This window comes from Dromiciops gliroides, chromosome 2 (assembly GCF_019393635.1).
Source record: "Dromiciops gliroides isolate mDroGli1 chromosome 2, mDroGli1.pri, whole genome shotgun sequence".
NCBI lineage: Eukaryota > Metazoa > Chordata > Mammalia > Microbiotheria > Microbiotheriidae > Dromiciops > Dromiciops gliroides.
In genome coordinates, this window is record NC_057862.1 from 264,438,173 (window position 1) to 264,510,261 (window position 72,089).

General features: G+C 39.3%; 1 protein-coding gene and 1 gene segment (V, D, J or C); both read left to right on the plus strand.

Annotated features, from left to right (window-relative positions):
- The first annotated feature begins 15,119 nt into the window (after positions 1–15,119).
- Positions 15,120–50,199, plus strand: LOC122738690. The segment is given in 2 exon segments: positions 15,120–15,226; positions 49,817–50,199. Coding segments are annotated over 2 exon segments (429 nt in total).
- Positions 44,808–46,410, plus strand: LOC122739945 (pyruvate kinase PKM-like). The gene is given in 2 exon segments (XM_043981673.1): positions 44,808–45,599; positions 45,601–46,410. Coding segments are annotated over 2 exon segments (1,602 nt in total).
- Positions 50,200–72,089: the final 21,890 nt, after the last annotated feature.

The following is a 72,089-nucleotide window of genomic DNA, read 5'->3' on the forward strand; positions in this document are numbered from 1 at the left end:
GACCATTAAGGAGAAACAAGTGTAAGTTTTTTCACAGTTCATCATTATAAATTACAGATTTACATAAATTATCTTCCCATGTACAATGGTAGAGAATTTAACCTTATTGAATTCCTTAAGATTTTCCTTCACATTTACCTCTTTATGGTTCTCTTGAGCCTTGTGTTTGAAAGTCAACTTTTTTATTTAGCTCTTCTCTTTTAATCAGGGATGGTTGAAAGTCCTCTATTCTATTAAATATCAATTTCCCCTCAAAACAATCTTGCTGGGTAGGTAGGTGATTCTTTGTTTTAATGCTAGCTTTTTTGCCCTCTGGAATATCATGTCCCGAGACCTTTGAATCTTTAATGTAGAAGCAGCAAAATCTTGTGTGATCCTGACTGAGGTTCCACAATATGAATTTGAATTGCTTTTTATGAAAGACAGTATAGAAGGTCTGATGGGGGTGGGGCTGTTATGCCAAGGCAGGAGTGGAGCCCAACCCCACAGTCAGACTGACACAGATCCAGTTTCAGACAGCATAGAACTGACATAGAATCAGAGAAACAAATCTAAAGAGGAGCTTTCAGAGCTGCCCTGAGAAAGTGATCTATTCCAGAATGTGCAAGAGGAAGATGGCTTTGGTTATCAGATATTACCTCTTCCATAGTATTAGAATGTAAGATGCCTCCCAACAAAACCAGCTCTTGTTCTGGGAAAGAGTTCTTCAAAACATCTCAAAGGATGAAAATGATGGGGGACCTGAACTTTTCCTCCAGGATGTATGGAGGACATGGATCTTGAGATTTAAAGCAGCTGTGTTCCAGGAAAGGAATAAAGAAGGGCTTGAGAACATAAGGCAGAACTAAATTCCAAAACACTCCAATCTTATCAAATCAGTTTTCCTCAATATTGGGTCCAAGAAATCCCCAGGCAAGGGATTTCCTTCTCTTTTCCAGGGTAGCACTGTCACAGACATAGCTTCTGGGAAGTTGTTCAGTGATTTGGGTAGTCAGAAGAATAATGATACATACTATTAATAAAAGAAATGCAAATTAAAACAACTCTGAGGTATCACCTCACACTTACCAGAGTGGCAAATATAACAAAAAGGACAATATTGGATATTGGAGAGAATATTAGAAAATTGGCACACTAATCCATAGTTGGTATAGTTTTGGAAGTATGCCCTAAGGACTATAGAACTGTGCATACCCTTTGATCCAGCAATACCATTGCTTGGTTATATATCCCAAAGACATTCCAAAAAAGAGAAAAAGACCCATTTGCTAAAAAAATTATTTGTAGCAGCTCTTTTTGTAGTTACTAAGAATTGAAAATGAAAGGAATGCCCATCAATTGGGGAATGGCTAAACAAGTTGTGGTATATGATGGTAATGGAATATAAGAAGTGACAAGAAGGATAATTTTAGAAAGGCCTGGAAAGAATTGTATGAAACTGATATATAGTGAAGTGAACAAAACCAAGAGAGCATTGTGCACAGTGACAACAATGTTGTTTGATGAAGAACTGTGAATGACTTAAATATTCTCAGCATACTATCTACCTCCAGAGAAAGAATTCATATTGATGAAACACAGACTAAAGCATGCTATTTTTCACTTTCTTTCATTTTTAAAAATTTTATGCAAGTTTTGTTATACAAATGACTTATATAGTAATGTTTTATATAATTGTGCTTGTATAACCTAATTGTACACATATTAACTATAGCTTACTGCCTCAGGGGAAGGTGGAGGGTAGGAGAGAAGGAGGGATAAATTTTGTAACTCAAAAGTTTAAATAAAGATGTTTATTATTTTTTTTTTAAAGAATAATGATACAACTGTTCACCAGTACTGGAACCCTCTTACCTGAAGGTGGGAGGAGTTCCATTTTGCCCATTGGGGATAGATTGGGGGCTACTTGGATTGGGAACAGCTACTTTGTCCTAAATGAGAGAGAACATATCATTCTCAGGCCCAGTACAACATAGTAGTACTTGAGTTTTGATATTGACAATGGATCCACTTCCAAACCACTGCTATTCTTGTTAGAGGTTCAATCTATTTGGTTGTTTAATATGTTTCTAGTTGGTGCTGATGAGCCCCATCAAAAACTATATGCGGGGCAGCTAGGTGGCCACAGTGGATAGAGCACTGGGCCCTGGATTCAGGAGTACCTGAGTTCAAATCCAGCCCTCAGGACAACTTAACACTTACTAGCTGTGTGACCCTGGGCAAGTCACTTACCCCAATTGCCTCACTAAAAAAAAAAATTAAAAAAAAAACTATATGCAATGAGTGACATCCTCAGAATTCTTTCATTGGTCTGGACACTAAGGGAGAGAACCTTCAACTATGCTCTCTCACGCCCCAGATCTCTTGACCTTCTTCAAAACACTGCCCAAGAGATGGTCTAGATGAAGATTTTCTCTTCCCCATCCCTTTAGGGAGAAACTTTAGGTTCTTTCACATGCCGGCTGTATAAACAACTGGAAGGGACTTGCAGTACCTGTACTCCCTAGGGTATCTCCTATTATTAGATTACAGTTTTTTGCAGTCCAACTGCATATGCCTCTCTTGTAATGAACAGAATGATCAGACAATCAGGCAAATTGTATTCCTCAGGAGCCAGGTTCTTATAGGTTGTGTCAAGGGGTCAAGGGAAAAGTTAGGGTTATGCCTGGATTGGTCAAAGGGTATGAACAGCCCCATAATAATTCAGTATAGTTCCAAATTGCTCTCCAGAATGTTTGAATCAGTTCACACCTCCAATCCAGAATAGTCAATGACTATATTTTAAATGCATTAACCCAGAAGGACCCAGGCAAGTGTGATTTCTAATGCATCATTTCCATTTAACAATGAAAACTTTCTGTACTGTATGCATCTTTCTAGAGGGACCATCTTATATCACCCTAGAAATAATAGTTAACTGTTGATGAACAGCGAACATATGACTCTGTGTCATCTCTTCAGTAGCAACTAGGCCACAGTAAAAAACAAACAACTGCTTTTGAAAGGCAGTATAGTGAGCAACTGCTTGGGGTTCTGGAGCCTCAAATTCATAAAAAGAGTATATTCTAACCACCATTTAATACCTTCCTAAGTTTCCATCTGCTTTCTTTATGAACTGAGATCTCCAGAAACAGGGGTCTTTCAGTGTTCCAAAGATTTCAGGGGGACAGAATATTGGACACTCTGCTTTATACTTTCCAGGACTGTAGCCTGTTCTGGGCCAACTTGAAAACACTGACTTATATATGAATCAGTAAATGGGGATAATTTTTCTCTAGCTTCTGAATCTGCTGGCATAGTTTATTATATTTTGTTGTCCTTCATTTTCCTATCTTCTCTAAAGACTACTGAAATAAAATAAAACCACAAGTTAACCTTTTATCTTATTTCACTCCCTCTCTGATTTTGGAAGATACTAGGATTTCAAAGGAACTATTTTCTTCCCTAGTGTATTTTTTAAATCATCACAAAGTCCCTTTCCTATCATACATGCTTATCTTTTCAGATTAATCTTGCTCTCTGTATTTGTAATTCAAATTCAAGAATAAAATTTAATTGGAATTAAATAATTTGATCCTAAAAAGGGGGGGATCAAAGAACAAATCATAGAAATAATTGATGATTTTTCTAAATAACAAAAACATTTTATTATTTTCCAGTTACATGTAAAGATAGTTTTCAAAATTTGTTTTTCGTAGGATTTTTATTTCCAAATTTTTCTCCCACCCTCCTTTCCCTCCACCCTCCAAAGGATGGAAAGCAATCTGATATAGGTTATGTATGTACAATCACATTAAACACATTTCTGCATTAGTCAAAGAAGAATCAGAACACAAGGGAAAAATCTCCAAAAAAGAAAAAAAAAACAGCCAAAAAGTAGAAACAGTATGGTTCAATCTGCATTCAGAATCCACAGTTCTTTTTTCTGGATATAGAGAACATTTTTCTATCATGAGTTATTTGAATTGTTATAGATTATTGCACTGCTGAGAAGAGCCAAGTCTATCACAGTTGATCATCACACAATGTTGCTGTTACTTTGAAGAATGTTCTCCTGGTTCTGCTCCTCTCACTCAGCATCAGTTCATGTAAGTCCTTCCAGGTTTCTGTGAAATGCTCTTGTTCAATCATTTCTTACAACACAATAGTATTCTATTACATTCATATACCACAACTTGTTTAGCCATTCCTCAATTGATGAGCATTCCTTGATTTGCAATTCTTTGCCACCACAAAAAGAGCTGCTCTAAATATTTTTGTAAACGTGGGTCCTTTTCCCTCTTTTATGATCTCTTTGGGATACAGGCTCAGTAGTGCTAGCACTGGGTCAAAGGGTATGAAACAGCCCCATAATAATTCAGGTATAGTTCCAAATTGCTCTCCAGAATGTTTGAATCAGTCACACCTCCATCACAATGCAAACAATGATTTCTTAAAGAAAATGACAATGATGAGACAACATACCAGAATTTGAGGGAGGGCAGCCAAAGCAGGGGAAAATAAAATATAGAAGAAGCAAGTCAATGAATTGGGTATACAACTAAAAACACTAGAAAATGAACAAATTAAAAATCCCCAACAAAATACCAAATTGAAATCCTGAAAATCAAAGCAGAGATTAATAAAATTAAAAGCAAGAAAACATTGAATTAATAAATAAAACATAAACAGGTTTTATGAAAAAACAACAAAATAGATAAGCCACTCATTATTTTGATCAAAAAAGGGAAGAAAACCCAAATTACTAGTATCAAAAATAAAAGGGATAGGAGTGGCTAGGTGGCGCAGTGGATGAAGCACCGGCCCTAGATTCAGGAGTACCTGAGTTCAAATCCAGCCTCAGACTCTTGACACTTAGTAGCTGTGTGACCCTGGGCAAGTCACTTAACCCCCATTGCCCCACCACAAAAAAAAAATGAAAGGGATGAACTAACCACCAATGAGAGGAAATTCAGACATTTATAGGGATTATTTTACCCAATTGTATGCCAATAAATTGGATGATCTAAATGAAATGGATGAATATCTACAAAAATATAAATTACCCAGAGTAGCAGAAGAAGAAATAAAATATTTAAATAACCCAATTTTAGAAAAGAAATTGAACTAGCCATCAATGAACTTCCTAAGAAAAAAACCCAAGACCAGATGGATTCACAAGAGAATTCTTCCAAAAATTTAGAGAACAATTGATCCTAATAGTATTTAATTTATATGAAAAAATAAGTGAAGGAGTCCTACCAAATTCCTTTTATGAGACAAATATGGTGCTAATACCCAAATCAAGAAGAGCCAAAACAGAGGAAGAAAATTATAGAGCCATCTCTCTAGTGAATATTGATGCAAAAATTTACTAGCAAAAAGATTTACAATATATCACAAAGATCATACACTTCACCAGGTGGGATTTATACCAGGAATGCAGGTCTGGGTTCAATATCAGCATAGTTGACCATATTAATTACAAAAGCAAAATAAATCATATGAGTATCTCAACAGATACAGAAAAGGCCTATGACAAAGTACAGCACCTATTCCTATTAAACACTTCAGAGCAAAGGAGTAAAAAGACCTCAAGTTAAATGATAAGTACTATTTATCTAAAACCATCAGCAAGCATTATCTGTTATGGGGATAAGCTAAAATTCTTCCCAATACCAATTGGGGTGAAGCAAGGATGCCCATTAATCACCTCTATTTAATATTGTACTAAAAATGTAAGCTATATCAATGAAGAGAAAAAGAAATTAAAGGAATTAGGTAATGAGGAAAGAAAACTATCACTCTTTGCAGATGTAACGATTGGAATAACGCCACCTGCTGGATACTTACTGTAGAAGATATGATATTACACTTAGAAAGTCCTAGGGAATCAACTACAAAGCTACTTGAAAACTATTAAGAGCTTTAGCAAAGTTGCAGGATACGAAATGAACCCAGGGCAGCTAGGTGGCGCAGTGGATAGAGCACTGGCCCTGGATTCAGGAGATCTGAGTTCAAATCCGGCCTCAGACACTTGACACTAGCTGTGTGACCCTGGGCAAGTCACTTAACTCTCATTGCCCCACAAGAAAAGAAATAAAGAAATGAACCCACAGAAATCATTAGCATTTCTATATCTCACCATAAAGTCCAAGAAGAACAGATAGAAGAGAAATTCTATTTAAAATAACTGTGGCCAATATAAAATTTGCAAGTAACCATCTCCCAAGGGCAAACACAACAATTATATGACCAGAACTACAAATACTTTTCACAGAAATATAGTCATATCTAAACAATTGGAAAAATATTAATTACTCATGAGTAGGCAGAGCCAACATAATAAAAATTACAATCTTACCTAAGTTAATTAATTTATTTAGTGTTATACAAAGAAACTATTAAAAATATTTTTATGGAGCTAGAAAAAATAATACCAAAATTTATATGGAAAAGCAAAAGTTCAAGGATATCATGAGAATCAATGAAAAAATATGAAAAAAGGTGGTCTAGCAGTATCAGATCTCAAACTGTATTATAAAGCAGTAATTATCAAAACAATCTGGTACTGGCTAAGAAATAGAGAGGTAGATTAGTGGAATTAGAACAGATAGAAATTAACACTATAGTAAATGACTATAGTCATCAAGTAGATGATAAACCCAAAGATCCAAGCTTTTGGAAGAAAAACTCATTATTTGGCAAAAACTGCTGGAAACTGGAAAATGGTATGACAGACACTAGGTATTGACCAACATTCATGCCATAGAGTAAAATAGGTCAAAATGGGTACATTATTTACACAAAAAGGATGACACCATAAGCAAATTAAGAGAATATGGAATCATTTATCTGTCAGATTTATCAGCAGAGGAACAATTTAGGACCAACAAAGATATAAAGAGTAAAATGAAATGTCAAATATATCATTTTGGTTATATAAAATTAAAAAGCTTTTGTACAAACAAAACGAATGTAATCAAGATTACAAAGGAAGCAGAAAATGGAAAGAAGTTTTGAAAAAAATATCTCTGATAAAGGCCTCATTTCTCAACTATATAGAGAAATGAGTCAAATTTATAAAATATAAATCATTTTCCAATTGATAAATGGTCAAAGGATATGAACAGTCATTTTTAAGATGAAGAAATCAAAGATATCTATAATTATATGAAAAAAAGCTCTAGGGCACTATTGATCAGAGAAATGCAAAATAAAATGACCCTGAATTATTATCTCACACCTATCAGAGTGGGAAATGTTTTAAAAAAGGAAATATTGCATTTTCTAGGAGATATGGGAAAGCTGGAATGCTAATCCTCTGCTGGTGGAGCTTTGAAAAGATCCAGCCATTCTGGAGAGCAATTTGTAATTATGCCCAAAGGGCTAGGGAACTGTGTATACCCTTGGATCCAGCAATACCACTGCTAGGTTTATGTCCCAAAGACATCCCCCAAAACAGAAAAAAACCCTGTTTGTACAGAAATATTTATAGAAGCTCTTTTTTGTGGTGAATAAGAATTGGAAATCAAAGGAATGCCCATTAATTCAGGAATAGCTAAGCAAGCTGTGGTGGAATATTATTGTGCTATAAGAAATGACATGGAGGATGACTTCAGAAAGGCCCGTAAAGACATGTATAGTGTATAGTGTGTGTATAGTATGTATAGTGTATAATTGATGTGTAGTGAAATGGCAGGAACCAAGAGAACACTGTACACAGAAAGCAATATTGTATGATGAAGAACTGTGAATGACTCAATAATATATTGATCCAAGACAATCTTTTTTAAAAAATAAAAGTATTTTATTATTTTCCAGTTACATGTAGAGATAGTTTTCAGCATTTGTTTATATAAGATTTCCACTTTCAAATTTTTCTCCCTTCCTCCCCTCCCTCCCCCCTCCCCTAGACAGCAGGCAATCTGATATAGGATAAGCATACACAACACACACACACATGCACATATATATATATATGTATACATATATATATACACACACATATACACCTATATATGCATACATATACATAACAACATTAAACATATTTCTGCATCAGTCATGCTATAAGAGAAGAATCAGAGCAATATGGGAAAAACCTCAAAATAGAAAAACAACAGCACCCAAAAACAAAAGAATAGTATGGTTCAATCAGAATCCATATACCACAGTTCTTTTTTTTTTCTGTATTTGGAGAGCATTTTCCATCATGAGTCCCCTGGGACTTTCTTGTACCATTGTATTGGTACAATACAGTCTATCACAATTGATCAATACATAATGTTGATCATACTATGTATAATGTTCTTCTGGTTCTGCTCATCTCACTCATCATCATGATGTTCATGCAGGTCCTTCCAGGTTTCTCTGAACTCCTACTTCTCCTTGTTTCTTACAGCACAATAGAATTCCATTACATTCATATACCACAACTCGTTCAGCCATATGCTCAGCTTATAGCCCTTTGAGCATAATTCCAAATTGCTCTCCAGATTGTTGGATCAGTTCACAGCTCCACCAACAATGCATTGGTGTTCCAATTTTTCCACAGCTCCAACATTTATTATTTTCCTTTTTTGTCATTTTAGCCAGTCTGATAGGTGTCAGGTGGTACCTCAGAGTTGTTTTAATTTGCATCTCTCTAATCAATAGTGACTTAGAGCATTTTTTCATATGGGAATAGATAACTTTGATTTCTTCATCAGAAAACTGCCTGTTCATATCCTTTGACCATTTTGGTTAGTTTCTTATTGATGTGGTTGATTATGTTAATAGTTTTCCTAATGTTGAACCAGCACTGCATTCCTGGTATAAATCCCACCTGGTGGTCATAGTGTATTATCCTGGTGATCACTTACTTTAATCTCCTTGCTAATGTCTTATTTAAGATTTTATTCATTAGGGAAATTGGTCTGTAATTTTCTATCTCTGTTTTTTCTCTGCCTGTTTTTGGTTATCACCACCATATTTGTGTCATAAAATGAATTTGTTAGAACTCCACCTATTTTTCCAAATAATCTGTATAATATTGCAATTAATTGTTCTTTAAATGTTTGGTAGAATTCACCTGTAAACCCATCTGGCCCTGGAGATTTTTTCTTAGGGAGTTCATTAATGGATTGTTCAATTTCTTTTTCTAATATGGGCTTATTTAAGGTTTTTATTTCCTCTTCATTTAACCTAGGCAGTTTGTATTTTTGTAAATATTTATCCATTTCATTTAGATTGTCAAAGTTATTGCATACAGTTGTGCAAAATAATTCCTAATTATTGATTTAGTTTCCACTTCATTGGTGGTAACATTATCCCTTTCATTTTTGATACTGGTAATTTGGTTTTCATCTTTCTTTTTTTTAATCAAATTAACCAATATTTTATCTGTTTTATTGGTTTTTTTCATAAAACCAGCTCTTAGTTTTATTGATTAATTCTATAGTTTTCTTGCTTTCAATTTATTAATTTCTCCTTTAATTTTCAGGATTTCTAGTTTAGTATCTAATTGGGGATTTCTAATTTGTTCTTTTTCATTTCTCTCCCCATATTTTCTTCTACCTCTCTCAATTGACTTTGGGAATCCTTTTTGAGGTCTCTTCCCATTTTTTTCTTCTAGCTCTCTCAATGATTTTTAAAATCCTTTTTGAGCTCTTCTAAGGCTTTTTGTTCTTGAGAACAATTCTTCTTCCCTCTTGTGGCTTCACATGTAGGCAATTTGAGAGTATTGTCCTCATCTGAGTTTGTGTTTGTATCTGTTGATACAGAAGCTCTCAATGGTGAGAGCTCTTTTCTGTTTCTTACTCATACTGCACTTGGCTCCCAATCCAAGACAATCATAAGAGAATAATGATGAAACATACTATTTCACCTCCAAAGAAAGAATTTATATTGATGGAACATTCTGAAGCATGCTATTTTTCATTTTCTGTCTTTTTTTTTTGTTTAATCAAGGTTTCTTGTTCAAAATGACAAATATGGTAATGCTTTACATAATCACACATGTATAACCCATATCTGATTGCTTGCTGCCTTAGAGAGAGGGGAGGAAGGAAGGAGGGATAAAAATTGCAACCCAAATTATAAATAAAATTATTTATTATATTAAAACATTTACATGACAAAAAAGAATCACGTGGGCAGGATCAAAAATAGCAGAAAATACATTGGTCATCTCTTGAGAGAAAACCCAAAATGAAAACTTCCAAGAATGTTTAGTCACAGTGTAGAACTTCCAGATGAAGGAAAACATCCTACAAGTCATTAGAAGGATGCAAATACTCACAAAACCAGATCACAAATATTTAGCAGCCACCACTACAAGATGTGTAAAGTTGTTTTAATTTACATTAAAATATTTTCTAAAGTGCATTTGTACCAACGCATTCCCAATTGAGAAATGGTTTCCAGATATAGAAATTAAAGCTTTCTCTAGTCATATAACATATTCTCAATCATTAATCAGAGAAATGCAAATTAAAAGTACTCTGAGGTACCACCTTACACCCATCAGATTGGCTAAGACAAAAAAAAAATGATAAATATTTGAGAAGATTTGGGGAAATTGGTACACTAATACATTGTTAGTGGAAGTCGTGAATTGATTCAACCATTCTGGAGAGTAATTTGGAGCTATGCTCAAAAGACTATGGGGCTGTGCATTTGACCTAGCAATACCACTCCTTGGTCCTATATTGCAAAGAGATCAAAAAAGGGGAAAGGGGGCAGCTAGGTGGCGCAGTGGATAGAGCACCAGCCCTGGAGTCAGGTGTACCTGAGTTCAAATCCGGCCTCAGACACTTAACACTTACTAGCTGTGTGACTCTGGGCAAGTCACTTAACCCCAATTGCCTCACTAAATTAAAAAAAAAGGGGGGGGAAGGAATCTGCATGTACAGGAATATTGATAGGTGCTCTTTTATGGTGGCAAAGAATTGGAAATTGAGGGGATGCCCATCAATTGGGGAATGGCTGAACAAGTTGTGTGGTATATGAATGTAACGGAAATACTATTGTCCTACAAGAAATGATGAGTAGATAGATTTCAGAAAAACCTGGAAAAGCCTTACATGAACTGATATTGAACGGTGAGCAGACCAGGAGGAACATTGTACATAGTAACAGCAACACTGTATGATAATTATCTGTGAAAGTCTTAGCTCTTCTCAGCAAAACAATGACCCAAGATAATTCCAAAAGACTCATGATGCAAAATACTCTTTCCATCAGAGCAAGAATTATGGAGTCTGAATGTAGATAGATGGAAGCATACTATTTTTACTTTTTTTGTTATTTTTTCCCTTGTTCTCATGGTTTTTCCCTTTTGTTCTGATTCTTCTGTCATAACATGATTAATGTTAAAATATATTAAGAAGGGGCAGCTAGGTGCACAGTGGATAGAGCACTGGCCCTGGAGTCAGGAGTACCTGAGTTCAAATCCGGCTTCAGACACTTAACACTTACTAGCTGTGTGACCCTGGGAAAGTCGCTTAACCCCAATTGCCTCACTAAAAAAAGAAAAAAAAGAAAATATTTAACAATTATACTGTTTAACCTGTATCACATCACTGCTGTCTTATGAGGGAAGGAAGGGACAGAGAATATTTGGAAATTAATATCTTACAAAAATGAATGTTGAAAACAATCTTTACATGTAATTGGATAAATAAAATAAAATAAATAAAATAAACAAAAAAGATCCATGTGTGAAACCTGCTCTCAGTTGAAACTTTCAGAGTCATTTTAATCAGACCTATTCTTCTAAAATATTTAATTACCAAGGATTAAAAGGACAGCATATTAGAAATCATTTGCTTTGGTTTGAAGACATAAATGATACAATCCCTATTCTCAAAATTGCTTATATTGTTTGTGGGAAAATATACACATAAATATATACATATTATATACATAGTACATAAAAGTAGATGGAAGGTAACTCTGGATGGAAGAGTATCTCAAATGGAAGGAAAGAGGAAAAGTTTTATGTAAAGGATGGCCCTTGAGATGAACTTTGTGAGGGACAAAATTTGATATAAGGAGCGTTATTTGGGTGAGTCACCTTAATATTGGGGTTCCAGAAATATGAGGGTCCTTTAAGGTGTGCCCTTCCCTCTGAACTGCCCAGGCCAATAAGAAAGGAGTGTTAGTTCACAAAAGGATCAGATTTTATTACTTGGGAATTAATTAAACAACAAAAGTGAAACTAATAAAAATCAAAGATAAGGAAATAGGAAAATAGAAATACAGATAAATATTATTAACTCTAAAACTTCGCCTATGCAATCCCCAGACCGTTTTCCAATTAAGCCAGTTCAAAGGAATTTAGGGTTTTCCGTCATTAACTCACCAAACACCTGAACAGCCCGCCAGACTGAGAACCAACACGTGCCACCAGGACAGCAGTTGCCACACAGAGAGAGTGCACTAATGTTCCAGAAGTGACTAGAGAGCTAGTGTTCCAGAGGTGACTCCAGAGCTAGTGCCCTCTAACCTCCCTTCAGGGAGCGTTCAATTTTTTCTCCCCCAAAGGAGAGGTCCTTCAAAAGCTGCCTGTACCACAAATAATTTTTACCACACTTTGAAGGAATCAAAGAATAAAAGAAGTGTAGATTAGGAGGAATAGTGTTCCAGGGATAGCGACAGCCATTGTAAGGACATGGAAACCAGAGAATGAGTGCATGTGGAGGGAATAGAAGGGGCACTAGTTTTACTTCACTCTTGAGTTCAATGAGAAGGTTAGAATATCATAAAGTTTGCAAAGATAAGTTGGGAGTAGTTTAAGAAAAAAACTTAACAAGAAAGATTAAAGCTTAATATTAGATCTTAGAGCTGATGAATTGCATTTATCAGAACTCCCTTGAGTTATGAACATCATCAGAAATCCTTTGCAGTGACAGAAATTGATGATATACTAAGGGTGTCAAGCTGACCCAGGTTTCTTATTTGGGATAGTGGATCATTTCCTCTCTACAGATGTTTGGGGATAATGGATAGCTAAACGGACACTCTTACCTGCGGAGAATTGCCTTCCTCAAGTTAATTGGGGGTTTATGACTTGTCAACAAGCACTTTTTGTCTTCCATAGCCATCCTGTCTTGCCTCCCCCAAATATCGGTGGTGTCCTGGACTCCCTAGGACAATATTCTTATCTGTTGAAATCCCATAATTCATATCTTTCTCATAAATGTTTGCTTTCAAATTTGAGCTATAAAACAGATTTGTATTGTGTTAATTGAACTAAAAAATCCTGTAAATCAATGAGCCAGGGAGTTTATCAGTTCAGACCTGGCTATTCCAAGGACTACACAGGCTCTCCCTCCAAATCGCTTCAATACTGTTCTAAACCTCATTGGAATCTCTTTAGAGAGGTTTCCCATGCAAGTGATGAAACCGAGTAGCTGAGAAGAATACAGCATAAGTGCATGTCTTTGTAACTGTGATTCATTTTGCTTATGTTTTTGTGAGGGTCAGGTTTCAGGTTAACAGCTAGAAGCTGGGGTTCATTAAGTATGGTAGTGCTATGGACAGAGACAAGTTTGGCAGCCAAATGAAAAGAGGAATGGAAAAGTGTACAACCAAAGGTGACCAGAGTGAAAAGGTTAGAAAGTAGATTACAAAGGGTTGAGAAGTACCTTAAGGAAGGTATCAAGTTCATGTTTTTCCCATGAATTAGAGAAAAGATTTGGAAAGATAGCTTGAAGACAATGTCAGAGAGGCTTTTTAGGCTTGGGAAACCAAGATATATTTTATAGGAACAGAGATTTAACTGTATTCCATAAATTGTTTGAATTGTTCTTTTCCTGTAGGTTACATCGAAATGACAGGACAATGCAAATGTAAGGCCCGTATCAGAGGAGGAAACCACAGAGAGACAAACTGACCCAGCTCAGGCTTTATCATATACAAAACTTAACAATCTCAAAAGCTGACTAGAGAATAATTTATATTTTTGCCAGCATTCTGATGGTCCCTGATAAGAACTGCCTTTTCCTATGAGTAAAGAATTAATATAGCCAGAAAACGTTTCTCTCTCCTGACCTCACAGTGTACAGTAGGTGGCAGCAGACTTGGTTGCTCTGGGAAGGAGATACCTACAGCTTGAGACTCACCCTACATACTCCCGAAGAAATACATATTCACCAGAGGATATTGTGTCAATGTCTTATCATGTACAATGAGTCTTTCTGAGAAAACAAAAACAACGACATGGGGCTTTTTAGAGAAGGATCCAGGAGTTTCTGTGGGCTTTACTGTGTCCTGTACATTTTGTGACTCAATTCCTCCACTTCAAAGAAAGATATGGTATGCCTGTAGTATGGGTATGCTGGTAAGTTTTTAACAACTAGTTATCCAGGAGGAAAAATGTATGCATGATGCCCTTTTGTTTTGTTTTTGTGGGGCAATGGGGGTTAAGTGACTTGCCCAGGGTCACACAGCTGGTAAGGTCAAGTGTCTGAGGCCAGATTTGAACTCAGGTACTCCTGAATCCAGGGCTGGTGCTTTATCCACTGCGCCACCTAGCCGCCCCCCCATGATACACTTTTAATGTTTATCAACCTCATTAATATATTCTCTGCCAACAGGTCATATCCTGGATATAAGGGACTATGAATTAATTATTATTGATTATGATTAATAAACCACATGAAGTATTGTTCCAAAGAGAAGTAGCAAAAAAATAGCCCCATAAGCAAGCAGAGGTGCCTAAGAGTAGGCTCAGAAATTCCCCCTCCCCTCTCCCCCTCCTCCCAAAGATTCCTAAGGGAGATTCAATCTCTGCTGATTAAAAATGACAAAGACTTAGGGTGTCTTCTTATTATAAATGTCACTGGATAAGCTGGGGAAATATCAGGAACAGAAAAAAAAACCTAATGAGCATTCTTGTGGTATTGAGAGTAAATTAGAGTGGAGAAGGAGAGACAATGAGTCTTTATCATGGTATTTGGATTCTGTGTCACTAACCTTGCCCAGGGTTTTAGAATAAATTCTAGGGGAAACTTCTCTCTGCAGCTCAGGGAGGGGACTCATCACAGCAGGAGACAGTTGCTCTTCCTCACACTAACACAGAGAAAGACATGCAAATTGGGCTCCTCCCTCTAGGGATAAAAACCAGCACAAAACCTGTGTCTGCAGCTCTGGGAGAGGAGCTTTTCCTTTGTGTGGCCTTTCTCTCCCAAGGACTGATACTGTAGAGCTTGAACAATGGGTTTTGGACTGAATGGAATTTTCATTCTGACTCTTTTACAAGGTAGTTTTGTCTTTTGTTTGCTTTTGTCTAAGGAAACACTCTGTGAAGTGATATATTTATGATTTAATGATTCTTTGTTTGCAGGTGTCCATTGTGAAGTTCAACTGGTAGAGTCTGGGGGTGATGTGAAACAGCCTGGAGGATCTCTTAGACTTTCCTGCAAAGCTTCTGGATTCACCTTCAGCAGCTATGGCATGAACTGGGTCCGCCAGGCTCCAGGGAAGGGGCTGGAGTGGATCTCATACATTAGTAGTGATGGAGGTAGCACATACTATGCAGACTCTGTGAAAGGCCGATTCACCATCTCCAGGGACAACAGCAACAGCATGCTGCACCTGCGAATGAATTCCCTTAAAGCTGAGGACACAGCCATGTATTACTGTGCAGGAGACACAGTGAGAGAAAGGAGCATGGAACCAGACATAAATCTCCTCATTCAGACGGGCCATGTGGAAAATGACTAGAGAGGGAACTCAAGAACACTGAGCACAAGGAGACCCCTTATAATAAGAAGTGAACAATGAAGTTAAAACATCCTTCAGGGTCTGTTGTTTCTTCCCATCTCTCTGTGAATTCTCAGATCCCATTCATCCATCCATCCATGCATCCCTCTTTCTCTCATCTATGTATGTATGCATGTGCCTGTCTAATCTCCTTTGTGTACCTGAGAAACTTTCCTGTTTCTAATGTCCATAGGCACAGAGAGATGTGTTCTTTTAATGGTTTACATGTTTTGTACATGGGCACTAATTTTTCTGAAGTTGTCGAACATGAGGCAAATCAGGAATTATTAAACATTTAATGTGTGTATCCTATAGCATTTTCACTGAGCATGTGGAAAATATACGTGCTGGTAGGTACCTCCTCTCTGTCTCTGTTTCTGTCTTTGTCTCTGTCTCTCTGTCTCTGTCTGTCTGTCTGTCTCTCTCTCTATATATATATATACATACATGCACACACACACATATGTAAAGGGATATATATTCCTTTTTTATGGGCCTGCAGTATCTCAGAAGTTTTCTGGGGGAAATCAGGGAACCTTCTCCTTTGAGAAGTTAAACCAAAGGACAGACACACCTAAAAAGATAAGGGGCATCCTTAAGGGACTGAGTTAACTCCAGGACCACCACCCTTCATTCCAGTTTCCCCCACCCCTCAGGAAGATAAGACTAGGTGTGGCTGCTGCCTGAGTCCAGGGGGACAGAGATAACTGGAGGGATCAGAGCTGCCTCTCACCCAACTTCCCCCAGCCACCACCAGTGGGGGTGAATCCTCCCTTAGGTGATAACCCCCAATAAGGGAACTTTCCACAGTCACATGATCACCTCATCGGTCCCTCCACCATTGGTCCTCTATAAAAGTATTTGCCTTTCTCCTGCTAGAGGAGCTAGGTATCTCAGAGAACCATGTCTCTGTGCCATGCTATCTCTCCACGAGAAAAGACTTTTCTCTTGGTTTCCTTTCTCTAGCACCTAAATAAAATATTATGTTATTCTAATTGGATTTGTGTGTGAGACTATGTAATTCTTTTTTATCATAAAAGTATTTTATTGTTTTCAAGTTACATGTAAAGACACTTTTCACGTTTTTTTTCATAAGATTTTTAGTTCCAAATTTTTCTCCCTCCCTTCCCTCCCCCTTCCCCAAGGTGTAATTCTTTAAAGAGGAATTCCTAAGGACTTCTAATGATGTAGGAAGCAAAGAAAACCCCAAGACCCAAGTTCTGATACAGATATTAGCTCTGAAAGGGAGTTAGGTCCCAGTTAATGGATTACTTATGTTAGTGTAACGATTGGAATGACGCCACCTGCTGGAGACTTGCTGTAGAAGAGCTCTGCCCATGAGGTGAAGGTCTTTGAGGGCAAGACCATGAGTCTTTTCTTTGGTGTCAGTAAGTGACGTTTGCTTGTGGGAGGAAGAAGGGGGAGCCTGGGGGCTCTGACACATGCTTTTTTGTGAGGACTCTGTTCTATTTTGAAACTAGCCACCGGGATCGGTAAGAGACATGCACAGAAAAGGCCAAATTTGTCCCCAGATTCACCTTATGACGTGTAAACCCCCAAAACACACCTCCACTGAAGAAGGTACCTGCCTCCGGGGTTGGCTTAGGACCCCCAGGAACTCCAAATTAGGATAAGCCCTCTCTTGTAATTCCCCAAGGTGGAGATTATTATAATGAGACTGATAATCAATTTATCCATACTATAAATATAACTGTCTTTCCTTTCCTTATTTGAGAGATACCTTTCCAATATTCTGGTTCTCTCCCTGTGGTCACCCACAGTATTGCAATAAAACTTAGGAAACTGAGTCACTGAGTCTTGTAATTCTTTTGGGATGACTCACAATCAATTGGACCCCAAATTTCCATCCCATATCACTACTACCCCAACACTCCTACCCCCCACCATTTCCCCCATAACACTCTCTCTCTCTCCCTCTCTCTCTCCATCTCTCTTTCTCTCTCTCTCTCTCTCTCTCTCTCTCTCTCTATATATATATATATATATATATATATATATATATAAGGAAAGTATATATATTCATATATATGTAAAACCACAATTTACTGAGAAAAGACTGATCCTCACCTATTCCCCATTCCCAGGCCAATGAATCACCTGGGGCTAACCAATGTTTGTCAATTCCAGACTCTTGATTTGTTTAATGGATCTCTCCCAAACAAACTACCCCTTCCCAAGGGTTCCCAAGCTTACTTACTGGATTTTAGGTTATTATGAAAAAAGGTTCATTTACATTAAGTAGTTTCTCTCTGTGACAAACTTACTTTTCCCCAGGGCAGTCTCATAGCTCCCTCTGTTTCTGTTAACCCATATAAAACCTTGTTCTCAGTCCCTATCTTTGGGTATTCCTAGCAATCTTGCATGGTAATACTTTGAGATTTAGCTCCTCTGCCCTAATTAAAGGCCTTATTTCTCCTATATTGATTGTTTCATTAATTTTCAGGTTGACATACAGGGTTTCTTCCAGGATTTGAAGGCTCTGTGTACAGCCAGCCACCATTTTTGACCTCCTGATGCTTGTTGCCAGCAGGAATCTTTTGTGTTCCAGTATGGACTCAAGATTTGGAAGCTTAGCCTAGGTAAGGGTCTCTCAAATTCAGAACTCACATCCTTTTTGCTTGAGTTCCTAAAGCTCTTTGATTCAGGGTCTGGTTATATCCATGGATGACTTGGTAACTTAGGCCCATTCCGACAGGTCCCCCCAAAAGGAAATGGATGAAGTTTATTTTTATGAACCATGTGTGGGCACTCTGACAGGTCCCAAAAGGGCAGCTTCTGGGTTCTGTTTGCAAATTGTGTGCTACATGATTTTAAGTACTTGGAAAATTAACAGAATTTAAGTCTGACCCACAACACTGATGGCTACAGTGGGGTCTCCTTTTTGAGCTTACTCTTGATTCTGCCAGACAAAACATAGGTTTTAAGTTGGGTTTTTTTTCCTTTTCATGGCATTTTTGAATCAACTAATCAAGAATCTGAATCTGAACCCTCGTCCTTTCTAGAAAATAGTTAAAAAAAAAAAAGAGGAGGAAAATAGGATTTTGTCTCTCAGAAAAAGGTCTTTAAATTTATTTATTTGTTTGTTTATTTATTAGTTTATTTATTTATTTATTTTGAGTGAGGCAATTGGGGTTAATTAACTTGCCCAGGGTCACACAGCTAGTAAGTGTCTGAGGCCAGATTTGAACTCAGTTCCTCCTGAATCCAGGGCCAGTGCTTTATCCACTGTGCTACCTAGGTGACCCTAATTTTTTTTAAAAGGGAAAAAAGGAGAAAAATTGATCTGGCTCTAATTAATGGGTCTCTGAGTATATAGAGGAGGACTTTATTTGTGCATGCTAAATTATCTTAAGAATCTTTACCATTATTTGTTTACTGATTTTGTGTCTGTACTTGTAGAGTGCTATTTGTGTTAAAATGTTCTATATGTGTATGTCCCCCTTGCTATTCAAGCTTGATTTAATTTTTTTGCATTTTTTTTCCAAAGTCCTTTTTGAGCCCTAATATGCTCTGAGACAAATTCATATTTTTCTTGGAAGCTTTGGATGTAGGAGTCTTGACATTGCTATCCTCTTCTGAGTGCGTACCTTGATCTTCCTTGTCACTAAAGAAACTTTCTGTGGTCCACACCTTTCTTCGTCTGCTCATTTTGCTTGTCCTTTACTTGACTTTTAACTCCTTAAAGCAGGGTACTGTTTCCAGGTTGCACTATCCCAAGTTTGCTTGCCTCAACTGATGAAAAGCGGCTACTTTTTACTCCTTATCTGATAAGTCCTTTTTTATTTTTTGCCCTAGTCTCTTTTAAATTTTTGTTTAAGTCTGTTCCATCTAGGCTCAAGGATTCAACCTCATGAAAGCTACCCACTGTCTCTTTGTGTCTCCTCCCACCCTCTGGACATCACATCTCCTCACCGTCCAGACCAGGCCTTCTCCACTTCTCCCCTCCCCATGTCCCCCACCGTGATTTCTTCAATCCCGCTCAGCTTGAAGCAGTTTCAGAAGAATTGTCTCCCCTTTTCCTTATATATAGAGAAGTGGGGAATGTTATAGGGCCTAGCACCCCAGAAGTTCTCTGGAGTACTTCAAAGAATCTTCCCCTTGAGAAACTAAACCAAAAGACAGACATACCTAAAGAGTTGTGGAACCTGATCAGGACTGAGCTGGCTCAGGACCATCACCCTTCATACCAGTTTCCCCCACCCTGGGGAGATAAGATTAGGTGTGGCTGCTGCCCTTGTGTTGGGAGGAGGAGAGAGATGGCTTGAGAGATCCAAAGTCACACCTCACCCAATTTCCCCAGCCACCACCAGTGGTGGATGGTCCTCCCTCAATAAGGGAACTTTTCACAGTCAGATAATCCCCCCCATCAGTCCTCTATAAAAGTATCTGCCTGTCTCCAGCTCGATGAGATTGGTGTCCTCAGGGCATTCTCATAGCTCCCACTGTTCTGTTAACTCATATAAACCCTGTTCTCAGTCCCTATCTTTGGGTATTCCTAGAAATCTTGCTTTGTAATACTCTGAGTTTTAGCTCCTCTGGCCCAATTAAAGTCTTTATTTCTCCTATATTAATGTTTTATTAATTTCCAGGTTGACTATACATAAACATTTATATATGTATGTATATGTGTGTGTGTGTGTGTGTGTGTATCCCACAGATAGCTATATATGTATATATATCCTATGTATATTTATAAACATATCAGAAGATCATAATAATATAATTGGAGGGAATATGAAGCTTCTTTTCAACCAGACCTCTCATATTATAAAAATTATAAAATTTTCCCCAAGTTTTCTTCTTTCCTTTTAACCTTGACTCTAATATAATTAAAATAGTCCATTTTACAACTTTTAATCCTTTCTCTCTCTTGTTTGGTAATAAATTTTACTACAACCCATATATTGGATGTGTAAGCAATTTGTAAGGTAAGTAATTTGTTTGAGGAACTACCATTTATGTCTAAATAATGTGCCCATTTTGACCTTTACTTGGTATAGAAAATAAAATGTTGTTCCACATCGAGTTTCTGCCAAACTGTTTCTCAGTTTCCCAGTAGTTTTTGTCAAATGGTGAGTTCTTGTCCCCAAAATTTGGGTCTTTGGGTTTTTTCCCTCAAATTTCCTCAATTTTTTTTATTGTTCCAGATGATTTTTGTTATTATTTTTTCTTGCTTTATAAGATGATTTTTGGTAGTTTTATTGGTATACCACTAAATAAGTAAATTAAATTAGGCAGAATTTTTATTTTTTCTTATATTGTTTTGGTCTACTCATGAGTAATTGATTTTTTTCAATTACTCATATTTAACTTTATGAAAAGTGTTTGATAATTGTTTTGTAATGGTCTTTATAGAATTCCTGTGTTTGTCTTTGTAATGGGGGAAAATGGGGTACGGAGTTTGGGTTAGGGGTTGGGGTTCTTAGGAATTCCTCTTTAAAGAATTACACCCTCTTGCACACAAAAGTAGTTAGAATAAGGTGGTAGTTTATTTAAGAGCAAGGGAAGGGGGGGGGGGTGGAATGGAAACCATGACAGAAATCCTTGGACTTCTCATGGGGAGATAGGCACAAAGCATGTGGCTCAGAGGTACCAATCTCCTGGAAGGTACTTTTATAGAAGACTGATGGGGGAGGGGTCACCATTTGACTGTGGAACGTTCCTTTAGTGAGGGAGGACCATCCCCCACTGGTGATAGCTGGGGGAATTGGGTAAGGAGTGGAGGACCATCCCCCACTGGTAGTGACTAGAGGAATTGGGTGAGGGGTGGCTACACATCCCTCTTCAGAACACAAAGGCTGCAGCCACACCCAAATTTATCTCCCCAGGGTAAGGGAGACCAGAATGAAGGGTAGGAATCCCAAACTAGCTCAGTCCGATTTAGTTCATCTTATCTCTCTAGGCGTTATCTGTCCTCTGGTTTAGTTTCTCAAGGAGAAGTTTCCTTGATGTGCCCCAGAGAACTTCTGGGGTGCTCTGCACCCCATGACATTTCCCCACTTCTCTATATATAAGGAAAGGGAACGAAGATTCTTCTGAAATAGCTTCATGCTGACTGGAGGTCAAAGAAATCATGTTGCAAGGGATGGGGAGGGGAGAGAAGGGGAGAAGGCCTGGAGTGCTTGGAGCTGTGAGGGGCCCAGAGAGTCCAGAGCTGACACATAGGCACAATGGGTATCTGCCATGAATCCTTGAGCCTAGATGGAACAGACTTGAACAAAAAAAAAAATTAAAACTGACCAGAACAAAAATGTAAAGGGACTTTATCAGATCAGGAATCAAGTGTGACCACTGGAAAGGCTGAATGCAGGACAGGGTGTGGCCTGCTTTACCAGAGTTAAGTAATCAAATCAAGCCTAATTCTGTGATAGGCAATGTCTGTCTACATTTAGGGTCCTTTTATCCCATCGCTACTTTGTGCCTTGATTGCATGCTAGTGAGTGGGATGGGAGTACACCCACTGACCCCTGTAATAGAGACTTGAGGAGAAAGGAGGCCGAAGCATTGATTTTATTTCTTTCGAAAGAAAGGTGTACCACACTCACTGGGACAACCAGGAGGTGTGACACACCGGATTAGGAATCAAGCAGTTTTTATACTTTTTACAGATATCTAATTTGAGCAAAAAAAATGCGGTAATTGGGTTCAGCAATAAATCACTTTTTACAGACATCTGATTTGAGCAAAAATGTGGTAATTGGGTTCAGTAATAAATCTTTCTCCTGGGATGTTCAGTGATAAGTCCCTCTCTCCTGGGTCAGAGTGCCCCAACCTCAGGGGTTCAGTCATAGGTTATTTTGCAAAATTTCATGTTTCAGCAACAATTTATCATATCTACATAATGTCTCGGTGCAGACCCTATGAAGCAATTTTTAAGTTGATATGCCTATATTTAGAAAGGGGGGATAGTAGCTTCCCATTATTGCCTCTCTCTAGAAAAAAAATAGAGGGAGAGAAATAGAGGGCTGTAAAGGGCTTTAAGACTTTGAGATCAGATCACTAGGCCGAAGGGGGGGGGCACTTTCCATCTCAGTGGAGGGTCATATCCATATGTCCCTCTTAGTCCTCCCTTTTCTAAAGACCAAATTTCTAGTCCATCCTGAATCTGATCTCAACTGACTGGCGTTTTTCTAAGAAACATAATTTTCTCCCCTTTGTGGTTCCAATCTGTAGTCATGACCAATTGCATCTCGGAGACTGTTCGTTGTATGAGGGAAGTTAATAGTCTAATAAAACAGGGACCCAGGAGAACCAGGAATATTATAGCTAGAAGTGGTCCAGCTAAAGGAAGAAGCCAGGGGGTCAGGTTCCCTAAATTCCATGGGATTCCCTGACCGGCATATGCTTCTCTTCTTTGTTTTAGCCGGTCCGTAACTCCCTGACCTTGCTCTCTACGATTCCAGTTTGGTTTACATAATAACAACACTCTTCCCCAAGAAAAAGGCAGGTCCCTCCCTTCTCTGAAGTCAGTAAGTCCAAGGCTCTTCTATTTTGTAGGACCATTCCAGCCAATGAGTTAACTTGATTTTGTATGGCTACTAGAGAGTCTGCAACCTGCTCCATGTCATCATTGAGCTCTTGGGATATCTTATGAAAGAAGTGTACTGAACTTGATAAACCCCCGACCCCTGTACCTAGGGCAGTTACCACCCCCAAACCTGCCAGGATCGGGGCCCAAACTGCCCTCTTTCGTCGATGGGATGATTCTTCCTGACGGAAGTAAAGTTCCATTAGGCTTGAATCTCGGTACATGGTTAAATCAGGGAGAAGGAAGACGAAGGAACATTGCCCTGTCCAATTCTCCTCTAAGCAGCGATAGATTGAACTGCCACAAAGAAAGAATACCCCCTTTTGGGCACAAGCTGGCTTGCCTTCCAAATTAGAGGAGGACTTACAAGTGTCAGAGGATACTGACCCCAACGATAGTGTCCCGGTAGTGTTTGAAAAGATACAGGTCATATTGCCCCCTGTTTTTAACCATACCGAGACTCCTCTGGCCACTGGTCCTAGCAGGAGGGTTTGATTTGCCACCACACTCATTACCTTTGTGAGATTAACTTCTTGAGGTGGAACTGGTAGAGCAACTAGAGCCTTTCGTTGCAGAGGGATGCAGAATCAGCAGTATGGGTCCTTCGGTTCTGATTCTGACTGCAATAATTGGGCTACGACCACCGAGAGATTAACTACACGCTGTAAATCGGCCTCGGGGTCAGTTATGCGCCTTAAATCCTGTAACCCTGTCAGGTTAATCTTCTTATACTGGGGCCCTTCCTCAAATTTCTTAATTTTGGCAATTATTTGATTCTGGCAGTCTCTCACATACTTCTCCCGGGCCTGATCCTGGAGCCCTCCCCCATCACTCATGCCCCATTGCCCAGTGTAGTGGAGGCAGTCAAACTTATTAATTCGGGTCTGGGTCGCAGGGTGAAAACAACCTATCCCTCTGACCCTTTTTACCCTGTGATATCTCCTATTCCCATGTTTACAAGTAGAACTCTGTTGGTAGCACGCTTTGGGCATTTAGGAGTAGGCCACAAAAGCCACGCCCCCCCATATATCACTCCTGGCAATCATCACACCCTCCCGCAACTGCAACTGCCCCTTTGATCCCGCAAAAGGCTATTAACAAGTATAGAGTCCACTTCATGTTGGTTCTTGTTCCGAGGATCTTGGGAATTGCAGTCTACTTCAGATGTCGGCTTCTTCTCATCCTGGTCTGGGAAGGTATCCAAAGGGGGTCCTCCTGTAATGAACCAGGTCCAGGTTCGGGTACTGTGGTTGGTTAGTGCGCAAGCAACAGATGACAAGAATTATAAAAATACAACAGATAGTAAGAAGTATTAAGGCAAAGAAATCAATCTTAGTTCATTATCCATTGGTTTTTCTGAACTGGATCTTGAGAGGACTCGGGCCAGGCTCCACCTCCCAGTCTGCTTGGGGGGGGGGGGAATGACCTTTTTACCCGAGTATGGTGGGTCCACCCTCGTTCTTGGGTGCGGATTGCAGTATCACTAGTCAGTAAGACCTGGAAGGGTCCTTCCCAAATGGGGGCCAACTTCTCTCCTCTCCAAGACTTGACCAGAACCCAATCTCCGATCTGGATCTTATGCACCGGGAACCCCAGAGGTGGGGCCTGAGCCACCAATCCTTTATTCTGTAAGGATAGAAGACAAGATTGTAAGGAGCCTACATATTCTCTGATAAACTTATCCCTGGAGCTCCAATCTATAGGTTTGGAGTTGTCCTCTGGAACAGCCGGGTAGGGATGTCCGAAGAGCAGCTCAAAGGGTGATAGTCCAATGTCCCGCCGGGGCTTGGTGCGGATTCTCAGCAAAGCTAGAGGCAAACACTTGGTCCAAGGGAGTCCAGTTTCTATTCCCAATTTGGTGAGTTGTTTCTTGATCTCTAAATTCATTCGTTCCACTTTTCCCGAGGATTGTGGATGCCAGGGGGTATGAAAATCCCATTGGATGGCTAAAACTCTGGCCAACTCCTGTAAAATACGGGCTGTGAAATGGGTTCCGTTATCAGAGTCAATTCTCTCTACTAGTCCATATCTGGGAATTATATTTTCCAGTAAGATTTTAACCACCCCGGCAGCTGTAGCCTTTCTGAGTGGATATGCCTCCACCCAGGATGTGAGGTGGTCAACTATGACCAAAAGATATTTCAGCCCAGCTATGGGGGGCAACTCGGTGAAATCAACCTGGATGCTCTGAAAGGGTCTGTAGCCTGGTGCCCTCCCTCCTACAGGAGAACTCCTGAGGGCCTGCTTATTTACCTTCTTGCACACCAAACACCCTTCCACCATTTGCCGGGCCAAAGTATACAGTCCGGGGCAAATGTACTTGCGGAGAATCAAGTCACATAAATTCTGTACCCCCCAGTGACTTCCTTGGTGGAGACGGATTATAATTTCCCGGGCCATTCCCTTTGATATTACCTCCCTGCCATCTGGTAACATCCACCTTCCTTCTTGATTTGGAGTGGCACCTAATTGTTTTGCGGCTTCTTCCTCCTTTGGGGTCAATTTAGGCTGTACCGGGGGCATAGTGGGAATCAGGAGAAGCAGTCTTTCAAATTCAGTCAGAATTTGTTCTTCCAACCCGGCCTCCTTTGCTACCTCATCAGCGAGCCGATTTCCCTGTGCTTCAAACGAACTCCCTCTCTGTTGCCCTGGGACATGTACTATTGCTAGTTCCTCAGGTAGCAACAAAGTCTGCAAGATCTGTTTCAGCAACTCAGGATGAGCCACAGTTCCTCCTCTGCTGGTTATCATTCCCCTTTCTTCCCAGATTTTCCCAAAAATGTGGGCTACACCCCAAGCAAGTCAGTATATATGGTCCCTATTCCTTTTCCCACCAAAGAAAGGGCTTGTTTTAGAGCGAAAAGTTCGCAGGTCTGAGCTGATCAGTTTCCTGGGAGTCGACCTTTTTCCAGGATTGCCTGTTTGTCTCCATCTATGATGGCATATGAGTTCCTTCGAGTACCTCGAACCACTCGAGAAGAGCCATCAATAAAAAGTTTTAATCCAGTGTTAAGGGGACTCTCATGCAAGTCCTCTCTTGCCTTAGTTTGATAATCTATGAGTTCTAGACATGTGTGAGAGAGTTCTTGAGTTTGGGTAGAGGCAGGAGTAGTGAGGAACAGGGCAGGGTTAATGTTATGGTCTAAGGACAGGACAAGATCGTCCTTCTCTAATAAGATGGCCTCATATTTTAAAATGCGGGAATCAGTCATCCATCTGCCTGCCTTCTGTTGTAGGATGGTTCGAACCTGGTGTGGGGTGCTCACTATCAGGCTTCCCCCTAAAGTCAGTTTCCGGGCCTCCCCCACCAACAGTGCAGTTGCTGCCACAGCTTGTACACAATTTAGCCAGCCTCTAGCAACTGGATCCAGTAGTTTAGATAGGAAGGCCACCGGTCTCCTTTGTCCTCCCCATACTTGTGCCAACACACCTAAGGCTGTCCCTGATTCCACATTAACAAACAGATGAAATGGCTTTTCTAATGATGGGAGGGCCAGAGCTGGTGGGGAGTAAAGGCTTTTTCTTAGAGTTTCCCAGGCCTCCTGGTCCTCCGCAGTCCACTGGAGGCGGTTGGGTGCCTCATCCAACAGGTGTTTATACAAGGGTTTAGTTAATTGAGAATAGTTCAAAATCCATAGTCTACAATGCCCGACCAGTCCTAGGAATTTTCTCAGTTCTCTCTTAGTCAAGGGAGGGCTAAGCTGTAATATTCCCTGAATTCTGGACGGGTCTAGCTCTTTCTTCCCTTGGCTGAGAAGGTGACCTAAGTACTTGACAGTTGGCTCAGCAAACTGTAACTTCTTTTTAGACACTCTCAATCCTTGGGAGCCCAAAAAGTTCAGTAGCTGGATGGAGGCATTTGCCAGGTCCTTTCTATTCGGTCCACTCAGTAACAAGTCATCTACATACTGGAGGAGAGTGACTCCCCTGGGCTTGGGATAGCTTTCCAACAACTGTTCCAGAACTTGCCCAAAAAGATTGGGGGATTCCGTATATCCCTGTGGGAGGACACACCACCGAAATTGTTGCTTCCTTCCAGTTTCAGGGTCCTCCCACTCAAAAGCAAAAATGTCTCTGCTGTCAGGGTGGAGAGGAACTGCCCAAAAAGCATCTTTTAAGTCAATTACTGAAAAAAACTTGTCACCCGAGGGGATTTTACTCACGGGATGAGAGGGTAGAACGATCTTATTTACTTCTCTTAAGTCCTGTACCAGTCTGTAAGTCCCATCACCTTTGCGAACGGGGAGTATGGGGGTGTTATAAGGGGATCGACAAGGCTCTAGGAGCCCATCCTCAACCAGTCCTTGAACGATTGGCTTCAGACCTTTTCTACCTTCTAAACTTATAGAGTATTGTCGGACCCGAGCCACCTGTCGGGGCTCTCTGAGTTGTATTTTTACTGGTTCTATAAGCATTCTTCCCCTGTTCCGTGGACCCGCCCAAACATCCTCCCTAATTTTCTCCTCCTCCTCTTTTCTTAGAAGAAGAATCCTTTCTTCTGGAAGGCTTGTCAATATTTGATCACCCTGAATCCTGATATTCACCCCTAATTTAGTTATCAAATCCCTACCCAAGAGGTTAACGCCGGCCTCGGGAACCACGAGGAAAGAATGCACAAACTGTCCAATTTTCAAAGGTTCAGAGAAAGGGACCACAAATCTTTCCCCTTTTACTCCTGAGATTGTTAATTTTTGTCTTGAAAGTTTCCCTCCCCTCGGCAGGTTTGTGAGAGAGGAATGACCAGCCCCAGTATCAACCAGAAAAGTATATTGGGGGGGCAGCTAGATGGCGCAGTGGTAAAGCACCGGCCCTGGATTCAGGAGTACCTGAGTTCAAATCCGGCCTCAGACACTTGACACTTACTAGCTGTGTGACCCTGGGCAAGTCACTTAACCCTCATTGCCCTGCAAAAAAACAAAAAACAAAAAACAACAACAACAACAACAAAAGTATATTGGTCCCCGGAGTCCCCCACCACCATAGATAACAAGGGCTCTGGGTGGGGATTCATGAGCCCCTGTCCCCCCTAGTCTTCTAGCTCGATTAATGAGTAGACCTTTGCCTCCTCCCTCAGGCGGGGGCAGTCCCTTTTCATATGCCCTTCCTGCTGACACTCATAGCATACTAAGGGGGGTCGGGATTCCTCTCTTTTCTTCTTCATTTTTAGTGTTCTTTCTGTCCTAGATCCTAGCTTTCCCCCTTTCCATTGTCTCTCCCTTTGCACCAGGACCCTTGAGATCTTGTTCTGCTCTTCCTGGGCCCTGACCATTTTATCCTGCATCTCAGTCATCTGGGCCATCAATTTTATCTGATTCCTGGAGGTCTTTTCAACCTCATCTTCCCTACGCACAAACACCTGTTGTGCAGTCTGGAGTAACTCGGGAAGTCCCTTTTCAGCCCAAGTCCCATCTTTTTGTAATTTCTTAGAGATATCTGGCCATGAATTTGCCACAAACCAACTCTTAAGTAAGTGCTCATAGGTGGGGGAATTATCATCTATGCCCCCATATTTTCTCATCAGTTCCTTCAGTCTTTCAAGGAAATCTGATGGAGATTCCCCTTTCTTCTGTTTAGTAGCACTAACTTTACTCAAATTCTGATTACTGGGAACTGCTACTTTGATTCCCTGAACAACCATATCTCTCAGATCTCTCATATGCTGCAAATGATCTTCATTATTATGGTCCCACCCTGGATCCTGGAGGGGGAATTTTTGGTCTCCAGGTATTCCTCCCCTGGGCCCTGGGGGATGAGTATCCTCCCAAATTCGCATGGCTGACCTCCTAATCTGGCCTCTCTCTTCTGGAGAAAAGAGGTGTGTAAGAATGGACATTAACTCTGACCAAGTATATATATTGGGGCCCAGAAACTGGTCTAGCTGTTCTGCCAGACCGGTGGGATCTTCTAACAGGTTTTTCATATCCTTTTTAAAAGCTCTGATTTCAGAGCTACTTAATGGGGCATTTACATAACCGATCTGCCCCTCCCCCAGAGGAACCTCCCGAAGGGGATAGAACCTGGAATGGTTTGACTTAAAGGGAAGATTTAACTGGTCTTTTATCAATTGCTTAACCTCCCTGCTGCCCTCCTTTCCAGGAATTTCGGGATATTTTTCCCCTGGAGTCTCCTCCGGATGCTCCTCAGGGGTATCTTTTCTTGCCGGCGCAGAGGGAGGGAGCACATAAGGGGGAGGGAGGGAAGAAAGAGGGTCCCATTCTTCTGAACGAACACCCTCCCCTTCTTTGTCAGTTTCTCTATGGACTTTTATTTCAGTTTCTCCCCCTAAGCCCCCCTCTTTAACTATCATCACCTTAATCCCTCTGGGCAGCCATAAAGCTGCATAAAGACTTTCTTCCCGGCTACAATCCTTTTTCCCATTTACATAGATATTTAATGCCTGGCACACCCACAATTCCTCAGATCCAAACTTTGGCCAGGTGACTGCAGGTCCCTGAATGGCTTGTCCTGCCCAGACCTGACAACAGTACCTTATCATCTTTTCTTTATCAAGTTCTGGTCCCTCTAGGTCATCCCAGTTATTCAATTTGTTACCAAGAGGGCTATCCCGGGGTACCACCGGTAATCGGGTCTTAGATTGGGATTTAGCCTGTCCCATCTCTCTCGCCAGCATCTTGGGGTAGCAGCCTTCGTTCTGAGCTCCACGCGTCGGGTCAGAAGCCGCCCCCTCACCTGATCCAGACCTGACACTTTTCCTGGAGGTTCTTCCCTTACATGTCAGGGAAGGGGCTTTGGTTGGGAGCACCGAACAGAGACCTCAGTTTCGCTTCCCAGAGGTTCAGACCCAGGTCGTCGCTTACGCAATCAACGCTGGGAAATGCTTACTTCTCTGGTACCACTCTCAACCCACATCTCCCTCATCAGAGGGGAATGACTGATTCACTCCGGAAGGCAGAGTCCTTAGTGGGGTCCCGCTCTTAGCAATAGGTCATCCAGGTATAATTCCCCTGGCAGGATTCGACCGGAAAGCCGTATGAGTTCGGACCCCAGACTCAACTTCCTTCCCTCACACACACACACACACACTCAAGAATCTCTTTGTCCGGTCCCTCCGCCCAAAGTCAATTTCCCCTTCTGGGACATTTTCAGCCAACCAGGATCACCTCCAACCTGGCTCCGTGCACGAGACTTACGTGGCCCTCGTACCAATTCCCAATCAATTCTTACCTGACCCATTGCTGCTTTGAAGTCCTTGCTCCCCAGTCCCTGTAGCTCGGATCTCAGCCGCCTACTCCACAGGTCACAGAGGGTCAGGAATGAAAAGGCTGCCTTAAAAGGAAGGCAGGGGCCCCCCTTTTCTCCCGAGCTCCACGACCACCGGAGGGGGTGGGGGGATCCGAGTCACGGCACCAACTGAGTGGGATGGGAGTACACCCACTGACCCCTGTAATAGAGACTTGAGGAGAAAGGAGGCCGAAGCATTGATTTTATTTCTTTCGAAAGAAAGGTGTACCACACTCACTGGGACAACCAGGAGGTGTGACACACCGGGATTAGGAATCAAGCAGTTTTTATACTTTTTACAGATATCTAATTTGAGCAAAAAAAATGCGGTAATTGGGTTCAGCAATAAATCACTTTTTACAGACATCTGATTTGAGCAAAAATGTGGTAATTGGGTTCAGCAATAAATCTTTCTCCTGGGATGTTCAGTGATAAGTCCCTCTCTCCTGGGTCAGAGTGCCCCAACCTCAGGGGTTCAGTCATAGGTTATTTTGCAAAATTTCATGTTTCAGCAACAATTTATCGTATCTACATAATGTCTCGGTGCAGACCCTATGAAGCAATTTTTAGGTTGATATGCCTATATTTAGAAAGGGGGGATAGTAGCTTCCCATTATTGCCTCTCTCTAGAAAAAAAATAGAGGGAGAGAAATAGGGGGCTGTAAAGGGCTTTAAGACTTTGAGATCAGATCACTAGGCCGAAGGGGGGGGCACTTTCCATCTCAGTGGAGGGTCATATCCATATGTCCCTCTCACTAGGACCTGAACCAAAGAGTAAGACAGAGGTCGCCCCAAAACCATTCCTAGGTTTGCCTCCTATGTCCAGCTTGGCCATGGGCCTGACAAGGTGCTGGCCAGGAGAGCAAGCTGCAGAGCGCTGGGTTTTCGCTAAGCTGATCTCTTGGGTGCTGCCCTTCGTGCATCGTCCCCCACTTTTGTGTCCCGGTTTACTGCAGCTGCCAGAATCTCGGCCAGCCGGAGTTCTGCTGGTAGCAGATGTGGTGATGGCTGCTGCTATTATAGAAGCTTGGTCTATGGAGCGGGCATGAGCCATCTTTTCTCTCTCTTTGGCTACTGCAAGGTCCCTGTTATTAAAAATCTTAAATGCAATATCAAGGAGTTGTGAGGATGGGATCTGCGGACCCCAGTCTAACTTCTGGAGCTCTCTCCTAATGTCAGGAGCAGACTGGCTGATAAAATGAATATTGAGGACAGTTATTATGGAAAGGTGAGGGAGATAACACAGGGGTCTGACAAAAATCCTGCTGTCTTCATGAGCCGCTTAGCAGACTCTCTGAAGAAATGTACTAACCTAGACTCCCAAAGAGATGTAGGAATAACTCCCCTCCCCTCTCCTCCCCTCCCTTTTCCCTAAATAAACTACTATCTTATTCTAATTGCTTTTGTGAGCAAGAGGGTATAATTCTTTAAAGAGGAATTCCTAAGAACCCCTACCCCAAACCCGTACCCCATCTTCCCCCCATAACAGATCAAAGGGAAATCCCACGGGGTAAATCTCCCGGATCAATGAGAAATTCCCTTGCACAATTTGGGAAGCCTGCCTCCCAAAGGAGCAAAACCTGAGTGCAGGAGTGAAAAGCAAATCCTGAACATACCTTGACAAGGTCTGACCTCACTGCTTCCCAAAAAAAGGAAAAGAGTTTGAGTCAGGGACTAAAATCTCCTCCTCACTTAAGGGCACCAGAAGATAGGCACTCAAGGCAAGGCTTCATTACTGGTCAGTAGTGAGTTCAGGGCCTCCCCAGTGTCCTGTGCTGTTGGTGGGGTCACTGGTGTGGGGCCTTGTTATGTTAGCCTAGACTGCTCACTTGCCTAGGGGACCACTGGTTTGCAGGAGGATGAGGCTTCACTGATGAATTGCCCCAGGCTTAGATGCTTGTTGCAGGTGCCCTGCTATGAGGCCCACTGCTTCTGTTGCTGCAGTTGCTGACTCTTTTGCTGCTGCCCCCACCTCAGTTGGCTGCAACCACCTAACTCAGCTGCCATCACCTAGGGCCACTGCTCCTGCTCCTGCTCTTGCAGCTACTGTTGCCTCCACTGCTACTGCTGCCATGCCTGCTGCTGTTGTTCCTGCTGCACTGATTGGACCTCACTATCACCCAGGCAAGACAGACCTTTCCTTCATACCTTCCTTTGCTTCCCTGCTCCTGGAACAATTCAGAGTCAGTTATCTAGTTGTTTGGAGGGAAAATTTGGGAGGGCATCAGAGGGTTCCTTCCTCACTCTGCAATCTTGTTTCCATAAATCCAAGTACATGTTATCCTACTGCTAGGTGTATGCCTAAAGGCAATTCAATTTAAAACATAAAGATGTTTCCTCAAAATAATTTTATGGCTTGTGTAATCTTCTATACCATCACAGTCATACCTGTTTCTATTTTGACTTCTATCCTTAAACTGTTGAGAAGTCTTTTAGTTTCCAAAATAACAATAATGATAACAATGATTTTATTAATAACTACCAGTTGTGAGATATACAGTAACAACCAGTTAAAGTAGTGGACTCTTCTCAGTTAGGGAAAAGCATGCCCATATAAGGAACAGCAAGGCAGTATTATCTAGTAAACTAGGTCAACTCAAGAATTTGAGAAAAGTATATTTTTCAGGGCTAGAGGGAGAACTGATAAAAACCAGTCTCAATTTACTCTCATTGGTGCTCTAGTAAAAGTAGGTAAAAGTTCAACCCTAGTCACTGGTGCATTTGCTTAATAGATTTATTAATATTAACTTCTCCTCCCATGCCTGAAATCTCCACCTCATTTTTGAACTTGGGTTGTATGTGGATGAGAGGGATAACATATCAAGGAGAATGTGGTTAGAACTCTTCCTGGAAGACTGTGAACCTGAGCTTAGCAACTTATAATTCCTCAGGGAGGGACTTACTAAGTCAGGGCTGAGGATAAATATGGGCTGCACACTTTTAGCACTGGCACTCATTAATTGGTTTTACTGTGGGTGTCCATTTTCATGAGAATACAATAAAAGGCTTTGTCATACCAAAGTTACCACTGAAGGAAATTATTTTGAGAAGGTGGTCTGCACCTGTTTCTCACACAGTTATATAGCGCTCTAAATTTTGAAAAGCACTCTCCATGTACTTACTCACAACAACCTGATATAGGCACACATTAGGAAATTAACTAAGAGAGATTGATTTTCCCAGAGTCCAGTAGGTAAAGAAATGTAAAATGGAACGCAGGTTTCCCTTATTCCAGGTCTAATATTCTATCCACTGCTACACTCACCAACCTCATGCACAAATTTCAAAATAAGTGTTTATTTGGTTTGTTCTTGCCTGCTCTGTCAGTACAGCTCTGGCCTCCACAGAACAAGATGTTGGTCTAGTTGACAATGTCAAGGTGATAAAGAGAAATGCTCAAATGAACACAGTCCATACCCTCAGATATCTCTCTATAATAAGAAATAGTTATAGGAGCCTCAAATAGGAAAAATGTCATAGTATATTAAAATTCAATTTGAGTTTAACATTCCAAAAAATAGTCACCACTAAACTCTTTGCTTTATCATTCCCCTTTCAGTGTCTAAAAGGATACAAATAGTGTAATGGAAGAAGTCACTTTCTTTGAGTGAGGCATGTGATAAAGGTGATAAACCCTTAAAGCATTTAGGAGGAAAGGTCTTTTGTTCTTGATTTAACTCATCTATCTATAAGGAAAAATCAGGAAAGTGTTAGAGGCTAGAGCAAATTTTATTTCTTAATATTTTGTGTTGAAGTGAATTTTTAATGTTACAAAGTAGAAGATATTGCATTGCCCTGTCAATGTCTAGAGAAACCATCTAACTCCTCTCTAGGCTATAGCACTCCTGAGACCATAATTGGCTACAAATAATAATAAAACTACCTAAATAAAAATTGATTAAATAAATAAATAATAAACAAATAAATAAAATAATTAATAAATCTCAAAAGGTTTATACCTTTTTTTCTTTTCCCTTAGTTGTGGGGGCTAGTTTATCAGAAAATCTCTCCCCAAAAAAGTCAATTGCTACTTAATTAATGAAAACATAATGAATGAGAGACTCCTCTTTTGTTTTTCTGTCACCATGAAATAAGGAGGACTACCAAGGAAGCAACAATAAGGATCTTTAGTGGAGATTAGGGAATTGTAATTAAGAATATCAGCAGCATCAGGAGTACTAGAGTGGCATGGAGAGGAAGAAGGGGCTTGTGAGGGGCAACAATAGGGAGGATCAAGTTGTACAGCAAATTATTCTGAAGGCTTGGGCTAGGGGTGGGTGGGATTGGGGGAAATGGTGACATCTGATCAGAACAGTGGGCTTCAGTTGCAGCAACAGAGAAGCCACAAGATAAGATCTCACTAGTTCAAACCTGTTCTGACCATGGGGTCAGGGTCAGATAACTCTTCTGACAGCTGCATTCAACATTCCCTCATTTTGTCAAGAGGAGTTCCATCACTGACCATTAAATAGGCATTAAGTAATTGAATGCTCTGCTGAACCATAATAGTGATCGACTTGATCCCAAAGGCAGAGAATAACCTAAGATAATTCTTTGTAGTAGGGGTTGGGAGGGATATGGAAAAATCACCAGAGATGGGATTACTTATGAGAACCAATGGGAGGTGTCACCCAGGTCACTGTTAGTTTGGTCCATCCAACCTAATAAGGGCAAGTAATTCTGGGCACAGGCCAGAAATGTAGTCACAGGCAAAGATCCAGTGGAATTCAGCCCTTCAGTAGACACAAGTTGCTGGAGGCAAAGGGCAAAGGGATGGCTCAAGTGGAAGAGAACAGAAAAGGAACAAAAGAGGGTGGCTAGGGCAGAAGCCTAAGCCAGTCAACAAGATGGCAACAATAAATAGGAAGCAAAACATTTACAACAGGGCCAGGACAAGTGCCACAAGAGATCCAATAGACAAGGTAACAAGGAGCAAGGAACAAAATAATGGAAAAGTGGAGTCATGCAACCCAGGATACTCATCCCACATCAGGAACCTTGGAGGAGTTACCTATTATTGCTGTCATTTGCTTCTTTTGGTGGGGGGGATCAGACTGAGCTTGTGATTTGGGCTGTCTACTCAGAGGTTATTACCTTTTTCAGAGGTGACAGATGTATCAAACTGTCAATTCCTTTTAAAGGAGGAGGCTAAAAAGGGTTAATAGATAATCTAAGATTCGATTGTAGCTAAAAGGGGTTCACAGATAACCTAAGACTTGAGCTCCTATCAATAGTAGCTTAAGGGGCAGTGAGGTTGCGCAGTAGATAGAGCACTGGCCCTGTAGTCAGGAGGACCTTGAGTTCAAATCTGGCCTCAGACACTTAACACTTCTAGCTGTGTGACCCTAGGCAAGTCACTTAACCCCAACTGCCTCACCAAAAAAAAAAAAAAAGAATCTGGCAAACAAATAGTAGCTTAAAAAAGGGTTAACAGGGGGAACCTAGGTAGTGCAGTGGATAAAGCACTGGCCTTGGATTCGGGAGGACCTGAATTCAAATCCAGCCTCAGACACTTGACACTAGCTGTGTGACCTTGGGCAAGTCACTTAACCCTCATTGCCCTGCAAAAAATTAAAATTAAAAAAAAAATTTTTAAAGGGTTAACAGATAAACTCAACTGTTACCAGAGGATTTGAGTCTTTATCAACAAACATTATCAACAGAAGTCTAAGGAGACAGTAACCAGGGACCATAAACCATTAATAGCCATTAATATTCCTGGATGACAAGAAACAGAAACTGTACCTAGAAACCAGATCTTAAAGTGAAGAGATAATCCTAAACAGAGAAACCATTGGGGTCTGACAAGTTTAAGCATGTCTTTAGGAACATGTGCAGAAGGACCAAATGTGTCCTTAGGTTCACCTTATGACATTTAAACCCCCAAAACACACCCCTAGGGAAAAAGGTAGCCACTTTAGAGGATGTCTTAGGAATTCCAAAATAGCAAATAAACCTTCCACAAGGAGGAGATTAAGATAATGAGGAAGTAACCTATTTTTCTCAGTATAAATATAACCATTTTCATCTCCCTATTCAAGACATCTTTCTCCCTGTGGTCATCACAGTCTTAATAAAATTTAGAAACTGAGTCACTGAGTCTCATAATTCTCTGGGATGCCTCATGATCAATTTGATCAATTAAATTCATCCCCACTTCACCTTCAGGTTTGTCTTAGAGGGATGGAACAAAAGAACTTGGTAGACAACATTGTATTCAAAACAGCAATATCGTTTTAACAACAACTTTGAACAAATAAGTTATTTTACTTATTATAAATACCCAAATTAACTATAAAGGATATATGAATAAAGATGTTATCTGTACCTAGAGAAAGAACTGATAAATAGAAGTGTGTATAAAATAATTTTCATATATATGCATATATGTGTACATATGCATACATAAACATGAATTTTTTATATATGCACACATGTGTGTATACACATGTACCTATTTGTGTCTAAAAGTAGCCTTCTCTAAGGTGGGTAGGGGGAGGAAAGAAAGGAAAAGGAAAGAATTAAAATAAAAGAACTTTACAGTATATAAAAAGAATCTGAGGGTAAAATAGAAATAGGAAAAATAATACATTGGTCATTTCTTGAAAGAAAACTCCAAATGAAACCAAATGAATGTTATAGCTAAAATCAAGAGCTTTTTAGGTCAAGGAAAACATTCCTATAAATATCCATAAATAATTCAAATACCGAGGAGTCACAAACAGGATCACAAATGATTTAGCAGCCGTCACTGTAAAGAAGTGGAAAACTTGGAATACACTATGTCTAAAAGTTTACAGCCAAGAATAACTTATCTAGCAAAACCTGGACCTTTAATTAAATTGAGGACTTCAAAGAATTCCTCATAAAAAGACCAGAACCATATAGAAACACTGAAGTTCAAATATAGGAGTTCAGAGAAATAAAAATGCAAGCATGAATGAAAAATCATGTTTTTCTGAAACCTCTCCTTGACACATTTAGTGGTACAGTGGATAAAACACTGGCCCTGGAATTAAGAAAACCTGAGTTCAAAACTGGCCTCAGTCACCAGCGTTGTAACTCTGGGGTGAATCACTTAACTTTTGTTTTTCTTGGTTTCCTCAACTAGAATGGCACCTATGAATGTTGTTAGGATGCAAAAAGATAATATTTATGAAAGCAGCACAGTTCCTGGAACACAGAAAGCATTGGATAAATGCCTACTACCTTCCTCCTTCTCCCTGTCTTCCTTTCCCCTTTTATCATAAGCATGAACATAAAGACCAAACAAGGATAAAACATTTACATTCAAATATGGAGAGATTGTGTCTCTATGGAGGAAGTCTAATTAGACAGGTGAGAATTGTTCTGTTATATTTGAAGAATAGAGAGGGGAAGAACAATCATACAAGGGAGAAAGGGAAAGAAAGGTTAGGAAAATTATGTTACATAATCAGGGTGCATAAGTAAACATTTACGTAAACAAAACCACCTGGTGGGAGGGTGTGGCTGACACCTGTACCTTAGTCTTATCTAAACTGTCTAAATAAGGGAAGAAAACTTACACACAGACTTGAGGACAAAAATTTTTTAGTCATTATAGTTGCGTCATGACCTCATTTGGGGGTTTCTTGGCAAAGATAAAGGCATGGTTTTACATTTTTTCTACAACTCATTTTTGAGATGAGGCAAATAGGGATGACTTGCCCAATGGTGTGAAACCTGATTGGAACTCAGGGTTGTTTTTTGTTTGTTTGTTTGTTTGTTTGGTTTTCATTTTCGTTTTTTTTTGGCCCCAGGGCAACTATTTCAAAAGGAAAATAAGAGGGGGGGGAGGGAGGATAAAATTTTTTTAAATTAATGGGATGGGGGGCAGCTAGGTAGATTATTAAGGGAAGAATTAATTCTAAAAAAGGATTTGTTCTAAGTGTCAAAGAATGGGAATCTGAGGGAGTGGCTCATAAACTGAGAAATGACTGAACAAGATGTGGTATAGAAATGTGATGTAATGAAATTGATGCAGAAGAAAGTGATCAGAAGCAGAAATGACAATTTATACAATGACAAGGATATAGTGAAGACAAACCACATTGAAAAATGAAGAATTTTTTTCAGTGTAATTATCACCAACTACAGTGATTCCAGAGGGCTAATCATGAAACAAAGTACCCACTTAGTAAGGTGAAGGACTAGGATGTAGATTTGTGGGACCACCAGAGAGGAACCACTTATTCAGCAGCTACAATTCACAAATTGGTCACTCAAAGTTTTGAGGATAACCCTGGTGTGGGAGCCCCCACAGTTGTGATTTGCATAAAATTACCTGAGGGAGTGGCTCATACAATGAGAAATGACTGAAAAAGATGTGGTATATAAATGTGATGTAATGAAATTGATGCAGAATGAAATGATCAGAAGCAGAAATGACAATTTATACAGTGACAAGGATATAATGAAGACAAACTACATTGAAAAATGAAGAATTTTTCCCAGTGTAATTATCACCAACTACAATGAAACAAAGTACCCACTTAGTGAGGTGAAGGACTAGGATGTAGATTTATGAGACTGCTAGAGAGCGGCCACTTATTCAACAGCTGCAGTTCACAAATTGGTCACTCAATGTTTTGAGGATAACTCTAGTGTGGGAGTCACCACAGTTGTGATTTGCATAAAATCATCCCCAATGACACCATTGAATAAAGTTTTTATAATTTCTTATGCTGCTATATAAGCATCACTCACCTTAAACACACAAACATAAACACACACACACATATATACATACACACACACAAAATAGAACAAATAAGTAGGAATGTGTATGAATTTGTTGATTTCTTTTCCTTCCTTTAAAAAAGTATATAGTTAATTCAACACATTCCTTTCCAAATTATCTTGCTTATCTCTGCTTCTTTCTGAACTTGATATTTCTTTCTTTCTTTCTCTCTCTCTTCTTCCTTCCTTCCTTCCTTCCTTCCTTCCTTCCTTCCTTCCTTCCTTCCTTCCTTCCTTCCTTCCTTCCTTCCTTCTTCCTTCTTCTTCTTCTTCTTTCTTTCTTTCTTTCTTTCTTTCTTCTTTCTTTCTTTCTTTCTTTCTTTCTTTCTTTCTTTCTTTTTCAGGGAAATGGGGGTTAAGTGACTTGCCCAGGGTCACACAGCTAGTAAGTGTCAAGTGTCTGAGGCTGGATTTGAATTCAGGTCCTCCTGAATGCAGGGCCGGTGCTTTATCCACTGTGCCACCTAGCTGCCCCTGAACTTGATATTTCTAATGATGCTTCAGTAATCTTTTTTTCTTCCCTTTTTCTAGGGGCGTCATCTTAATAATCCCCTTCTTCCTTCCCCCAACCAAAAAAAGGAAAAAAAAAAACCCTTTGTAACATATTCAAATCAAACAAATTCATACTGTAACTGTGTTAAACTATAACTCCCTCATTATCTTGAGTCTATCTGCACTCGATCAGGAGGTAGAGAACGTGTTTCAAACAGATCTCACACACACACAAAAACTGCAAAGTATTCACAATCACATTAAAAAGTGTTCCAAATCACTGATAAGAGAAATGTGAATCAAAAGAATTCTGTTATAAAAAAATTAAAACAAATCTCACACCTTACAAACTAGCAAAAATGCCAAAAATTGGCAATAGTCAATGTTAGAAGGATTGGGGGAAGATAAGCACACTAATATGCTGTTCATGGAGGTGCAGAATGGTACAACCATTTTAGAAATCAGTTTGGAATCATGCAGATAAAGTGATTAAAATGTCAATATGCTTTGAAGCAGAGACTCCATTACTGGGCTTATATACTAAGGAAACCAAAGAAGAAAGTCTCCATATAATACAAAATATTTTTATCAGCACTTTTTGTGATAGCTAAGAATTGGAAACAAAGCAGGTGGCCATTGGTTGAGGAATGGCTAAACAAATTGTGGTTCAATTCATTTATATGTCATTATACTCTGGATATGGTTTGGAATAATTGTATATATCACTAATATATTCTCAGTTATGCAGCATAGCATGCATTTTTACCATCATACTGTCTTTGGTGAAATTAATATGAGATTTTGAAAGTATGGAAACTTATCATTTCAGAGACTAACTTGCTGTGAACTCTGATGCAGGCCCTGGAGAGAATATATATGCAACAAAAAAAACCGCCCCTCTGGACAAAACTTTCCTCTCTTCCTCTTCTATATTGTTGTTAACATATTATTAGTTGGCATAGATTATTATATTCTGTTATTTTTTTTACTGTTCTGTCAAGGAAACATTCTTGAGGAAGCAAAAGGGGGGAATGTGGTAAAAAGTGAACGTTTTTTTAACAGTCAGTTAGCGATATCTGAAAGACACCAGTTTTTTGAAGGACCACCCTTTGGGGAGGAGACCGTGAGGAACCAACAGTCCGTCTGCTAAGCACTCCACTTCCAGGGTGCGAGCTTAAAAGGCAAGGAGAGAACGGAAGTAGGGTCTTTTTCCGCTCTCCTCGTTCGCTGACTCGAGCTGCACACACAGACGCTGACTCAGGTTTGACTTGGCCGGGTTCTCCGTAACAGCATGTGCTTGACGCGGCTTTCAGCCTCAGAGGTGGTCTTGGGTTTTTGGTGAGTTCTATGCAGAATATAGACTAAGCTTAGATTTAAGACTATTTGTTTGTATTTCTACTTTCCTATCTCTCTAATCAACATCACCTTGTAATTCCCAAACAATAAAAGCCCTAACTAAAGATCAGAGGCTTTTTCCACTTACTGGTCTGGAAGATAAATAAGGGAAAGGTTAAAAAGGGAGTTTAATGCTCTTGTATCCAATCATAAATATAAAGGACCATTTAGAGATAAATATATATATATATCTCTAAAGAACCATATAAAGATGTATATCAATTGCTTCAGAGTGAAATAAACAAAGTCTCCTCCAACCCCAATATACCCAGTAAGTACTAAAATTTAAATGGAAAAAAATGATGACATACCCCCCCCCCAAATTAAAAGTGAATATAATGAAATTTTAAAGATAAGGTGGGACTAAAATGAAAAGATATCACAAGACAACCCCAACTTACCCCTTTCTTGAGGTGGGAAGCCCACAGCTATTACACATTGCACATGGTTTTGGAGTATCTTAATGTATTTATGAGTTGTACTGACTTGGTTTGTCATATGTAATGGTTCATTTTTCTTTTAAATTATTAACACATTTTATCATTTCCAAATTACATGTAAAGATAGTTTTCAACATTTGTTTTCATAAGATTTTTAGTTCCAAATTTTTATCCTCCCTCCCTTTTCTCCCGCCTCCCCAAGACAGAAAGTAATTTGATATATGTTATATATGTACAATCATATGCATGTTGTGAAAGAAGAATCAGAACAAAAGGGAAAAACCTCAACAAAGAAAAAAACAAAAACAGAAACAGTATGGTTCAATCTGCATTCAGAATGCACAGTTCTTTTTTTCTGGATGTGGAGAACATTTTCCATCATGAGTTCTTTGGAATTGTCTTGAATCATTGCCCAGCTGAGAAGAGCTGTCTATCACAGTTGATCATCCCACAATGTTGCTGTTACTGTGTAAAATGTTCTCCTTGTTCTGCTCACTTCCCTCAGCATCAGTCCGCTTAAGTCTTTCCAGGTTGTTCTGAAATTGGCCTGCTCATAAATTTCTTACAGCACAGTAGTATCCATTACATTTATATACCACAACTTGTTCAGCCATTCCCCAATTGATGGGCAACCCCTCAATTTCCAATTCTTTGCCACCACAAAGAGAAAGAGGGGCTATAAATATTTTTGTACATGTGGGTCCTTTTATGATCTATTTGGGATACAGACCTGGTAGTGGTATTACTGTGTCAAAGGGTATGCACAGTCCCATAGCTCTTTGGGCATGGTTCCAAATTGCTCTCCAGAATGGTTGGATCCATTCATAACTCCACCAACAATGCATCAGTGTTCCAATTTTTCCACAGTTTCTCCTACATTTATTATTTTCCTTTTTTATCATATTAGCCAATCTGATAGGTGTGAGGTGGTGCCTCAGAGTTGTTTTAATTTGCATTTCTCTAATCAGTGGTGATTTGGAACATTTTTTAAAATAGGGCAATAGATAGCTTTGATTTCTTTATATGAAAACTGCCTGTTCATATCCTTTGACCATTTCTCAATTGGAGAATGACTTGCATTCTAACAAATTTCATTTAGTTCCCGTTATATTTTAGAAATGAGGTCTTTATCAGAAACACTGGCTGTAAAAATTGTTTCCCAGCTTTGTTTCCCTTCTAATTTTAGCTGCATTGATTCTGTTTGTACAAAACCATTTTAATTTAATGTTATCAAAATGATCTGTTTTGCATTTCATAATATTCACTATCTCTTGTTTGGTCATAAATTGCTCTCCTCTCCATAGATCTGAACAGTAAACTATTTCTTCCTCTCCAAATTTATTTATGGTATCACCCTTTTTGTCTAAATCATATACCCCTTTTGACCTTATTTTAGTATACAGTATAAGATATCGGTCTATACCTAGTTTCTGCCATTCCAGTTTTCCCAGCAGTTTTTGTCAAATGCTGAGTTCCTCTCCCAGCAGCTGGAGTCTTTGGGTTTATCAAACAGTAAACTATGTCTCCTGTGTTTAACCTATTCCGTGGATACACCACTCTATTTCTTGGCCAGTACCAAATGGATGTGATGACTGCCACTTTATAGTACAGCTTCAGATTTGGTATGGTTAGCCCACCTTTCTGTGCATTTTTTAAATTAATTTCTTTATATTCTTGACCTTTTGTTCTTCCAGATGAACTTCCAACTCTATAAAATAATTTTTAGGTAGTCTTACTGGTATGGCACTGAATAAGTAAATTAATTTAGGTAGAATTATTATTTTATATGTAATGTTTCTTGAAGAGGGGGAAGGGTAGGGACAGAAAACATCAATAAAATTTTTAAAAATTGTTATTTCAATAATCTATATCTTCTTTTGTTCAGCTGTCTTTTATATTCTCATAAGTATTCATCCATTTCCTCTAATTTGTCAGTTTTATGACTTTTTTTTTGGTGGGGCAATGAGGGTTAAGTGACTTGCCCAGGGTCACACAGCTAGTAAGTGGCAAGTGTCTGAGGCCACATTTGAACTCAGGTCCTCCTGAATCCAGGGCCAGTGCTCTATCCACTGTGCCACCTAGCTGCCCCCATGACCTTTTACTTATATTAATTTCCACAAGTTTCCTGTACTTCTTCAAGTGTTGTGAGTTCTTTTTCATTTTTTTAATATGTGTAATAGGGTTTCCTTTCTCTCTTTGTCTCTCTAAGATTAGCTAACTTTAAAAAGATACTACTTTTTTAAATCAAATTTATAAGAACCCAAGTCATTCCCCAATTGAGAAATGGTCAAAGGATCTGAACAGGCAGTTTTCTGATGAAGAAACCAAAGCTATCTATTCCCATATGAAAAAATACTCTAAATCTTTAATGATTAGAGAGATGCAAAAAAAAAACAACTCTGAGGTACCACCTGACACCTATCAGATTGGCTAAAATGACAAAAAAGGAAAATAATAAATGTTGGAGAAGCTGTGGGAAAATTGGAACACTTTGGAGCTGTGAACTGATTCTGGAGAGCAATTTGGAATTATGCCCAAAGGGCGATAAAGCTGTGCATACCCTTTGACCCAGCAATACCACTTTTGGGTCTTTTTCCCAAAGAGATCATGGAAGGGGGAAAGGGACCCACATGTACAAAAATAGCTGCTCTTTATGTGGTGGCAAAGAATTGGAAGTTGAGGGGGTGCCCATCAATTGGGGAATGGCTGGACAAGTTGTGGTATATGAATACAATGGAATACTATTGTGCTATAAGAAACGATGAGCAGGAGGAGTTCAGAGAAACCTGGAGGGTCTTGTGTGGGCTGATGATGAGTGGGATGAGCAGAACTAGAAGAACATTGTACACAGTAACATCAACATTGAGTGTTGATCTACTGTGCTGGACTATATTCTTCTCACCAATGCAATGGCACAGAAGAGTTCCAGGAAACTCGTGATGGAAGAGGATCTCCAAATCTAGGGGAAAAAAAAAAAAGAACTGTGGAGTATAGATGCTAAATGAACCATACTATTTCTTTTGTTTTTGATGCTGTTGTTGTTTTTTTCTATTTTGAGGTTTTCCATCATTGCTCTGAGTTTTTTTTCTCTTAAAGATGGTCTATTAGAAATACATTTTTTCGAGAAGAGCATTTCTTCGGGAGGAGGACACATTGTCTTTTGCAGATCTTTGGAAAGGAACACCTGCGCTAGGAGCAACATGGATCTGGGGAAAACAGACAGTCAGTTAGCATTCACTGCTATTAAGCAGCAGCAGCTGTATGCTGCCATGGCTGACACCTTTCTGGAACATATGTGTTGTTTTGACATCGACTCAGAGCCCATTGCTGCTCGGAACACTGGTATCGTCTGCATCATTGACCCAGCCTCCTGAGCTGTGGATACATTAAAGGAGATGATTGAAGCTGGAATGAATGTGGCTTGTCTGAACTTCTCCCATGGAACTCATGAATACCATGCAGAGACTATCAAAAATGTGCAAACAGCTATAGAAAGCTATACTTCTGATCCTATCAAGTACCGGCCTGTTACCATAGCCTTGGACACCAAAGGACCAGAGATCCGGACTGGACTCATCAAGGGCAGTGGCACAGCTGAAGTGGAGCTGAAGAAGGGAAGCACTCTCAAAGTCACCTTTGATGATGCCTATGTGGAGAAATGTGATGAAAATGTCCTGTGGGTAGACTACAAAAACATCTGCAAGGTGGTGGATGTTGGTGGCAAAATCTTTGTGGATGATGGGCTCATTTCTCTTCTTATGACAGAGAAAGGTCCAAATTGCCTTATAACTGAGGTGGAGAATGGTGGCATGCTGGGCAGCAAGAAGGGTGTGAACCTTCCTGGAGCAGCTGGTGACTTACCTGCTCTATCTCAGAAGGATATCCAAGATCTACACTTTGGACTAGAGCAAGGGGTGGATATGATATTTGCATCTTTCATCCAAAAGGCAGATGATGTCCATGCAGTCAGAAAGGTCCTGGGAGAGAAAGGAAAAAAATATCAAGATCATCAGCAAGATTGAAAACCATGAAGGAGTCCGGAGATTTGATGAGATCCTGGAAGCCAGGGATGGCATCATGGTTGCTCAAGGAGACTTGGGTATTGAGATCCCTGCAGAAAAAGACTTCATTGATCAGAAGATGATGATTGGAAGGTGTAATCGAGTTGAGAAACTGGTTATCTGTGCCACTCAGATGCTGGAGAGCATGATTAAGAAGCCATGCTCCACAAGGGCTGAAGGTAGTGATGTGGCCAATGCTGTCCTGGATGGAGCTGATTGTATCATGCTGTCTGGGGAGACTGCCAAAGGAGACTATCCAATAGAAGCTGTGGGGAAGCAGCACTTGATTGCCCGAGAGGCAGAGGCTGCCATCTTTCACACGCAGTTGTTTGAAGAGCTTTGCCACCTGGTCCCCATGACCAAGGATCCCACTGAAGCCACTGCCCTGGGTGGTGTAGAGGCTTCCTTCAAGTGTTGCAGTGGGGCCATTATCATCCTCACCAAGTCTGGAAGGTCTGCTCATCAGGTAGCCAGGTACCGTCCCAGGGCCCCCATCATTGCCGTTACTCGTTGTGCTCAGGCTGCATGCCAGTCTCATCTGTACCGAGGTGCTTTTCCTGTGCTGTGCAAGGTCCCTGTTCATGAGTCATGGGCTGAAGATGTGGACCTCAGGGTTAACCTTGCCATGGAAGTTGGCAAAGCTCGTGGCATTTTCAAGAAAGATGATGTGGTCATTGTGCTAAATGGTTGGCGTCCAGGTCCAGGCTTCACCAACACTATGTGTTCGGTGCCAATTCCATAGAAGGGCATTCGAAGACCTTATTGTGGGTGATTTCAGCACCCCACCTCCTCCCCTGTCCCTGCCTGCAATAGTTAGACCTGCAGCTGTTATTGGTGGTGTCCATTCCTAGCTACTACAGGCTTTAGACCGCTAACCTCACTCCCCCCCCCCAAAAAAGATTAAAGTCTCTTCATAAAAACAAAACAAAACAAAACAAAACAAAACAAAAAACTATATTAGAACTGCCTTCCTGCCTCCCCACCTAGTAACATCAGTATCAGTTTAGCACACCCCTGGTGGTGGGTAAAGCTAGAGCAACTGTGGCTTAGCTTGGCCTCCTGCAGATCATCTTTGATGTAGAGGATTGAAGTAACTCATGTCAGCATTGTGTTTTAAATTGATCTAGACCTCCTTCATGCACACACAAGTAGGCAGCAGTCACAGTCCCTCTACATACAAGTCCTCAAAATATATGGGCCTCTACATCTTTCCTGACTAGAGAAACCACACTCCCTTTCCCCCAGCTCCATTGTGTGAATGAAAATGTCTTGATTTCACACGCTTAAGTTAAAAAGTAAATAGCTGGATCCAGCTGCTAAAACACATTTGGGTGAATAATGTAGTATTTAGCAATGGTGTCCACTGCTAAGGCATTCCTACCTAGGTGGGGAGGAAGAAGCTTCCAGTCATAAGCCACTGTTTCCTCCAGTTGGAGGAGGGAGCCTCGGATGGAAAGGAAGTTCTTCCCGGGGAATAATCTCCACTGTCCCAGGCAACAGGCCTTACTACACTCCTTGCCCATGACCCAACCCTCAGCCCTCTTACATTGTGAGTTTCTGAGTTGCTCCAATAGTTCTCTTCTATTTTCAATCTGGAACAAACCTACACTCCTATTGTGCTATATTTGGCTGTAGAGTACATATTTTTGTCAATAAACACAAACTGAAGCAAAAAAAAAAAAAAAAGAAAGAATTTTTTCTTGGAGAATTTCCGTGAACAGAATCTTTAACAGATATTGAACTTTATCCAAATTCAAGCAATTATTCAGTCAATTAACACCCATTTATTAAAGACCTATTAAGGTGCTTAGGATATGAAAACACTCTCCACTCTCAAACTGATTACATTCTTTTGTTGGCAAATATATACAGAAAAAAAATATGTACAGTCTGTATAAAATCAAATAGAAGATAACTCTTGGATGGAGTGCAGGAACAGAGGGAAACAAGAAAAGTTTCATGTAGAAGGTAGCACCTGAGATGAGCTTTGAAGGAATAAATGAATAAAAAGAAGTATAGATTAGGAGGAATGGTTTTCCTGGGATAGGTGACATCCATTGTAAGGGCATGGAAAGCAGACAATGAGTCCTCTGGAAGGAACAGAGGGAAGGCTAGTTTAACTAGATTATAGAGTTCAATGAGAAGACTAACATAAAGTTTCAAAGATAAGTTGGGGCTAGTTTAAGAAAAAAAATTAAACAGTAAAGATTAAAGCTTGATATTAGATCCTAGAGGCAACATGGAGAAATTGGGGTTCATTAATGGCAGTGGTATGGTTAGACATGACTTTAGCAGCCATATGGAAGAAGAAATGACAACGTTTGAGACCTGAGGTGACCTGAGTGAAAAGAAAACAAATTACAAAGGGTTGAGAAGTGCCTTAAGTTAAAGAAAGGGAAAAGATTTGGAAAGATAGCTTGAAGACAGTGTTAGTGAGGCTTTTTAGGCTTGGGAGGCTAGGGTATATTTTGTAAGGCCTATACCATGGGAGGACAAAACAGAGAGACAAACTGACCCAGTTCAGACTTTGCAATATACAAATTCTTACAATCTCAAAAGCTGATTGGAGAATAATTTGTATTTTTGCCAGCATTCTCATGGTCCCTGATGGGAAGATGGGAACTACCTTTCCCTAATGAGTAAAGAATTAATATAAAGTGGTTATAAGCCAGAAAAATGTTCTCTCTCCTGACACCACTGTGTACAGTAGGTGGCAGCAGACTTGGTTGGTCTGGGAAGGAGCTACCTACATTCTGAGGCTCAGCCTATACCTGTCCCAAGAAACTGGAGAAGAAATATACATTCTCCAGAGGATATTGTGGCACTGTCTCACCAGACATAATGAACCCTTCTGAAAAACAAAACATGTTTTTGTTTTTGCTTTTTTAAGATCCAGGATATTGAGCTTTATTATATCCTGTCCAATGTCTCCAGTTCAAAGAAGAATATGAGCTTCGGTGTGCTGGTAAGTTTTGGGTTTTTTTTTGTTTGTTGTTTTTTTTTTAGTGAGGCAATTGGGGTTAAGTGACTTGCCCAGGGTCACACAGCTAGTAAGTGTTATGTGTCAGGCCGGATTTGAACTCAGGTACTCCCGACTCCAGGGCCATTGCTCTATCCACTACGCCACTTAGCTGCCTCCTGTGCTGGTAAGTTTTGGAAAAATAGCTCTCTATGGGAGAAAAATGTATGCTTGCAACACTTTTAAGTTTAATCCTACTTTATTAACATTTAATTTAATTAACAGTATTAACATAATAAAGGGGTAAAGAACCATTTTGTTAAGTCAAAAAATTTTTAAAAAACACATTTAATTCAAGTCCTGATTTTCAGTTTCTGCTGATTTCTGAAGGATAAGTGCTCACACTGAAAACTTATCAATCACCTCTCCCATGCCAACAGATCATATCCTGGATATAAGGAACCATGAATAAGATTGGGGATAAATAATCCATGTGAAATCCAGTACCAAAGAGGAGCAAAAATTAGCCATATAAGCAATCAGAGGAGTAAGCTCAGAAATTCCCCCTTACTGCCTAGGAAAAAGAAAAAATTCCTAAGGTAGATTCGATCCATGCTGAAGATCAAAAATGACAAAGGCTTGAGGAGCTGTCCTGATTAGAAATGGCACAGGGAAAAGCTGGGAAAATACCAGCAACACAGAAAAGCCTAATGAGAATTCTCTTGGTAATGAGAATAGATTGGAGTGATGGAGAAGGATAGACACTGAGTCTTTACCAATGATCTCTAGATTCTCTAAAAATTTTTCCCAGGGTTTTAGAACCAATTTTCAGGGAAACTTCTCTTTGCAGCTCAGGGAGGGGGACTCATCACAGCAGGAGACAGTTGCTCTTCCTCACACTAAACAGAGAAAGACATGCAAATTGGGCTCCTCCCTCTAGGGATAAAAACCAGCACAAAACCTGTGTCTGCAGTTCTGGGAGAGGAGCTTTTCCTTTGTGTGGCCTTTCTCTCCTAAGGACTGACTCTGTAGAGTCTGTACAATGGGTTTTGGACTGAATGGAATTTTCATTCTGACTCTTTTACAAGGTAGCTTTGTCTTTTTTTTTTTTTTTTTTACTGAGGAAACATTCTTTGCAGTGATGTATTTGTGTGACTATTATCTTTAATGGCTTTTTTTTTTTTGGCAGGTGTCCACTGTGAAGTTCAACTGGTAGAGTCTGGGGGTGATGTGAGACAGCCTGGAGCATCTCTTCGACTTTCCTGCAAAGCTTCTGGATTCACCTTCAGTGACTATTACATGAGCTGGATCCGCCAGGCTCCAGGGAAGGGGCTGGAGTGGGTCTCATACATTAGTGATGATGGAGAAAGCACACACTATGCAGACTCTGTGAAAGATCGATTCACCATCTCCAGGGACAACAGCAACAGCATGCTGCACCTGCAAATGAATTCCCTTAAAGCTGAGGACACAGCCATGTATTACTGTGCAAGAGACACAGTGAGAGAAAGGAGCATGAAACCAGACATAAATCTCATCCAGAGAGGCCATGTGGAGACTGTTAAGGGCTAAAATTCTAGCTAGTCTGTCTAAAATATCTAATGAGTGGTTGCCAATATATTATAAGCTTTAGCTAGAGTTAGGCTTTTAAGCATTTATTAAGGAGAATAAGAATTTGGTAAAGAGAGAGAGAGAAAAGGCCTAGATTCCTATCTATTAAAGGGAAAGTGCATTTCTAGCTCCCTTCTCCACCAGCGTCCTCAGGAAAAGAGAGAGAGACAGAGCGCCCAACTCCCCCTTCCTCCTCCCACCAGCAAACATCACTTCCTGACTCCAAAGAAAAGATGCATGGTCTTGCCCTCAAAGACCTTCCTTTCGTGGCGGAGTTTTTCTACAGTAAGTCTCCAGCAGGTGGCGTCATTCCAATTGTTACAAGAATGACTTAGAGAGAGAACTCAAAAACACTGAAAGACCACTTATAATAACAGGTGAAGAATGAGGATGAAAAAAATGTCAACATACATGGTTTCTTCTGAATTCTCAGTAAATATCTGTTCCATCCATCCATCAACCCACCTGAACATCTCTCTCTCTCATCTCTCTGTCTTTGTCTCTCTGTTTCTCTCTGTCTGTCTCTCTCTGTATGATCTACTTTGTGTCCCTAAGAATCTTTCCTGTTTCTAATGCCCACAGGCACAAAGAGAACATGTATTCTTTTAATGGTTTACATGTTTTGTACATGGTGACTAATTTCTCTGAATTTGTTAAACATGAGGCAAATCAAGGATTATTATGTGCATTCTATAACATTTCCATATACACTGTGCTCATGAAAAACACACCTACCTACAGGTATATTCAATATGTAATATATGTCTATATTATGTATATGATGCTCCAATGTGGATATATATTATACAAATATTCATATCTTGTATGTATATTCATAAACATATCAGAGAATCATGATACTGTAACTGGAGGGAACCTGAATCTTCAACCACATCTCTCATATTATCAAAATTATATTCCTCTCACTTGATAAATGATCCTCTTGATTTGACTGGATATATCGGTGTGTCTCTTGGATCCCTGATTTGTGTAGTCAGAAAAACCTTGACCGCTCCATAGCACTAGTTTATCCATAAAGATAAAGCCCTTTAGAAACATCTTCAGAAACCTCTGAAAGTAAGCATTTCCCTTTAAGTATATTGTCTTCAGATGTTTCCTAGTAAATTTCTGAGCCCCTGATGATGTCCAAGATGTCTTTGTCTCTCAACCTCCCTGGACTTTGGGATTGAGACCCTTGAGTTGGATATAATACTGAAAGGTTATACCTCTTTATGATGTGACAGGTTAGTAAGAGGGAAGTCAAGGGGAGGCAGCATACTTATTACAAAGCCTAGCATATGGTCAGGAATTATCAGATACTTTTTCAAAAAAACAATAAGCATTTTTATTTAAAGTTTAGAGTTCCAAATTTTATGCCTCCTTCCCTCCATCCTCAAAGACAAGAAAGGACAAGAAAAAGAGGAAGGAAGGAAGGAAAAAGAGAAAGGAAGGAAGAAAGTGAAAAAATAGTTTGTTTCAGTCTATTCAGACAACATCAGTTCTTTCTCTGGAGGCAGATCATATTTTTCATCAGGAATGCTTTTTTGTTTTTGGTTGTCTTGGATTGTAGTATTACTGAGAATAGCTAAGTCATTCATAGTTCCTTATCATGATTGCTGTTACTGTGTACAATGTTCTCTGCTCAGTTCAGTTTGTATTAGTTCAAAAAAGTCTTTCCCGGTTCTTCTGAAGTCATTCTGCTTGTCATTTTTTATAGAACAAAAATATTCTATTAAAATAATATGCAAAAAGTTGTTCAACCATTCACCAAATGATTGACATCCCCCCAATTTCCAATTCTTAGCCACCACAAAAAGATCAGTCATAAGTGTCTTTTGTACAATTAGGTCTTCCCCTCTTTTAAACTTTTAAATATTATTTTTTTCCAACTTCATCTAAAGACAATTTTTAAGATTTATTTTTTAATAAAATTTTGAGTTCCAAATTTTCTTCCTCCTTCCTCCTTAAGATTATAAGTAATTTGATATGCATTATATATGTTGTGAGAAAATAATTGTTGGTAATGGATTTATTGGGGGACCCAGGGACCCAGTCTTAGCTTTCTCTTCACCCCCACTTGCCCTTTTGGGACCAGCCCAGGAGCTCATGGGTGGATCAATAGAAATGTAGACTAAAGCCACACCTATCTGAAAGCAGCTTTGCCCTCAGGGGGTCTGTCTTTCACTAGACCCTGTTCTCATCAAGGTAGAGCTCATTTTAATATGGACCACCCTCAGGTCACATCAACCCATGGAACTGAATGATTCTAGCCAATTAGCTTTGAGCAGTGTATAAGAGCCACCTCTATTGAAGGAGGAATGGGACTGCACCACAGGGGGCTCTCTCTCTTGTGCTCTACACTCTTATCCTACTCTTGGCCCTCTTTTCCCAGTGCCCTTCCTGGGACTCTTCATGCTGGGTATGTCACTGTTCAGGCCTGTAAGGCCTGTAACTAGTGGGAAGTCAGTCAGACACATGGTCAATACTTTGGTAATATGTGATCTTAATAACAAATGCTTACTGCTAAAACTGGTGCAATAGCATTTAATTTATAAGTAGCAATATTTTAGAAAACCCCAGCCTACTTACTCATAATTTAGACAGAAACAGGCTAGCCTCCCAATATTTTAAATGAAACAATGTATAAACATATAAAATATATTTCCATATTAGTCATGTTGTGAAAGAAACTGAAAAAAGGAAAGAAAAGCCATGAAAAAGTAAAGAATGTGAAAATAGTATCCTGCATTCAGCCTCCATCAATTCGTTCTCTGGATGTGGATAGCATTTTCCATCAGGAATCTTTTGGAATTGTTTTGCATCATTGTATTGCTGAGAAGAGCTAATTCTATCACAGTTGATGAGGTTGCTGTGTACAATGTTCTCCTGGTTCTGTTCACTTTGTTTTGCATCACCTCAATATGTCTTTCCAGTTTTTTTCTGAAATCTGTCTGCTCATCATTTCTTATAGCACAATAAGATTCCATTACATTCATATACCACAACTTGTTCATCCATTCTTCAATTGATAAACTCAGTTTCCAATTCTTTGCCATCACAAAAAGAGATGCTATAAATATTTTTGTACGTGAAGGTACTTTCTTTTTTGTTATGATCTCTTTGGATGAAAACGTTTTGGGCCCAGCATACCCCAGAAATTCTCTGGGGCACATCAAAGAATATTCTCCTTGAGAAACTAAACCAGAGGACAAATATGCCTAGAGAGATAAGTAGAACCAGTTCAGACTGAGCTAGTTTCTGGACCCCCACCCTTCCTTCTAGTCTCCCTCAACCCAGGTGCAATAAGATTAGGTGTGGCTGCTTCCTTTGTGTTCTGAGGAGATGCCTTGAGAGATCTGAAGCTACCCCTCACCCAACTCCTCCAGCCACCACCGGTGGGGGATGGTCCTCCCTCACCAAGGGAACTTTCCATAGTCAGATGGTCACCCCCCCATCAGTCCTCTATAAAAGTACCTGCCAGTCTCCTGCTCGAGGAGATTGGTATCTCAGAGCCACATGCTTTGTGCCATGCCTCTCTCCCCATGAGAAGTCCAAGGATTTCTCTTAGTTTCCCTTCCCCTCCCTTCCTTTCCCTTCCCTTCCCTTCCCCCAACTGCTTTTGTGTGCAAGAGGGTATAATTCTTTTTTTTTTAATTAATAAAGTACTTTATTTTTTTCCCGTTACATGTAAAGATAGTTCTCAACTTTTGTTTATACAAGCTTTCCAATTTCAGATTTTTCTCCCTCCCCCCTCCCCTAGACAGCAGGTAATCTGATATAGGTTATATATATATGTACATAATAACATTAATCTTATTTCTGCATTAGTCATGTTATAAGACAAAAATCAGAGCAATGATGAAAAACCTCAAAATAGAAAAAACAATAGCACCAAAACCAAAAGAAATAGTATGGTTCATTCAGCATCTATACTCCACAGTTCTTTTTCTTTTTTTTTTTTCTTGGATTTGGAGATCCTCTTCTATCATGAGTTCCCGGGAACTCTTCTGTACCATTGCATTGGTGAGAAGAATATAGTCCATCACAGTAGATCAACACTCAATGTTGATGATACTGTGTACAATGTTCTTCTGGTTCTGCTCATCTCACCCATCATCAGCCCATGCAAGACCCTCCAGGTTTCTCTGAACTCCTCCTGCTTATCGTTTCTTACAGCACAATAGTATTCCACTGTATTCATATACCACAGCTTGTCCAGCCATTCCCCAATTGATGGGCATCCCTTCAACTTCTAATTCCTTGCCACCACATAAAGAGCAGCTATAAATATTTTTGTACATATGGGTCCCTTTCCCCTTTCCATGATTTCTTTGGGCAAAAGACCCAAAAGTGGTATTGCTGGGTCAAAGGGTATGCACAGCTTTATCGCCCTTTGGGCATAATTCCAAATTGCTCTCCAGAATGGTTGAATCAGTTCACAGCTCCACCAACAATGAATTAGTGTTCCAATTTTCCCACAGCTTCTCCAACATTTATTATTTTCCTTTTTTGTCATTTTAGCCAATCTGATAGGTGTCAGGTGGTACCTCAGAGTTGTTTTAATTTGCATCTCTCTAATCATTAGAGATTTAGAGCATTTTTTCATATGGGAATAGATAGCTTTGGTTTCTTCATCAGAAAATTGCCTGTTCATATCCTTTGACCCTTTCTCAATTGGGGAATGACTTGGATTTTTATAAATTTGATTTAGTTCCCTATATATTTTAGAGATGAGGCCTTTATCAGAAGTACTGGCCATAAAAATTGTTTCCCAGCTTTCTGCCTCCCTTCTAATTTTGGATGCATTGCTTCTGTTTGTACAAAAAATTTTTAATTTAATGTAATCAGAATCATCCATTTTGCATTTTACAATATACTCTACCTCTTGTTTGGTCATAAACTGTTTTCCTTTCCAAAGATCTGATAGGTAGACTGTTCCTTTCTCTCCTAACTTACCTATGGTATCACCTCTTATGTCTAACTCATGTATCCATTTTGAACTTATTTTAGTATAAGGTGTAAGATGTTGGTCTATGCCTAATTTTTGCCATACTATCTTCCAGTTTCCCCAGCAGTTTTTGTCAAATACTGAGTTCCTATCCCAGAAGCTGGACTTTATCAAACACTACATTACTAGTGTCATTTACTACTGTGTTTCCTGTGCCTAGTGTGATGAAATAATGGGATTTTAGCAGATACTCAAAGACCCACCTGTAGATTAATCTATACTGATTGAATCAAGTGAGAGTGATTGACTGTTGATTAAGCCTACTTCAAGTTAATTGGATTGTTATCACACCTGGCTATCCCTTAAGAAGGTATTGTTCTCAGAAACTAGACTGTGAACTCAACTTGAGAACACCTTCAAAGACAATGGATTTGGAAGACACCAACCAATCACCTTGAAGCAGTGTGTAAGGACCGCCTCTGTTCCAGATGTATAAAAAAGCTTCCACAAACAGCTTGCGAAAGGGTGTTCCTGATTAAAGCAGGCTTGTGGAGGAGGACTTCAGGAAGAACCCAACCAGGCTGGAACTCTAGGCTAGACTGGAACTGAAGCTTCTGATTTAAGGTGACCACAATTTAGATTTTAAACATCACAGTTTGGCTGACCACGAAGAGGAAAACCAAACAATCGTCTTCTGATCTTCTGATTGGGTAAGATTTCCCCTCCCCTGTCCCCTTAAATTGGAAAGAACTACCAAGTATAGGCTGTTTTAAATTTCAAATGGATCTTTTAAACATCCTAATTACCCCTTTTCTAGCTTTACCTTCACTAATCAGAGATGTTGGCCAGTTTGAATTTGAATATATTTTTATTACTCTTTTTGGTTTTCTGGGGCTTTGTGGTGTGGTATGGAGAATTTGGCATGCCCTAGATAATATTAGAATAAAGATGATTCCCCATTAGGAAAGCTACTTATGGATTGGAATGAGGGAAAACTTAGACTAAATAGAACCATGACCAGAGGAGAGCTTATCAGACTGTGTTTTATGTGGCATGAGGAGTTACAGGAAGAATGGCCCAAATATGGGTCATTTGATCCCCAAACATTGAGGCATTTGCAAAGAACCCTAAGTAGATGTCCACCTGAACATTTACGTTATTGGAAAATCTGGGCCAGAGCAAGCGAAAATTATCATACTAAAAATATAAGACGTAGAAAATCCAGGCCCCAGTTTACATCTGAGTCTGCCATGCCTGTTACCTTTAAAGTTAAGGGGGGACCACCCCCCTCCATTCCACAGTATCCATTGTCTAGGGAAACAATAGAAGGGATCACACCTATAATTGAGGCTTGGAAAAGCCAGGGTATTATTATTCCATGTCATCACTCTCCATGCAATACTCCCATTTTGCCAGTTAAAAAACCCAAGCCTGGGCCAGATGGTAAACCTGTTTATCATTTTGTGCAAGATTTTAGAGCAATTAATAATTATGTTATCCCTAGACATGCTATAGTGGCTTCCCCTTCTACCATAATTTCTTCCATTCCCTATGAATCTACATGTTTCACAGTGGTAGACCTCTGCTCTGCCTTTTTCTCCATACCAGTGCATGAGGACTTCCAATATTTATTTGCTTTTACCTGGAAAAATAGACAGTGGACCTGGACTAGACTCCCACAGGGATTTGTAGACAGTCCCACATTATTTTCCCAAATTTTACAGCAGGATCTGGCCTCCATTACCTTTAAAGGCTCCACACTAGTACAATATGTTGATGACTTACTTTTGGCCTCTCCTAATGCTGAAATTTGTCAGGAAGATAGCCGTCACTTACTGTTGGAGCTGCACAAGAGAGGATACAAGGTTTCCAAGTCAAAGGTACAATGGTGTTTGCCCCAGGTAGAATATTTAGGATTTATTTTGGCTGCTGGAACCCGCTCTGTCTCTTCTAAGAGAGTCCAGGCCATTCAACAACTTTCTGCCCCCTCTACTAAGAAGCAATTAAGAGCCATTCTGGGAGCAGCTGGGTACTGTAGACAAAGGATACCCTCTTTTGGTGAAATTACTAAACCTCTCATAGCACTAACAAGAAGTTCTATCCCAGACATTTTACAGTTGGATCCCCAGCATCTCTCAGTCAGGTGTTATCAGCACCTGCCCTAGGACTACCAGATTACAGTAAGCCTTTCACTTTCTTTGTGCATGAACAAAGGGGGATGGCTTCTGGAGTTCTGACTCAATCACTGGGGCCTAACCAACGGCCTATAACCTACTATTCAATTCAGCTGGACCCTGTAGCGGCTGGAGTGCCACCTTGCCTTAGAGCAGTGGCGGCCACAGCCCTTTTGGTAGAAAAGGCTTCTGATTTGGTCCTAGGTAACCCTCTGTGCAATGCCCTCATGAAGTAGAGGCTCTCTTACTACGACACAGGACACAAGCCTTTTCAGATCAAAGGCTGGCTAAGTATGAAGTAACCCTGTTAGGCAATGAGAATATCACTTTAAAACGCTGCACAGTTCTTAATCCAGCAACACTACTCCCTAACTTACCATTCTCGGGGGAACCGTTGCATGACTGTGCTTCTTTAGTTGATATGGCTGAAAAACCCCGTGATGATCTTTTTTTTTTTTTTTTTTAAGTGAGGCAATGGGGGTTAAGTGACTTGCCCAGGGTCACACAGCTAGTAAGTGTTAAGTGTCTGAGGTCTGATTTGAACTCAGGTACTCCTGACTCCAGGGCTGGTGCTCTATCTACTGTGCCACCTAGCTGCCCCCATGATGATCTTTTTGATACACCTTTAGAAAATCCTGATCTTGTCCTCTATATAGATGGTTCCTCATTTATGAGAGAGGGAACCCGTTTTACTGGAGCTGCTGTAGTTTCTGATTATGACACCCTCTGGGCAGCTTCTCTGCCTTCCCATTTTAGTGCACAGGCTGCTGAACTTGTGGCTCTTACACAGGCCTGTAATATAGCCAAAGATAAGAGTGCCACCATTTTTACTGACTCGAAATATGGCTTTGGCATATGCCACTTTATTGGTATGATTTGGCGTCAACAAGGCTTCCTAACATCCTCGGGCAAGGCTATTGCCAATGGGGACCTTATCGAGGACCTCTTAGATGCCCTGAAACTGCCTTCTTCCCTAGCCGTTGTACATTGCCCTGCCCACACAGGGAATAGTGATCCTGTTTCAAAGGGAAATGCACGAGCCGATTCTGCAGCCAAGCTTGCTGCATTAGAAGCTCCTGAACATATATTTAACCTTTCACCTTCTGAGGATATTCCTTCCAACCTAACCTATGACGATTCTGAAGTAGAAAAGTGGAAAAAGAAATTTAAGGCGAAACAGATCAATGGCATCTGGGTGTCTCCGGAAGGTAAGCCACTTCTTCCCCGGAAATTCTACCACCAGGTATGCCTCTCTGTTCACAGAAAAGGCCATTTTGGTACACAAGGCATTGTAGACTCTATTAAGAGAACCTGGATAGCACCAGGTGTGACTAATACAGCATCTCGAATCTGCTCGGGCTGCTCCACATGTCAGTCTTATAATCAGTATGCTTTTAAGGCCAAAGCTTATGGAGGGCGTCCCCTAGCATATACACCTTTTGAGCACTTACAAATTGATTATATTACTATGCCAAAAGCAGGACATTATAAATTTTGCCTTGTTATAGTTGATCAGCTCACTGGGTGGATGGAGGCCTTTCCCAGCCCCCGAGCCACAGCTGCCTTTGTTGCCAAAATTCTTCTTAAAGAGATAGTACCTCGTTTTGGCCCACCAGCCCGCATCGATTCTGACAAAGGCACACATTTCACTGATTCGATTTTATCCCAAATCTACTCTTTCTTGGGAGTGACTCCAAAATTCCACACACCCTACCATCCACAAAGTTCAGGCCAAGTTGAACATATGAATAAAGAGCTTAAGAGTATGATTGGCAAATTATGTACTGAAACCCATTTGAAATGGCCTGATGTTCTACCCTTGGCATTATTCTATCTACGAAGTAGACCAAGGGGAGAACTTCATATATCTCCTTATGAAATGCTTTTTGGTCACCCTCCTATCCAAGCTAAAACTTTTTCCCCAGTTTATACATCACTGGTGGGAGGTGATACTTCTGTTGCCTCCTATATACAGGAATTACAAACCAGGCTACGTGAACTCCATGAGGCAGGAGCTGTGGTCCAGGCAGGACCATTAGACTTTTCATTGCATAACTTCAACCCAGGAGATAAAATATATGTAAAGAATTTTCAGAGAACCAGTGGAACCCAACCTGCCTGGGAAGGACCTTTTCAGGTATTATTGACAACTCCCACTGCCATTAAAATTGGTGAAAAAGACTCTTGGATTCATTGCTCTCATGTAAAGCCTGCACCATTCATAGGTGAAGAGATTTCAGATAGACCTGAGGTAGACGCTAAAAAGCTAAAAACCCTAACGATAGCAACTGTTAAAGAGCAAAGAGAGTTCAGAGGAAATAGACAGTTCCCATTTGATAATCCCACTGATCAGTTAAATGCTTTGGGACTCAGTCTTTGTAAAGTATCAGGAGACGGAAATTGCCTTTTTAGGGCTTTAGCAGACCAGCTAGAAGGTCACTGTAGAAATCATCTCAGACATAGACAAGAAGCTGCTTCTTATATGATTAACCATAGACAAGAGTTTGAGTCTTTTAGAGTAAATGACTCCCCTTTTGAGGAATATGTTGATGAATTAAAGAAATTTGGAAAGTGGGGAGGAAATGATACAATTGTATCATTTGCTAAGCAGCATCAGCTGAATGTTGTAGTTCATCCGTTAAATCAGCCCTTATTGAAAATCAGTGGCACAGACAAAACTGATGCTAGAGAACTCCACATTTTCTACCATAAAGAACATTATGACAGCATTAGAAAAATTAATGACAATTCAGAAACTCCTGCCACTTTGACATGCAGAGAATTGGAGAACCAGTTGAAACAATGTGGCATACCCCAAGTTCTGACTGCTTAAATTCTTTAACCTTAACAAGCTTTTCCTTCTGCAGGTAAACCGCTTGTTTATTTGTTTTTTTTTTTTTTGAACCATGAGTTTAATGAATCTGTTTATGTTATTATGTTTAAAACCTATTGCTTGATTTATCAATGGACATATTGAATATTGACTCATTTCTTTTTGATTGTTTATCATTTTAAGTATTTGTTACTGTCATACTAGATAGAGAATTCATGTATAAGATAATGTGTTTACTTGCTAAAAGATTATGTAATAATGTCTAATATTATCAGTCATTTACATTCATATATCATTTACATGTCATTGTGACTATGTACATTGTGGGTATGGTTTGGAATTATTGTATATATTATTACAAGTACATCATCAGTTATGCAGCATAACATGCATTTTTACCATCATACTGTCTTTGGTGAAATTAATATGAGATTTATGAATTATGGAAACTTATCATCTCAGAGACTAACTGCTCTTACAATGAGTTTGATATAGGCCCTGTAGAGAATATATGTACAACAGGAGGAGAGATAGGTACATGTAAGTCTATGGTTTGCTTATGATGGCAACTATATAGACCACAATTGCTGGACACAGTCCAGTTTCTTCCTCTCTCCCTTCTAAAAGTTTTCTTTTTCTTTCACTAAGTCTGATGGCATAGTCAGAATCCATCCACCTATGGCCTACTGGATGTCTCGAAACCATGAGATGTGGTATGATAACCTTTCCATAACATTTTCAGGTGACATAAACACGTTACTAAATTTGGCTTTGATCCAGATACATGGTGGTAAGAAGTGTTATAGATTGCATAACTACCTCAACCCTCTATTATATAAAGGAGGGAATGTAATGGAATGTACTAAATTTGATCATTGACAACGCTATGCTAAGATTTAGTAAAAAATCCAGCAATTCAGTTAAAGAAGAAGAATCCAGCTTTCCAGACCAGAATCCAGCTTCCTCCTGATGACATCTTACCACTCCAAGAAGACAAGAGAACTGAGAAAAGACTTACAAAGACTTAATTATTTTTTTACTCTTCCTAGAAGAAACAAAGGGGGGGGAATGTGATGAAATAATGGGATTTTAGCAGATACTCAAAGACCCACCTGTAGATTAATCTATACTGATTGAATCAAGTGAGAGTGATTGACTACTGATTAAGCCTACTTCAAGTTAATTGGATTGTATCAAGTTAATTGGATTGTAATCATACCTGGCTATCCCTTAAGAAGGTATTGTTCTCAGAAACTAGACTGTGAACTCAACTTGAGAACACCTTCAAAGACAATGGATTTGGACGATGCCAACCAATCACCTTGAAGCAGGGTGTAAGGACCACCTCTGTTCCAGATGTATAAAAAAGCTTCCACAAACAGCTTGCGAAAGGGTGTTCCTGATTAAAGCAGGCTTGTGGAGGAGGACTTCAGGAAGAACCCAACCAGGCTGGAACTCTAGGCTAGACTGGAGCTGAAGCTTCTGATTTAAGGTGACCACAATTTAGATTTTAAATATCATACTAGCCTATTCCATTGATCTACCACTCTATTTTTTAGCCAGTACCAGATAGTTTTGATGACTGCTGCTTTATAGTAAAGCTCCAGGTTTGGTACTGCTAACCCACCTTCCTGTGCATTTTTTTTTTCATTATTTCCCTGGATATTCTTGATTTTTTGTTTTTCCAGATGAATTTTGTTATTATTTTTTCTAGCTGTATAAAATAATTTTTAGGTAGTCTGATTGGTATGGCACTGAATAAGTAAATTAATTTAGACAGTATTGTCATTTTTACTATATTAGCTCTGCCTATGCATGAGCAATTGATATCTTTCCAATTATTTAGATCTGATTTGATTTGTGTGAAGAGTGTTTGGTAGTTGTGTTCATAGAGTTCCTGAGTTTGTCTTGGCAAGTAGACTCCCAAGTGTTTTATATTATCTACCATTACTTTAAATGGAATTTCTCTTTCTATCTCTTGCTGCTGGACTTTGTTGGTCATGTATAGAAATGCTGATGATTTATGTGGATTTATTTTATATCCTGCTACTTTGCTAAAGTTGTTAATTGTTTCAAGTAATTTTTGAGTTGATTCTCTAGGATTCTTTAAGTATACCATCATATCATCTGCAAAGAGTGATAGTTTTGTTTCCTCCTTGCTTATTCTAATTCCTTTAATTCCTTTGTCTTCTCTGATTGCTAAAGCTAACATTGCTAGTACAATATTAAATAATAGGGGTGATAATGGACATCCCTGTTTCACCCCTGATCTTATTGGGAAGGCCTCTAATTTATCTCCATTGCATATAATACTTGCTGATGGCTTTAGGTAGATACTGTTTATTATTTTAAGGAAAGCTCCACCTATTCCTAAACTCTCTAGTATTTTTATTAGGAATGGGTGCTGTGTTTTGTCAAAAGCTTTCTCTGTGTCTATTGAGATAATCATATGATTTTGGTTGGTTTTCTTATTGATGTGGTTAATTATGTTAATAGTTTTCCTAATGTTGAACCAGCCCTGTGTTCCTGGTATAAATCCCACCTGGTCATAGTGTATTATCCTGGTGATCTCTTGCTGTAATTTCCTTGCTAATATATTATTTAAGATTTTAGCATCAATATTCATTAGGGAAATTGATCTATAATTTTCTTTCTCTGTTTTTGCTTTGCCTGGTTTTGGTATCACCACCATATTTGTGTCATAAAATGAATTTGGTAGAAGTCCTTCACCTATTTTTCCAAATAATTTGTATACTATTGGAATTAATTGTTCTTTAAATGTTTGGTAAAATTCACCTGTAAACCCATCTGGTCCTGGGGATTTTTTTTTAGGGAGTTCATTAATGGCTTGTTCAATTTCTTTTTTTAATATGGGTTTATTTAAGGATTTTATTTCCTCTTCAGTTAACCTGGGCAGTTTGTAATTTTGTAAATATTCATCCATTTCATTTAGATTGTCAAAATTATTGGCCTACAGTTGGGCAAAATAATTCCTAATTATTGATTTAATTTCCACTTCATTGGTGGAAACATCACCCTTTTTATTTTTGATACTGGTAATTTGGTTTTCTTCTTTCTTTTTTTTAATCAAATTAACCAATATTTTATCTATTTTATTGGTTTTTTCATAAAACCAGCTCTTAGTTTTATTGATTAATTCTATAGTTCTTTTGCTTTCAATCTTATTGATTTCTCCTTTAATTTTCAGGATCTCTAGTTTCGTATCTAATTGGGGATTTCTAATTTCTTCTTTTTCTAGCTTTTTAAGTTGCATGCCCAATTCATTAATCTCCTCTTTCTCTTTTTTATTCATGTAAGCATTTAGAGCTATAAATTTTCCCCTAAGTACTGCTTTGGCTGCATCCCATAGATTTTGGTATATTGTCTCATTATTGTCATTCTCTTGGATATAGTTATTGATTGTTTCTATGATTTGTTGTTTGGCCCATTCATTCTTTAGAAGGGTGTAATTTAAAGAGGAATTCCTAAGGACCCCAAACCCCTACCCCTACCCTACCCAAACCCTCAATCCCATTTTCCCCATGACAAAAGGGTATGCACAGGTTGATTAGCCCTTGGGCTTAATTCTAAATTGCTCTACAGAATGGTTAGATTAGTTTACACCTCCACCAACAAGACTTTATTGTCCCTATTTTCCCAAATCTTCTCCAGCATTTATCATTTTAGTGTTCTGTCATATTAGTCAATTTGATAGGCATGAGCTGGTACTTCAGAGTTGTTTTAATTCACATTTCTCTATTCAATAGTGATTTAGATCATTTTTCAACACAACTATACATAGCTTTGATATCTTTATCTGAAAACTGCCTCTTCAAATCATTTGACTATTTATCACTAGGGGAATAACTTGTATCCTAATAAATTAGACTTATTATTTGAAAAATAAGACTTTTATCAGAAATATTTGCTATAACTTTTTTCCCATAGCTTTCTGATTTCCTTCTGATTCTGGTTATATTGCTGTTGTTTGTGAGAAAACTTTAATTTTATATAATCAAAATTATCTATTTTATTTTATATAATGCTTTAAATGTCTTTCCTTGTCCTAAATTCTTCCCTTAGTCATAGATATGAAAGGTAAATCATACCTTGATCTCCTGATTTGCTTATGGTAGACCCTCTATATCTAAATCATGTATACATTTTGAACTTATCTTGGTATACTGTCTGAGATCTTGGTCTATATCTAGTGTTTACCACATTATTTTCCAGTTTTCCTAGAAGATTTTGTCAATAATGTGTTTTTGTTCCCAAAGCTTGGATCTTTGGATTGATCTGATACTTGATTTCTGTGGTCATTTACAATAATGTACTGTGTAGAGAATGAATACCATTGATCTACCCCTGACTTATTAGCGACCACAAGGTTGTTTTTGATAATTACCACTCTATAATACTGTTTTAGATCTCATAGAACTAATTCACGCTCTTTCACATTTCATTGATTCCCTTGATATTCCTCACCTTTTGTTCTTCCATATAAATTTTGTTGTTATATTTTCTAGCTCTGTAATTTTTTTGGTATTTGATTGTTATATAATTTAAGAATACTTTAGGGTAAGAATATGGGTGAAACCAGTATGAGAGCAGGAGACATAAACCTTCTCATTTAGAGAGGTCATGTGGAGAATGACTTAGAGAAGGAACTCAGAAACATTGAGTGCAAAGAGACCAGGTGAAGAATGAGGCTGACAAGTTTCCTTAGAAGGTCTGTAGTTTCTTCCTAATTTTCAGAGGGAAGCACTAGGATTTCCAGGGTGGAGCCAAGGTGGTGGAGGAAAGGCAGTAAGCTCTTGGACCTCACGACAAGATTGCTCCAAAAAACATCCAAATAATGCCATAGGACAATTCCTGGAGCAGCAGAACCCACAAGTAAACAGTCTGAGATTATTTTCCAGTCAAAGATATAAGCTATAAGCTGCTGTGCCAGGTTGGGAGTGGAGCCCAACCCTGAGGACATGCTGATGCAGATCTCGTCCCAGTCAGGCCTTGCCAGAGAAAGAGAACCCTAGATCCCCTGAATCAGCTGCAGCACTGGTGTTATCTGAAACTAAACTCATAGTCTAGTGAGAGGGCTATGCAGTTGGTTGGGGGTGGGGGGATTACAAGGGTCTCTCTTGGCACTGAGGCAGAATTTGGGTATTTCAGCCCTTTTGGAACCAGGCAGTAGGCTTGAGTGGCAGTAGCCCAGGTTGGGGAGGGGAGTAGGCTCGTTGGAGCTAACAACCACAGCACACAAAGTTTTGCTGCCTGGTTAATTAGCAAGTTGGCCTGGGGTTATGGACAGACCAAAGAACAGGCCAGGCCAATGAAGAAACTGCCCCTCCTTAAACATCACCTTAGACTCCCTGAAGCTTGGGACAGTACATCCTGGAAGAAGTTTCCCACTTTAAGAAGGAGTTAAGAAAAACACTGTCAAGATGATAAGACAGAGAAAGATGAGGACCATAGAAAGTTTCTTTTGTGACAAGGAAGATTGAGGTATACCCTCAGAAGAGGCTACCAACACCAGGGCTCCTACATCAAAAGCTTCAAAGAAAAATATGAATTGGTCTCAGGTCATAGAAGTACTCAAAAAAGGACTTTGAAGATAAAAGGAAGAGAGGTAGAGGGAAAAGTAAGATAGGTAGAATAAAAAATGGAAAGAGAAATGAGAGGGATACAGGAGGGTCATGAAAAAAAGTCAAGAGCTTGAAAAGCCAAATTAGCCAAATGGAAAAGGAGGTACAAAAGCTCTCTGAAGAAAACCATTGCTTAAAATTTAGGATTCAGCAAATGGAAGCAAATTATTTTATGAAAAATTAAGACACAATAAAGCAAATCCAAATGAATGAAAAAAAAATAGAGGGCAATGTGAAATATCTCTTTGGAAAAACAGCTGTCCTGGAAAATAGATCCAGGTGAGATCATTTGAAAATTATTGGACTACCTGAAAACCATGATCAAGGAAAGAGCTTAGACATCATCTTCCAGGAAGTTGTCAGGGAAAATTGCCCTGATATTCTAGAAGCAGAAGGTAAAATAGAAATTGAAAGAATTCACTGATCACTCCTAAAAGAGATCCCAAAATGAAAATTCCCAGGCATATCATGGTCAAAATTGAGAGCTCCCAGGTCAAGGAGAAAATATTACAAGCATCCAGAAAGAAACAATTCAAGTTCTGTGGAGCCACAGTCAGGCTAGCACAAGATCTAGCAGCTTCTACATGAAAGGATCGGGGTCATGGAATGTGATATTCCACAGGGCAAAGGAACTGGAATTACAATGAAGAATCACCTACCCAGCAAAACAGCATAATCTCTCAGGGGAAAAAAAAATGGACTTCAGTGAAAAAGAGGACTTTCAGGTATTCATAATGAAAAGACCTAAACTGACTAGAGAATTTGACTTTGAAATACAAGACCCTAGAGAAGCATAAAAAGGTAAACAGGAAAAAGAAATTAAGAGGGATGTTAAAAGGTTAAATTGCTTACATTCCTTTATGGGAAGATGATAATATCTAACTCATAAGTAATTTTTCAGTATTAGGGAAGATGATAGAAATAAATTTAGACAGAGGGCATAGGTGGGAATTGATTATGAAGGGATGATATTTGTAAAGCATTTTTTTTTTGTTTATCTTTTTTTGGGAGGATGGTCAGAGTTTGGTGACATGCCTGGGGATGAGCAGTTGATGAGTGTCTTATGACTAGGGCTGGATTTGGGCTCAGGTCCTCCTGGATCCTGGGTGCGTGCTTTGTCTACTGTGTCACCTAGCTGCCCCCAATGATATTTTTAGGGTCATTTGAGGGGTGAGAGGACTGCACTGGGGGAGGGGGAAGGGGAGAATAGAATGGGATAAAATCCCACATGAAAGAAACAGGAAAGGGCTTCTGGAGTAGGCAGAGAGGTGGGGGAAGATCTTGACAGTGAATGAACTCATCAGAATTGGCTCAAAGACATTAATCTCATCAGAGTTGGCTCAAGGAGAGATTAACATACACACTCAATTGGGTGGAGTAATCTATCTAACCCTGCAGGAAAGTAGGAGGGGAAGAGGATAAGGAGGGAGGGATGATAGAAGGGAGAGCAGAGTGGGGAAGGGAGCAGTCAGAAGCAAATCCCTTTTCAGGAGAGATAGGGTGAAAGAAGAGGGGAAGGGAATAGGATGGAGGGGGATAGTTAACAACAATAACTATGAAAAAGAGAAAAGAAAAAAAATTGTACAAAAAGTATTTATGGCGACTCTTCTTGGTGGGGAAGAATTGGAGTTTGAAGGAATGCCTATCAGTTGGGGAATGACTGAAAAAGCTATGGTGTGTGATTGTGGTGGAATATTATTGTGCTGTGGGAAATAATGAGCAGGATGATTTCAGAAAAACCTGAAAAGACTTATTATGAACTGATGTATAGTGAAGTGAGCAGAAACAGGAGAATATTGTGTCCAGTGACAGCATTATCACTTGTACACTATATTATATATTAGCAATAGTATTCCGTATTGGGGAGGGGGCAAAACAGTCAAAAGTACACAGCAGAGGAGAACAAAAGAAAATCAACAAGGAAGCAAAGAAAAGCTGGGCAGATTCAAAAACAATTTGTATTATTTATTATATAGGTTTCTTGCAATAGAAATGTATTGTTTTATATTAAATGCTCTCCTATGTTCAACTGTGTACATGACAACAGTTTTTTTTCTTTTCTTATTTTGTATTTAATTATAAAGTAAATTATAAAAATTTGCCAAAAAAAAAAAAAGATTTGAAAAATTTAACTGAGAGGTAATGAGAGACTGATAGTTGTGGGGTTTTTTTTTTTCATTGTTTAGTATCTTATTTTTCCCCAGTTACATGTAAAAACAATTTTAAAAATTCTTTTAAAAAACTTTTTGTTTTATTTTTGGTTTTTGTCAGGGCAATGTGGGGTAAGTGATTTGCCCAGGGTCACAGAGATAGTAAGTGTCAAGTGTCTTAGGCCAGATTCAAACTCAGGTCCTCTTGAATCCAGAGCCGGTGCTTTATCCATTGTGCACCCTTTAAACTTTGAGATACAAATTCTTTCCCTTCCTCTGCCTACCCTCTCCTCCTCAAGAACACATACAATTTGATATAAGTTATACATGTGCAGTCATGAAAAAAATATATTGATATTCACAGGTGTATAAAATAACTGCTTTTTGTAGTTAAATGAAAGCATTAGAATATAATAACATTAAGCTTCTGTAGGCTTGTTGAAAGAAGACATGGCAAAATTCCAGTAGTAGACATAAAAATGGAGACAATATGCTTCTCTTTCTGTTCCCATATGATTTTGATTTCTTCTGCTACATTTCAATAATTTGAAAGCTTTTCATTCCATGTAGGATGGAATTTATATGTATTTGGCATAGCAACATCTATTTAAAATGTTGTGCTTAAATTTCTATGGATCAATGTTGTATTCAGACTATTGTGGGCAACAGTTGAGTTAAGAATGATGCTTTGCTTCCAACTCAGGTTTTTGATTGACCTCAAAATATACTTGAGAATTCAATGTTTATAGCATGGGGATTTCTCATCTACCCATTTGTGAAAGATAGCGAGCTACTAGCATAAAGTCTAGCGATCAGGTCATGTCTTGTTAGGTATTACATAGGTGCTAAGTTACTGTATGTAACCTGTGATGATATGTTGCAGTTTCTACCACTTCTATTAATGACTAAATCCAGGCTTCATGAGAATAACCATTCTGCAATTTCTGGGAGTAGTGATCTAAGTTGTCCTTACAAACTTCTTTTTCCTCTTTAAAATTATTTTTAAAATTTTTTACTTATTTTATTCTGAACTTAAGAAATTAAACAAACATTTCTATAACAGTAGAATAGAAAAAAGGATTGCATATGAAAATGACATTATTTATTTTAAATATATAATAAAATTATCACATAAAAAATAATTGACATATTAAAGAAAACAGACAAAAAAAGACCTCAAGAAAAATATAGTGAAAAAAGTATGCTTCAATCTGGATTGCAACACCATCAGTTTTTTCTCTTGGGATGGATAACATTTTTTATCATAAGTCCTTCAGAGTTGTCTTTGTTCATTGAATTGCTGAGAATAGCTGTCATTCACAGATGATCATCTTATACTATTTCTGTTACCTTGTACACAGTACATTTCACTTTGCATCAGCTTATTTATCTTTCAAGACTTACCTGAGAGCATCCTACTCATCATTTCTTATAGCATAATAATATTCCATCACAAGCACATACCACAGTTTGTGAAGCCATTCCCCATTTGATGGTCATCCCCTCAATTTCCAATTCTTTGCTGTCAGAAAAGAGTTTATACAAATATTTTTGTTCATATAGTTCCTTTTCCTTTTTTTAAAATATCTTTTTGGATAAAGACCTCGTACTGGTATTGCTAGGTCAAAGAGTATGCAAGATTTTATAGTCCTTTGGGTATAGTTCCAAAGAGCTCTATAGAATGGTTGAATCAGTTTACAGCTCCACCAACAGTGCATTAATATCTCATTGTTCCTACATCCCCTCCAACATTTGTCATTTCCCTTTTTCTGTCCTATTAGTCAATCTAATAGGTATGAGTTAGTACCTCAGAATTGTTTTGATTTGTATCTCTCCACAATCAATAGTGAGTTAGAGCATTTTTTCATATCGATATATATATATATATATGTATATGCTTATACATATATATATAATTCAATGTTGAAATTTGTTTTTACATGCAATTTGGGAAAAAATAAAATTCTAAATAAACAAGAAGAAATATTAAAAAAAAAAAGAAAAGAAAGAAAGTAACCAAGAGAGAAGTCAAGTTCTCTCAAGGAGAGATTGCACAGAGACATGTTTCTCTGAGATACCTATATCCTTGAACAGGAGAAAGGCAAAAGCTTTTTTAGATGGTAGATGTGGTGATCACCATCTGATAATGGAAAGTTCCCTTTGGGGGTGGAGGAAAGATTGAGTGAGGTGGTGGCCCGGACTTCTGGATTTATCTCTGTCCCCTGGCACAAATCAGGCAGCAGCCTCATCCAATGAGCTTATCTCTCTTACTTCTCAAGGTGTGTTCATCCTTTAGTAGGCCAGTTTAAACTTTATTAAAGTTTAATAGTCCCAAATTTCTTGAAATGTCCCAATCCCATAGCATTTCCCACTTCTCTATATGTAAGGGAAAAGGGGGTAAAGATTCTTCTTCTGTAACTGCTTCAAGCTTAGTTTGGTCAAAGAAATCACAGTGGGGGGTAAGGGGCCTGGTCCAGAGGATGAGAGGATATGTGAGGGCCAGAGGGCAAGAGGAGATGTATAGGCATGGGTTGTAGCTGCCATGAGGTTGAAGCCTTGAGCCTGAATGGAACTGACTTTAACAAGAGGTTAAAGAGGCCAGGGCAAAAATCAAAAGTACTTAAGATTATAAGAGTACATGTCAAATAAGTTGTACTTAAGGTGTTTCTGATTCATTTTTTAAAATGCATAACATAGCAGACAGATGATAAAGCCAGATACACTTGGGTTCTTTAGAATATAAAAGAACTAGAATTCCTATACTTGCATCTCACTATAGTAACAGAGTCAATATTATTTTCATGCTAATCAAACAACATGATTATAGTAATTTGCCATAAAAGAAGAGGGACAAAGCTCTCAGGGAATAATGCTTCCCTAAGCTTCAAGTGCACTCTAGGCAGAAGTTGTATAGATAGCCAATTGCAGTTGGCCAGTCTTAAAATCAGCCAAGTGGGATAGTTTTCATTCCATGTGTCATATTGGGGAAATTAAGTAAGGAAAATCCTACCTTGGACCATGCTAAAAGTAATTTTCCCAGCCTTTCCCATGATAATCCACCCTTGCTGGCATGGTTCCTTGGTGATCCATGGTTCCATGATTCTGAGTTAGACTCAAAATAATATATCAGTCCCATAATGTCAGATGCTTTTCATCCTTAAGTTAGTATTACACAAATGAATTCTGCTTAGATGCTTAGTAAAAAAATAAAAGAGTTGCGGTAGGTGTACTGCCTTCAGAATTCCTTAAAACAGAGGGGACATATTTAAGGTGACAACTAGTTTGCATGCAGCAATTCAACACATGTTCTAATTCTAGATTAAGTAACAAACAAAAATAAACTCAGATTTCCCATTTTAACAGAATTTTTAAAAATTTGATGTCCAGATATAAGAGAAAATGCTTTTCCATCCTTGCTGATATAATTGTTCACCAATCTATACAATATAAGGAAATGTAGAAACATAATATCTTAAAACAATATTAGGAGTTTTTTTTTTAATTGAAACAAAATTAATTACCAATCAGGTGTTCTTAGTTTAGTTGCATGTGCTTTACTTTCTACAGAAACCTTACAATCACAAGGTCCCTGAAGCTGTAGGGGATAGGTTTTATCATTATGCCATATGAAACAGTAAATGGAACATTTTAACTTCCTTAGGCCTAATACTTTTAGCACTTTAAAATAAAAAAAATTATTATCCATAAATTCACATAGTACATTTGATAACGTTGTGAGTTTCCCAGCTATGTTTAAAGTTTCTTTACTCCTTTTCTCTAGAGCTGAGAGATCTGCCCATACCTTAGAAACTTATTGGATAATGAGTTGCAGTTAAAGTGTGACCACTTTTGTTGTTTTTTGTTTTCCTTTGCTTCAGCGGCGTGTTTTTTTTCTCCCAGGCTATTGTCAGGTGCTATTGATAGGAAGATGGGCTTTTGGGTCACTCTTCTTTCCTCCAGTTCCCCTTCTGACTTCCTTCTCTCTCAGCTCTTTCTATAGGGGAAGACTAGTTAAGCTTAGACAGTCCAACCACAGCCTAGCTTTATAAAAGTCAAGATGAATGATGATGGCTCAGGTTGCAGTGGATGAACTTGGTCTAACCA